Here is a 72,089-nt window from a genome sequence, read left to right as displayed (position 1 = left end):
CAGCAGTTGCGCCCGATGCGCCCCCATTTATTTCAAAGCGAAATATGTAGCTACAATTAAAACTCCAGTTTTGGAACTGTAGAATATCAAAATTTTCAAGCTCGCTCGCATTTTATTGTTATGCCATTCACCTTATGTTGCTGACAGTATATAATTTGTCGATCGTTTCACACCGTCATTCCATAATCCATGTAAGGAAAACTTACAATGTTCCTCAATGACTGCGTTGTTGAATGTATCACATTCCGTAATGTATTGTAGTCCCATTATTGCTCACGCACACACGCACAAGCATACAGACCGTCAAAATTACTTTATGGTTCCCCCCATGTTTCGACCCACCGTACGCCACTTTACATATATATATATATATATATATATATATATATATATATATAATAGATGTGTGTGTGTGTGTGTGTGTGTGTGTGTGTGTGTGTGTATGTGTATATTGTGTAACATATGCATGGTCTAATCTTGAGCCCCCTCCAATGTTTGCCCCCCCCCCCCAATCCAAAACTGCTTCCGGCGCGCCTGGCACGGTCATCTTGTCCACTGAGTAGAAGAGTGCATCACATTCAGAGCCAGTCCCTGCTGATAACAGAATACGGCAGATTACAAACTTTAACTATAGAAGTCTGTAGAAATATTATATGACAAACAAAATATTCCAAACTCTAGTTCTTTTCTCAAATTTGTCTGTTATTACTCAACCTATAGGGGGAAAAGGAAGTGTCACTGACGTACATTTGTACATTGTACTTTCATACCTATGTAGAGACATTTTGATTTTCACTGTAATACCAAAATTGCAAAAATGGCAGGAAATACTACTAGTTTTTTTCAATCACTCACGTTTAGTTGGAACCAACTCGGTAAAGGAAATTGTTGACATTGACAATAGGCCGAATGCATCAAACAAGCAATTGCTTCAAGCAAAAGCACAAGCTCGTCTAGGAAAAGGTCTAGCTCAAGCAATTGCTTAAATCCATATGCATAATCTTTTGCTTATGCCAATACCTTTTGCTTGTCCCGCACAAGCAATTGCTTGCGTTTTCAACAAAAGGGATGTCACGCCTGTGCGAACACAAGAACAAAGGCGAGTGTGGTAGCATGTATTTGAAAGGGTATGTGTGTGTGGAAACATTTCCTGACATAGCAGAAGAGCTATGAAATGCACACACTGCAGACACATACACACACATCTATACACACACACACGTATTACTGGCTGATTCCCATCACTGCAGCTTACAGTAGCCCGGATCTGCCAGATCGTACGTGGAGAGAGGTCTCCTCGCTCTCCAACGAAGTCAGACATCCTACCTGTTTTTCATCACATTTTGCGTGCTAACCACTGGACATTCTCGTTGTTGAAATGAAAAAGTCTCTTACACTACTAATGAGTAATTTCTTGTAGATTTATACCACTCCTTCACAAGTGTGGTCTTTCTTTCATAACATACTTAAAGGGAACGTTCCGGTTAAGCAAAAGCTCAAGCTCATTTTACAGAGCTTGGAAAATCGTAAGCAATTGCTAGCAAGAACTAGCAAATGGTACGTTTTATGCATACGTTTTAAGCAAATGCTTGGTCTCTAAGCAATTGCTTGCGGGCAGCAAGCAATAGCTTGTGCTTGCTAGCAAAAGCTTCTGCTTCCAAGCAATTGCTTGCTTTTTATGCATACGGATTCGAGTAAAAGGCTAGCACAAGCAATTGCTAGCGTTTACGCATTCGGCCCATTGACTTGCATATGGTTATTGTAAACACCTCGTTCTTGGCAGCATATACCAATGTATACGCTGCGCTGCTGCCTACGCTATATCTTACCTGAAGTACCGGTAACCTACACAATCATGGAGGGATGCATACTGTATATACAAAAAGCCAATAGTCTATAGTGATTGAAAATACGATATAGTGTCATGAATTATCTGACTTTGGTGCAGTCTAAAAAAAAAATTATAACCCCCTACCCCCCCCCCCCCTCAAAAAGACAGAAAAAACAAACAAACAAACAAACAAACAAAACAAATGCACAACAGTTCAACCTCTTGTGTCAAAGTATGACCACACGTCAAAGAAAGAATGCAATTAATTACTACTCTTCTACCCGGATTTCAAATTTAGGACAGCCTTATAGTCGAATTATGGATGGCTTGTCCCTACATAACAGTAGTAGAACTTGAGTTAATATCCGTATCTAGGGTCTAGTAAAGCCATGGATACCAAGTACTTAGTACCGAAAAACAAAATCAAAGATATAATCTAGAGGGTGAATCTAACACTAAACAGTTATCTCTCGACTAATCTAGATCTACTAACTAAGCTTAATTGATACAGACGTTATCTAGCCAGTAGATCTAGGCCTCATTGAATCTACTGCACTGTAGACTGCACTTACATTGAACAGAAGGCCTACAGAGTCTAGGTCTAAACAAACGAGACTCAATCGTGGTTGTGATGAAGAGTAGGCCTAAGGCAGAAAAATCCGTCGATCCAGAGGAGGCTCAAATTGGAATTTTAAATACACAGCCTACACGACCGCCTAGCGGCGTCTGCGAAATTGTTGACATTTCCCACAAAATTCGAAGTTCATAATCGAAATCTTATCAGTGACAATCTAACTAATTAATCTACAAAATATTCTAGGTCTACAGTCGTGAGTCTGCAAGCATGAACTAGATGTGATTTACAGTATCGATAGTAGATGTAGACTGATCTAGTGATACGTGTGCGTAATTACACACATGGGACTATAGAGGGCCTAAGCAAATCATGATTGTTTGGACTGACATGTTCAATACGAACAAAGTAAAGGAAACGTTCGGCACTGCTTGCTTATGACTGCCAAAACAGACTTGAAATGGCACAAGCCGTGGAAATAACAATAAACCTATCAATCTAAGATGAAATTTGTGCACTGAAAAGGAAATTTGACCACGAAACATTAATTGTAATGTTTCTTACCTTCTGCTTGGTTTTCTTTTTTTTTCTTTTTTTCTTTTTGGTTGTCGTTGCCATGTTTCGATCGTTAACCGCCTCTGTCGATCACAGCCTCGTTCACTATCGGTCGCACTCAATTAAATATAATTTCCCAGTTTAAGATCGAATTAGTCAAACCAGGATGGTATCAATCCCGGAATTGAGATCGGTCTTGGGTTGGATCGATTTCCCATGTTAGTGAATCAGGCCCCAGGGCCTCATTTCATAAATACTAGTAGTTGATATGATCACATAGAAACCGCTCTGGCTGGAATGGCAATTGTCATGGTAACGACAAGAATCCAATTTCCTGATTCTCTATTGCTACATTAAATTGTCATTGAGGCCATAGTTATGGTTTTCGCATCACCGAGGGCCTACATAATTTTAACTCTGCCCCGAATATCTCGCTGTCATTATTTGTTTTGTATACCGAAAATATAGATTCCGAAATACAGATACCAAAAATATAGATTCTAGTCTCTTTTACAGCACTCGTAATCAACGCTGATCGACAGCGCGGAGTACATTTATGAGTGATCTATGTGTACGGGGTTGCGACTGTCTCCAAACCTATTTACAGGGCACAGTTGATTCTATGCCCCGGGCACAGTAAATCATGACGTCATTTTGATAAAAAAATTGGGGCACAGCTATCTTCATGACTCCACTTTTGACCAATCATATGAGAGGAATCTATATATGAGGTATATAATGCTAATTAAGTGTTACTAGTGCTCCAACACAGACGGTCAGATTAACAAAGCGATACCGATCAAAATCATCGATAACCGACAAGAGGTGCTGGAATCACAGCAGCGGGAATTGCGCGACGAAAAAAAGTGATGGCGCGTGATTCCAGTCAAATATATAATATTGGATGGCCTTGAGGTTAATACATGGAAATATTGGACGAGCTATGCACAAATATTTAACGAGTCGAAGACGAGTCCAATATTTCGCTTAGCGAGTCCAATATTTCCTTGTAGTGACCGAAAATAGGTCTTTCAATATTATCATTATTATCCTACCGAGCAAAGAATATTTTCACTTACCCTTTCTGTCTCTGAGTGCTGTATGGTATCCTACTGTACTTGATCCTGACATGGGGTATGGTACACTCTTCAGTGCAAGTTAATCCACTTAATTCCCAGATAAAACAGTGATCTATGTATTTTAATGTACAATCTTAACTAATCATTATGAAATTTGTTTGTATAAACACAGAATTTTAGAAAAAAACGATAATTTAGTTAATTCGTGATTGACCAATCATAGACGTTTTTATTTCATATCTAGGGTCATCTCGTATATCTCAACCAATCACGGTGAAGTTTATAAAAACTTCTTGCCGTCCAATATTTTAAATATTTGTCGCTTCGGCGAAAAAAAAAATATTGGTCGAGTTCAACAAACTGTCTAAGTGGGTCGGAGGTTATGAGGTGCGTCGGCAAAATAACACTTGTATTTGGGCTCTAAAAATCCTCTGTATGGATAATGATCAATGATGTAGCCAAAACTTCTTAGTTTTTAGACACTAATGAGGAAGACAGATTAAAATGCCATACATTTTCATCCATTCCCCAAAATGCAACTATCCTAATTTTGGTCCCAGGCTAAGATTAATGTAGCCATTTCTCGAATATTCGTTTACGTTTACATGGGCGAGCACTACATTAGCACGTAAAACGGACATCTATTATCATGATTATAGACGTGAATGCGGGTCTCGTATGGCAACGCTAACACCAGCAACGAACTTGAAATTACGAAAATACTAATCCATAGGGGATAGTGTTAGTCAATGGGGAAAATCGCTGACACAAACGGCGTAAAGCTCGGTCCAGCAGATGACACTCAATAACGATCCCAGCACACGTCCAGCAACCGTAACGTCATAATTTACGTCATAATTTTGAGATAAACTCCCAACACTGACGTGATTTCAAGTTCAGTTTTATCCCCGGAGCCACAAGTGCTGAGAAAGTGCTGAGAAAGCACTAGCACTAGCACTATATTAGCACCGAACTTGAAATCACCCAGTAAAGAAGAGCACATAGAGCGCACTGCGTGAGCTTTTACTATACTGGCAATACTGTATCTTGATTGGGCCATGACCGGCGATGGATATAATCGACATGTCGAATAGCTACAACTCGCACTATAAATTAAAGACCCATTTGCACGACTGGAAACTGGCAAGGTTGGTGACGTCACATCTCCTGCCGACATTGACCAGTTGTATGACCTATCTGATCCGATAGGGCTCACACCTGTAAATAAAATGGAATGTCCTAGACCCCTTCACAAATTCGTACCAAAGGTACAAAAAAGAAGAAGAAATAAATGAATTAAAAATCATTAATGCAGTTTGGCATAAAACTGAATAGCTGCAGATATTGAGTATTAATTCCTCTACAAACTGCATTTTGGTTTGAATCTGAAAGCTTTTCTCATGGAATTTGAAGGGACTATATTTCATTGGGTGCATGTAGGGAAAATAGGTGATTTTTTGAGTGAAAAGAACAGTCTGGCTTTGCGAACCCTTGGACAGAGTTTGAGCCGAAGAACCTGCCTTGGAAATTTGATGGATGACAGGGTATAGCTCACTCTAATATCCAGGTTAGTGAAGATGAAACACCTCATTTCTCCCAGCTATTTTAAAGAATTTTTTGAATTTTGAATTTGAACATACGTCTCTATGGGGAATTATTTACCCGCGTGAGCCCTATAATATTTTGGCTAAAAGCATCAACACCGAAATTGTGATTCGCGATCATTTGTGCGCGTGCGTACTGACGGTATATGTGACGCAATCAAAAAGCAATCATAGCATTGCCACAAGTTTTACATGGTGACACGACAACTCTTCCTGAGACAATTGCTCCGGTCTTGTTTATGCTAAGGACTTGGTTTCGGTTTAGTGTTGTGCCAGGGTTTTAGATTATCATTTTGATCGTAGAATTACGGTTAGGGTTATGGTTTTGGGGAGAATTTATGTTTGGCTTCGCATGGAATTATATCATGGAAGCAATACATTGTGGCAGGAGTAGGATATTGTGTCATGGACCAGTTTTATATATGACTCGTTGAGCTCTCCTTCAGTGTCAGCCTTCCAAAATCATTGTCTGGACGGAAGCATGTTAAACATGCCAAAACCAAAAACGACCGTCCAAGCCTTTTGTTTCATTTTTATTTGTTTCATAATGTTCCTGCAACCATTAAAGGACAAGTTCACCTTCATAAACATAAGGATTGAGAAAATGCAACAATATTAATAGAACACATCAGTGAAAGTTTGAGGAAAATTGGACAATCGATGCAAAAGTTATGAATTTTTTAAATTTTTGTGTTGGAACCGCTGGATGAGGAGACTACTACAGCTTGTGAGTCATATGCGTACAACAGTATAAAGGAAATATAAAAGAAAATTCAACATATTTTCACTTTTTTCGCATAATAAAAGAGCAATTGACTTGCCTCTTTCTAAAGGCAGGGAGAATAATATTACCCATAACATTTATCGGTAACGAGTCAGGGGAATGTGTACTTTTTTCAAAAGATGGAATTTTGTGAAATTCTCTTTATATTTTCCTTATATTGTTGTACGTATGTGACATCTAAGTTATTCATACACTGCAGTAGTCTTCTCATCCAGCGGGTACTGCACAAAAACTTCAAAAATTCATAACTTTTGAACGGATTGTCTGATTTTCCTCAAACTTTCAATGATGTGTTCTACTAATATTGCTACATTCTCTCAATTCTTATGTTTATGAAGGTGAACTTGTCCTTTAAGTTAGAATGTAGGCCTACCTGGAAATGTTCATAACACTCACTTGCGTGGTATCACTATTAGTAAATTATTTTTGTTTTCTGTCGCTACAGTGCTCGTCATGTCATGAGCTGCATAATTATGATTTGTATTCTTTTCTGCCTCCCTCTGTCTCCTATTCCCCTCTGCCCCTCATTCTCTCCCTCTCTCTCTCTCTTTGTCAGTGCCATGCAGTGCAAGGGACTTGGGATAAAGCAAGACGACGGGCCTGTTATATTAAAGGATTCTGATTCTGAAGAGCGCCCCCTTCTTCAGTAATTCTAGATGTTTAGATAAATTTAGATGCGTTTTAGATGCATTTGGGGATAGCTCACGAGACAAACTTGCCCCGGTTTCGGCTGCACATGCACTCAGCTCATATACCTCTGTCTTTATCCAGAGGTATTTTTTTGCTGAATATTTCTTCGCTTTCCGTCATGTGACTAGTACATTGAAGCCGTGCAGTAGTGAACCATGTCTCTTGTGACCGCAAATCAGTAAAACTAAGAAACTTTCAACTCTTTTAAGCTGAATAATAGCCAAGCAAAAAATGGGTATAACAACGGAAGAGCAGACATATAACTCCATGAATCGTGTGGGGAACTGCGACTCGCGTGAGACAACCGGAAGATAACAAGGGCACCCAGGAATCCCACAGTGCATCTGTGACAGAGCTCTTCGGCGTGCGCAGAAATTTTCTGCGCATTGGCGATACCGAGAATAACCTTTATCAGAAATTCATGATGAGATGCCTCGGAAAATTCGATTGTGAGGTTGAAACTATAATGAAATCGTCGAAAATTTGCTAAGCCGTAAATCAATGGTACCCCCGATTGATACTCTTATGTTAATCTGTGATAAAGTTGTCGTATTGTTATGTCGAACTATCTGTTAGACGAAGAATAATTCTCTGGTCCCGTTGGATGAACATTGTTGTATACACCATTTCAGAGAGTGACGACATTATTAAAATAACAAAACATTAAGACTAGAGGCTATGTTTCATCCTTTACACCTCCAGTCTTACGTTCAGACCAAATGACATTAAAGTATACATTGTACTTGCTGTAGTTGGTTGAAAAAATTATGTTAGCTTTAATGAGTAGCGTGGCACTAGACGAACGGAAACGTTAAAGTTTCATTTAAAAAAAATCCCCCCCCCCAAAAAAAAAGAAGAAGAAAGGTGAAGAAGTCTGAAGTTTCGTAACATGAACTAGACAATGAAAATAGTCGCAACTTCCTATTCGGTTTAGAAACTCCACCATTGTTTTCATCTTGAGATGATCTGTTAGAAAATCTACAATCTTGCGTTTGTCTGAGTTTTATCTATGGACAGGCGTCAACGTGGACGTCGTGTGGAAATGAAGCGCAACGCTTACCAAATTTACCGACGGATGTCGAAGCTTCCGGAACATTTTATTAGCTCAAATAAGTTGTTGTCATTGTTTTACCTTTTTTAATGGACATGGTGCTTAAACGTCATAGCTTTACGCTCTTTATTGGACATGATATGCTTAAACGTCATTGCTTTACGCTCTTTATTAGACATGGTGCTTGAACGTCATTAGTTACGCTCTTTATTGGTGCTTAAACGTCATTGTTTAATCATGGCCTTGCTAGACGAGTTAACATCCCACCAGAATCTTTATGGTGTTGGTACGACGTTTTATTGTCCCCGCCGAATGAGTTCGAGCAGGGGACTATGAAATGGGCTCCGTACGTGTGTGTGTCTGTGTGTCCGTCTGTCCGTCTGTCCGTCTGTCCGTCCGTCTGTGCGTCCGTGTGTGATCAAAATGTTCAAAATGCTACTCCTTCGCCATTTCTAACCCGATTTTGATTCTGTTGGCTTTATATGATAGCACTACATGGGAGCTTTGAAACTTCTATACAGAATTTCAGTTGTGACCTATGACCTTGACCTTTGACCTATAATGTACATTTTGCTTCAAAATGCTACTCCTTCGCCATTTCTAACCCGATTTTGATTCCGTTTGCTTTATATGATTGCACTAGGTGAGGGCTTCAAAACTTCTACACAGAATTTTGACCTTTGACTTCTTTGACCTTTGACCTTGATTTTTGACCTATATTGTACATTGCCTACAAAATGCTACTCCTTCGCCATTTCTAACCCGATTTTGATTCCGTTTGCTTTATATGATTGCACTAGGTGAGGGCTTCCAAACTTCTACACAGAATTTTGACCTTTGACTTCTTTGACCTTTGACCTTGATTTTTGACTTATATTGTACATTGCCTACAAAATGCTACTCCTTCGCCATTTCTTACCCGATTTCGATTCCGTTTGCTTTATGTGATGGCACTAGGTGAGGGCTTCAAATCTTCTACATAGCATTTTGACCTTTGACTTCTTTGACCTTTGACCTTGATCTTTTTACCTATATCGTACATTTTGCTACTAAATGCTACTTCCGGCGGGGACATATATTACGCACCGCGTAATTTCTACTTTTCCTTGTTGAAATTGCCCTAAAGCCCTCTGTCTCTTATCTTGATGTACTTCTCCTTGTGACATGAAAATGTCGTATTTAGATTCATCTTTTTTGGTCTTTTCCATTGTAAATACTTTAGTAATTGTGACACACAATTCCTCATGTTTTAAGGTTTCTTGCTCATCGTCATATTGGTATTTATTCAATGGCAATTGAGTGCGAAAAGACATCTTGGCCAACAGAAGTTAGTACAATTTTGAACATTGTTTGCAATGGACTTTTATATGTTTACAGTACCCAACACTGATAGATTTGTATGAAATTCCAAGGTAGTTGATTTTTTAAGTAACTTGTTGAACTGAACTATTATGCAATCATGCACGTTCATCATTTGTTGATGTTTACCATAGGTTGCAGTGCTTCAAAGACTGTTCGAGTTTAATCACAATTGATGCTTGTGTGTATCACAAAACTTTCTACCATAAAAGAAAATCTATTGAGTCCTACATAGACTTGAAAGAGACTCATGGCAATACCTTCACTGTTTACTAATATAGGTTTGGTACAATATGTTCTTTGCGTTTTGTTTAGTATGTATTGACAAACTGGCATGTATTGACCTCCGGTCTTTAAAGAAATTCATAATATAAATATGTACAGGTGTAATTTCATGATGGTGCTTTGTGGTATTTTGTTAGAACTCGGTGAAGAACTCCAACGTAATAATGGTACAATACCAAATACTTTAACACTTTCTTATTATGACTTGCATACCTGAATGAATAAGAGATTACAATTAATATTCCTTTTTTCCACAGCACGTTTATCAGTTGTCTGCGTTTTTGTGTGTTTTGTGCAGAGAGAGAGATGAAGAGAGGGAGTGTGTGGGCGTGTGTGTGATAGAGAGAGAGAGAGAGGGGGGGGGGGGGAGGGAGAAAGAGGAAGTTCCCAGAAGTTGGAATCTTGCGTAGCCCATTTGTAAAAAGTTTTTTTTTAATCTTGAACATAAAAACAAGAAAGATTATTATACGCAGACGAGTGACGATGTGCAATAAAAACTTCTTCTTAAAAAAAAACCCAACATACTCTATAATTATTTTCACTCCTGTGCTTAATAATTCTCTTGTTTCCATTTAATATGACTTGTCCGCCTATAGAGATAGGACGACATTAACTGTACATTCGAAGATATCAAACGACTAATGTTTCATGCAATTGCAAATAAAGTTTAAACTAACTCTAGTTATCCCATTTCCCGACCTCAAGGAAAAGATTTATGCAACATAGAGCATTACATACAGAATAGAACAATCATGGACATAATAATGTACACAAAAAACCCCAATGTTTGTGACTCTATACAGCGCATCTTATCATATCCAGATTCACCAGTAAACTTTGTTCATTTTCCATTTGAGAAGATAGTTGGATAGCCCATATTCAGCTATGCTAGGCTGGTCTTCCACGGGATTCAGTTGGACAATGTTGGATGTGAGACAGGACCACTTCACGGGGTTAAAAGGGATGGCTATAGTAACTGATCAGTGGGAATGCTGGAGGATGATTGTTCCAATCTTTGTTGGATTCGTTGTGTGAAAATTATTTGCTTCAGAATGGTGTCATATTCAAGTAATGTGCAGTTCAACGTTTCCAGGTTAGCATGCCTGTACAGTGACGGGGCGATCGTTAACGGATCGTTAACGATCGCTCCGTCACTGTACAGGCATGCTATCCTGGAAACATTGGACACCATATGACAACATTCTGAAGCAATAATTTTCACACAACTATAGATATATAATATGTACTCTTAAATGAATCCCACAAGGATTGGAACAATCGTCCCCAGCATTCCCACTGACTCCCACTGATCAGTTACTAGCCATCCCCGAAAAACACCCTCTTCTTTGCGATGAATGAATGAAGCGGGATCTTTTAAGTGCATGAGTTGTGTCTCTCTCCTACTCGGGACCTCCAGTCTATGTCCTATCCGAGAAACAGAGTGTCTTGCCCTCTTGTTAGAGGGAACGGTATGCTTACACACAACACTGCTCAGTCCAGACTGGGACGGTGGGTTGGCTCAGTCGGTAGCGCGTCTGCCTCACGATCCGAAGGGCCCGGGTTCGAACCTGAGTCTGGTCTGAGCAATTTTGTGGGCAAACACACCGTCCCCTCTAGCATGAGGCAAAACACTCGCTCCCTCGGATAGGACATAAAATGGAGGTCCCGTGTATGAGAGAGTAACAACTCATGCACGTAATAATCCCGCTTCATTCATTCATCGCAAAGAGCGGGGTGTTTAACCCGGTGACGTGGTCCCACCTCACATCTAACTGGACCCAATTGTGGGCTGTCCAGCCATCTTCTCTGACGGAAATGAACAAACAAACAAACAAACAGACTCGGGCTCAAACCCGGGTCGTTTGGGTAGGAGGTAGTCGAGCAACAGACTGAGCCAACTCACCGCCCAGTAAGCACTGATGCTGAAGAGTTGGGGTTTTGACTGGTTACGTTGTATGATTGCATTTAAATGCATGATGTCAGTTTTCTGTGAACGGATCAAAATAATTCTAGAGCTGAGATGATGATCGGCGTTCGAAGCTGCCTTCTTACTGAGAAATCAAAAAATTGATTTTAAAGTCTTACACATTGATGTCGCGTGCATGTCGGTTGTTTATTCATAATAAAAGAATATCCTGTCCAAAAATATGCAAAAAAAAAGTTTGAGTCAGTGCTCAACGTTATACGAAAGTGTTTCAAACTGTACCCTACTGGAAAGCCGATTTTATCACTTTTCTGATTAGTTCAGACAAAAGAAAACTGATACGGCATGACCTTCGTGTAAGTCCTTTATGATGAAAAAAGTCAGAATCGTGTTTAATTCAATTTCACTAATATTTGCTCAATTTCTATACAGACCATTTTTTTTGTGTGTGTCGCTCATATTTCATGTGTAGGGATATCTAATAGTAATCACATACCATCAGGTGCCACAGTCCTACCTCTTCTATCCGGACACGCTAGGACTGGCCCTCGTCTGGATAAGGGATTTGGTCGGATATGAAGGACTCAATGTTTAATACACGCGGCTGCCTATACCCGATCGTACCTACATAATTATGTACACTGTACATGTACATGCAGATTATTAAAGTGACGTCTCACCCCCTGCCAAGTGTAACCTATTTCAGTTATAGCGTAGACTAAAACTCTTTCTTTGCAGCTATCAGTGCAAAATTTGGGGGGTAGTGAATGTCTGAATGAATGTTATTTAGATGAAAATTTGATGTAACTGTACTTTGATTATGTTGGGAATAATATTTACCTCATGCCAGTTTTTGTAAGAATGTTGTTTGAGTTGAAATCCCCTTTTGCCCATAGTTATTAGATTAAAAAAAAAAAATCACGCCAAGATGGCATGCGGATAATAGAGAGATCCGGATAAAGTGAGGCCAGATAGGCGAGGTCGGACTGTTCCTAATCTTCCTTTGAGAATGGCTGTTCACCAGGCAATGAGATCGAATCAATGCCATCCTGTCTGTGAGGCATATCCAATTGGGACATATAAATATTTTTGAGTGGCGGAATCAAACATGGGTTTGATTGTAAGACTGTATATTGTTATTCTGTATTTTTATCCTCCTTGGTTTAATTGCTAAACTCGGCCTCCGACAACACGCAACTCATACACACACACACGCACACACACACACACAGGGACATATATATATATATATATATATATATATATATATATATATATATATACAATACATCATTTCAGCATTTCAACAGTCAAATCGCCAGGTGTCCTCTTTATAGAGGGTTTTAAGCTCTCCTGAGCCAAAGGCTCGAGTGAGCTATTGCGATCGCCCTTAGTCCGTCGTCCGTCGTGCGCAAACTTTTTAAAATTTTCAGCTTTTTCTTAAAAACCAAATGACTGATTTTCACCAAACCTGGCAGGTAGTATCCCTAGGGGGATAGGATATCGATTTCTTCAAATGGGCACAATGCTCCACCTGGGGGCCGCCTTCCCCCCCCCCCCCCCTCAAAATAAGGAATCTTAGGAAAAAAAATCTTCTCTACAACCAGTAGTGATAAAACTAAGTAGTATTCCTAGGAGAATTGAACTCAATGTGTTCGAATGGGCACCATGCTCCCCTAGGCGGCCCCAGGGGGCGCATACCTCTTAAATTAAGGAATATTATAGATTTTCCCCGGTCAAATTTCATACTTTTGTCACTCAAATTCATTAATGTGCATTCAAATTCACGTACGCGAAAATATTCGGGCATTCAAATTCAGAATCCGAGCGATCAATTTCAAATGAGCGTTCTATTTCGTTTTCATGAAATCAAATTCACGATCGGGGCATTCAATTTCAAAATGCGAGCACCGACTTTCTTACTCGTGCATTCAAATTCATGCGATAGTCACGTGATAATCCCAAATGAGCTTGTTTGGAGCGTTCAAATTTATTTTTAGGCGATCAAGTCCCTACTTCGTGCAATTAATTTAACGAGGAAAATAGAGTAGACTTTTAAGAAAGGAAAAAGGGCCAACACAACCAATGAAGGCTTGCATAAAGTGTAAGTATGAATGTTTACAGGTTCTACATTGTTCTTTGTTCATGTATTCTTTGTTTTTCATCTCAATAAATTTCAAATTGTAATGTCCAATCAGCAGTGCATCCAAACAACACAACGACAATTTAATCGTATTTCTTGATGATACTGCATGCTGCCAACGACCCAACACCAACCACATAATGACAATTCATCAATTTAAAGACAAACTGACACCCAATGATCTCACATAGTCCCGCAAAAGTAAATCAATAAGACAACAATACACAACAAATAAGACGCATAAAATGTTCATGTATCAGTTTCAATAAAGTCGAAAATGTTTTTTTTTCCTCGAAAGTGTCAACCAACCCTCCGTATTATGCTCGTCTGTAAGGCCTATACAGTGGCTAATATTTGTTTGTTTGTTTCATTTTCCATCAAAGAAGATGGCTGGATAACCCATATTCAGCTCCAATAGCTGGTTTTCCATGTGGAGTCCAGCAGGATGTTCTGCTCTTCGCGATGAATAAATAAAGTGGAATCTTTTACGTGCATGAGTTGGGACTCTCTCACACATGGGACCTCCATTGTATGTCCAATCCGAGGGACATGTGCCTGTATATTCCTTTTTGCTAAGCGCGAGTTCAAAATTGTCATTGAACAGGTGGACCTCTACTGCAAAATAAATAGTCATCATAAATCCCGATATATTCAAATCTAAATGAGAAACACATGCATACACGGCCCCAAACTAACTAAACTCAGGACTTCTTTTACATTGAATGCAGTTATTTAGAACATGGTTGCCTATTCACGAATTTGAATGACCGACGAGATTCCGTCGCCAGCTTGACATGAATTTGAATGCTCATTGATGAAATGCGTGCTCCTCTCTTAAATTTGAATTCTCCGATAGTGAATTTAAATGTTCCGATAGTGAATTTGAATGCTCGGATAGTGATTCGAATGACCGGGTTTTGAATTTGATTGCGGATTCAGTGCTGCGAGCGTGGAATGCGTGAATTCTATGAAATCGAATGCTCGGGATAGGAACTTGAATGACAAAAGTATGAAATTGACCGGGAAAACCTATATTACCCGTATCAGGCATCTGAGCTATTGTTCTACAAAATTGTATTTCCCTTGTACTACGCGGGGAATCACGCGCCGGCAGGTACGAGAAGAGGAGCAAATTTTCCATATTCCCCGCTTTGACAAACGCCTAGGGATTTGCGTGTTAAAAACGAGAGGAATATGGCATCCGGGCACTTGAGCTCCTAGTGATGAAAAGTAACTGTTGATGGCCTCTCGCGGAGAGGTTTCGCGACGAAGGGCAAATTCCCATAGGCTAACACGTAAAACTACAGGACGATCGCTGTTAATATTAGTCCATGGGCCAAGACCCGAAAAATGGGTTGTTGGTACCACCTGAGGTGGCAAAACCTTTTTGGTGTCATTTTGTTTGTCGGACATAGATATGCTTATCAAGCTATGATAGCATTTCCAAATGTGTAGCTTAGTCATAATAAATGAATTTTTAACCAGTTTGGTCTCGTTTTTATATCCCTATACTTCTGAATCGAAACTAAACCGCTATACAAAGAAGAGCAACGCCTTCTATATGTCCATAGGTGTTCTGTTGTGAACGCGGTGCGCTTAGTCTTTATTCAAGGCAGCGAAGGGAATATCCAAAGGGTTATGATGTCCACAGCTGTCACACGGTGCGCTTAGTCTTTATCTAGACCAATGTACCGTTATCATATCCAAAGCTCCTAATGAAAGGGATTATCTATACTGTTTTTATACCACCCTCTCAACAAATACATCAGTTTTAAACAAAAATTACTCTGTTCATTTACAACATTATTTATTATAATGTATTGTAGTGTACCGGTACATTGTTTTTGCATTATCTTTCATTGTTGGATGGATATAAAGCGATATTGGCGTGGTATTAGCGTTTTCACCGTAGCGTTTTCACCGGAAAATGATAAATAATTGAAAAATACGGTAAAATTCACGAGGAATTGCTTTTTTTTTTTGTTTTTAGATAAAGGGATATATACACTGTATTATAAGCTTTGGATATTCCCTTCGCCGTATGGAATATTAGACTAAGTGCTGTGGACATCATAACCCTCGGATATTCCCTTCGCTGCCTTAAATAAAGACTAAGCGCACCGCGTTTACAACAGAACACCTGTGAACATACAGAAGACAGTGCTCTTCTTTGTATAGCGGTTGGTCTCGATTCAGAAGTATAGGGATATAACAACGAGACCAAGACCTTGGGTTTTTTTCTAATAATTTCATTATACGCACACACATAATTATACAGATTGGTCATACACCCATGCATTTTTTGTTTTCAGTGATCTTTTTATTAATTCCATTTCCCTTGAGAATATAACAATTCCAAAAAAAATACACACATTCTACATAACATCTGTCATAAATTATGTAAATGTTCCTACAGTTATGAGACATAATCCATAATCCATAAACAAGAATAATCATTCAATTCATGTTAAGGCAGAAATCAAACAGAAGAAAGAAAATAAAATGAATTATCCGATCATTCCATTTTAACTACAAAACAAACAAGAAAAATTCATATGCAATTATAAGCAATTTAGCCAAACACTAAAAAAACAGAAAATGAAATTTCTATTATATTAAAAGAACAATAACAACAACAACAACAAAAACCACCCTCATTCCCACCTTTCCACCATATCCAACCCTCAACTACTCTTAACTTTAAACTTTAACCCCCCCCAAAAAAAACAAAAAAAGAAACCGTCCCTCTCATATCTAAACCACCTCCCCACCCTCTACACCACATCCACCTCCTTAACCGAGACAGACACACTCCCTCTCATCCACCTCTCATCTCATCCACCTTTCATCCACCCACCCATTCACACACCAACCCTGCACACACATCCACTTAACACACACACACACACACACACATCCACTTAAACACACATCCACACCCCTGCACGCACATTCACTCAACACAACACACAATTATTTCTGCTCGCATTCAGAATATAAATAATTATACTAATTATGTTTAGGATATATGCTGCATACACACAATACATGCATGCACATACACATAATACACACAATATACATATCCACATACCTGCATATATATTTTATATACACAATACTTATCTCTGAACTCAAAAATATCTAAGGGGAGAAGTACGGGTGCCTAAATAAACTAATCCTTTACAAATTATTTAAACATTCCCATTTCAGCAAATGCAAACCCGGTTTATTTCTTCTAATGGCAATATCATTCTCTTCCTTTCGACATATCATTAATGCCTTTTTTAATTCTGCCAATGTCGGTGTTATTAACTGTGACCTCGCTTTATATAACATATGTTTAACTATAAGAATAAGAGTGTTGTACAATTTGATTCTGTGAGAAGTTCCTTCTAAACCAATATGTATATCCCGCCAAGCTAAATTACGTAACTCTTCTAACTGAAAGTACTCAATGAAATCATGCCATAAAGATTTAACTTTTTCACAATTCCAAAATAAATGCGAGTAAGTTTCAGAGCTTTTTCCACAAAAGGAACATAAATTATCAGCCACAAAACCAAATTTTAGGAGCTGTTCCTTAGTATAAATCGCCCCGTGTAATAACTTATATTGAAATTCTCTTAAATCTCCAATTAGAGTTGAACTTCTGGGCCTTATAAAAATATCTCTCATACTTTTCTCAGCGAAAACAAATTTTTGGTGTCCATCTCTAATTTCTAAACAGTAAGACTGCTTTAAGAGAGACACGAAATGTGAATAAATCTTCCTGGATTGTATCTTTTTTAAATCTGTAATTTGTCCAAAAAACTTTAAAGGTATATTAAAATCACTGGCATCTACTTCATACCAATTGCATAAAATTCCATCATATTTCCCAGTTTTCAAAATGGACTCACAAAGACTCCATACATAAGCAATATTTTCATTTTGTAAACCTAAACTTTGAAAATAACTAATTGGTCTTATGGATTGTTTATCAAGTAATTGTTCTAAATGATAAACATTCCGCACATATAAATCTGCATTGAATATCATTTTCCCTCTCAATAAAAAATCTGTATTATTGAATATAATTGGATTAATTTTCCCTTCTTCAAAACTTCTGCAGTTATATAAATCTTCCCAGGCAGCTAACATTTCTAAATAAAACGATGGTGCCTTAAGTGAAAGTTTTTTTTTGTCTCATAATTGCAAAGAAATAAAATTCTACCTCCTACAGCTTTAAAACTGTGATCAAAGTATACTTTCCAACTCATATTTCGTTCTCCATACAAAAGTGCATGTAGTGCTGTAGGCTGCACACAAAAATGCATGTAGGCTGCACACACACACACACACACACACACACACACACACACACACACACACACATAGATAGAAGCACAGCTATTCCGTGGAGGTCCTTGCAGATCCAACGGGTCTATATGAGACAGAGCCTCCGTAAGACGTACCCTGTACACTACATAAAGGCAATCGCCTTATATGGAGCCCCACTCCAACAAATGAGGGTTTGTTATGTCGACCGACTCTCAGTTTCCTAAAGAAAACCATGCATGGCAATGATATTCTGTGCTACTGCTCTGTTTCGACATACTGCCTTCCAAGTAACAGAGTCGGCCCATTGCACACAAAAAAAGCATGGCGAGGCTACTCTCAAACCAGGAAATGTTCGCGTGCATGAATCTTGAGCAAATTTTTGCAAGGAGCCAATATTGGCGGAAGTGAAATGCACGCGGTTTGGTGTTTCGCGAAAGTCTTATGCCGCGAATAAGTTCGTCAGCTCCAATTCGCGAAATGATGATGATGATGATGATAATAGATGTACAAGAGTAATCATACTATAATTCGAGCAACGTTTGTCTGTCTGTCTGTCTGTCTGTCTGTCTGTCTGTTTAACTGTTCCTCTACTCCTCCTAGGTCCTTGGTCCGATCTCCATCAAACTTAGTGGGTGGATGCAGGTTCACCGTGAAAGTGCCCTTGAGGGGTTCATTCTTGGAAAGGTCAAGGTCACTTGGGTCAAAGGTCAAATAACTGTTTTTCACTACTCCTTGGGATTCCCCCAGAAATATCCTCAATGGGGATTTCCCAGGTGTAGGCCTACTTATGCTTCCAGCAAGTTTGGCCAAGATCGGACCAAGGAGTAGCGCAAAACAGTTATTTGACCTCCGTTGACTCAGTGACCATGACCATTTCTGGGAGAATCCCCACAGAGGATTTCTGGGCAGTGGCTGAATCCAAACAAGCATGATACATGTACTTCATCATAGCCTCCCCCCCCCCCCCCCCCCCATATGCCCCACTTCGGCTGATTCAGCACTCCATGGGTACATAATTGACTAGTAATAATAATGATAATAATAATAATGATACTAATAATAATAATAATAATAATAATTATAATAATAATGATAATAAGAATAAGAATAATAACAATCTGTTCATGAACGACAACACTGGATTACTAGAGCAAAGCTCCAATGCTTTTTTTTTTCGGTCTCGTACCTGAAAAGAAAACAGCGCAGGGATCTATCAGTATATAGGTTTCTTGTGAATACTTCCTCGTGATCACGTTTCATGTAAACAGATTTTCTGAATACATCGGACCATTGATTGGGCATTGTTCTTCACTTTCACTCTACTTCACTTCACTCAAGATAGATGTGGTATATATATGAAGAGTTTGTTCGCAAAAACCGATAAGTCCATATTTGCCAAATTTAGATATTTGCGATTAAAGGTCAAGAAAAATAAAGAGAATAATACGAAAAATTTTGCTTCTTTTGACCATAACTTAAAAAAAAAATTTACCTTTATATGTAGTTACCAATATATCATTTAAAGGGTATCATTCTGTACTTTATGACAGAGACCGTACTTCAAAATCTTAAAAAATGGACTTACCGGTTTTTGCGAACAAACTATTCATAAATTATATATACATTGTGTGTGTGTTTTATGTTTGATATGTGTTATTGTAAAATCATTCTGTCTTCATTTCTCTCCCAAACTTTCTCTCCTCTTTCTGCCATCTTTCTAACATGTCTAACAGGGTTCTACACGAACGAGTTCCCATTTTTTCTTGTTTAGCCACACACCATTGGATGATATCATTTTACACATTGATGGAAAGCAATTGGATCAATATTTGGGAGGAGAACTACCGAGTCACACCTAACATGGTCCGATCATATACACCAAGTTCATTCAACAATATCAGTAAATATCGGGATCCTCTGGAAAGTAAGAGAATAATTATTTTACCAAACATTATACCCTGCAAATTCGTTATAATGTACTCATATTACCCCATATCACCATTTGTAACATTGTGTGGGGAGATAATGGTGTTAACAAAATGAAGTCGATATTGCTATTAAAAAACGTGCTGTGAGACTTATTGCTGGTTCACACTACTTAGCACACACTGAAACTTTGTTTTATGATTTAAAGATTCTTAGAATGTCTGATATACATACATGGCAAACAGCAAGATTCATGTATAAGTATACTAACAATCAGCTCCCTGGATTGTTAAAAGATATCTATATTTCAAATTATGATATCCATTCATATCCTACCCGTCATGCAACAGATTACCATTTGGAAAATATTAAACTCATCAAAGCTCAAAATTCCATCACGACATCACGGTCCAGATGAATGGAACTCATTGACTGATGGCCTTAAAAAAGCAATTCTTCTTTACAGCATATTAAATGATCCTATACAAAATTCTTTTCTCAATCTACCACTCGAATTTGAAATAACGCTTTTGTTAGCTCCCGACTCCTGAACTGTTCATCTCATCGCTTATCTTCTTTTTTCCTCTCTTCTCTCTACTCTTCTTATTTGGGATCCTTATTCTCGTCTTTTGCTTTGTCTTTTTTTTTCTTGTGTTTTCCTCTGGTCAAGTGACATTTAAAATACTTAAAAGATTTACGTTATTTGTTCTATACGTTTATGTGTTCCGTTAATTCAGTTTAAGAATTGTTAAAAGGCACATACAGGAGCTCATTTTCAAAAGGTACTAAATCCATTTTTCATCAAAATTCACTTTTTGGTCTTGATACACACACACACACAAGAACACACATTAAAAAATCACTTCGGTTTTAAAAGTTACTACATACATTCTAGTTCGATTTCAAAAGTTACTACATCCACTCCAATGACATCATCGGGAAGACATCATCGGGAAATTGACCAATAAGAGCAGTATTGATTTGACCCTCTACCATTGCCTACTGACTTAATCTGTAAACAATAGAAGTTGGCTTTTGGCTTTTGGCTTTCTGCTAAAATCACCATACTAGTGAGATCTGCATTGCATATCTGACAAATATCTTGAAAAAACTCATCACATTTGGATCAAGCAATGGAGGAAAATGAAGGAGAACTCATTAACATAACTCAGCATCCCAAGTAAAGAATCAGGGATGAAAAGCAGTAGACAAGAGCGAAGAAGAAATGGGGGGGGGGGGGGACTGGAGAAATTACGTGAATTTGATGTAGTCCCACGTACTGCGTTTACTGTTAGTTACTGTGCGTTACTGCTAGGGCGTTGAGTTTGAGTTTGAGCCATAAATATTATTGTCCCCAAAATTACGTACAAACACTTTGAAGGTATGGACAATGTCTTATATAAATGGCTTCACAGCTAATAAGTGTGTGAAAACTAGTCTGAAGCAAAGTTACTCTGTTAAATGTGAATACTATAAAGCATGAAATTCTGACACCCCTACCAGTAGTGCTTTACTTGTGGATATGCTGTGCTATTCTGTAGCCTACGTGCATAATGTGTACCAGGACAGGAAAGTAATGGCATGAAGCTTTAAACACAAGATTCATATTATTTTTCAAATATATCAATTACTAAATGTCACAAAGGTAAAATCAAATGTGTGTTTAATATACTATTACTCATCGCCTTCTTGATTTTATCAGCTTTTAGATAATCAGATGTTTTCTTAACTGATAAGAAAATTCAAGAATGAAATTCATGTAACTTATTTGATTAAATCATTGAGAAAATACAGCACATTCAGATGCTGCTTTTCCACCTTTTCCCTTTGAAGCACCATTGAAAAGAAGTATGAAAAAAAGATAATGAATAGAAGAAGGGAGAATTCAAAGAAAGAAGAAAAAACAAGAATGATACAAAGAAGAATAACAAAAGAAATGAAATAAAGCCCGTGTATGAGAGAACAAAAGGAAAAGAAAATGAAAAAGAGAAATCACCTGGTGAGAATGACAAAAAAATGAAGAAAACAGAAAATAAAAGGGGTGGTGTAACAAGGAAATGAGAAACAATTGGAAGCCTGTCGGAAAGAAAAAGGGCTAGGGAAACATAATGGGTACCCTATGTTTTACTGTCCCTGTGCCTGGTTGAGTAATCCTGTATAGGGGCGGTGTGTCTCTGTGACCCCTCCTCTACTAAAACCTTTTATGCATGATGGATCCCCCCCCCCTCCCAAGAAAAAATATAATGCTGGATGGATCCAGAATATTGAAGCCTGTGAAATTTGTTTTGATGCCTATGACCAACGACAATCATTCATTCAAATATTGGTCAGGAATGGAGAAGTGGGGCGATACCTGTGCACATTGGTTTGTTATTCTGGCTGTTAAATAGGGCAGGGCATTGCCAATTACCTATGCTCCCTTTACCTCACATCCCATCCCCATTACCACCATTGCAGGAAAAAATAAATCACCGAAACATCACATGACATCAAACGGAATCTATGTCTGGTATGAGAAGTTTCGGTTTCAAAATGTACTACATTCACTTTCGGTTGCAAAAGGTACTACATAAAAAAAATATATAAAAATTATTAATTGTGACCCTGCACCTCAAAACAAACAAAAAGTCGCCAGACATGAATTTTTAGTTAAGACCATATTCTGAAAGAGCAGACTTTAAGCTTTAAAATGATGTATAACTCAAATCAAGTGGACTCTCCTAACCTATCTAAATATTGGAAAGAAAGCACAAACTCAGGAAAAGTGTGAACTGAGAAAAGAGGCTCTGCTGGCTGTGCGATGAATGGGACAAAAACAGGAAGTAAACCACTAGAGTAACAACAATGAAGGGATTATCAGATAAAACTGAAATTATACATGCCTCATTAACACATTCTGCCCATAATTAATGCCAACTTTCAAAGCAGTAGCACTATCCTTTCAAAAGTTATTAGAGTTGAAAGTGAAGAGTGTGGACAAGGTGTTTCAGAAATGAAAAAGGGATTCTAAAGACACACCTAATCACACTATTCTAACAAAAATGTTCGAGATAAACTGCTAAAAAAAACACACACACACTTTCCTGCCCGTTTTATGATACCAAATTTTAGCATAATGTAAAAGAGGACCCGCTCTTTCAGAAAATATGAAAAAGTCAAGTTCGGCTAGGTTGACCCATTTCGCTTATTTTCAGTCCTCACGCAAAATCAGTGTGTGCGACTTTATGTTCGTTTTGAGGTGTACGGTCACAATTAATAACAACTAAAGTTAATGCATGGACCTGGATTTTCTTAGAGAGTGGTTTTAGTGTTATACAGCAGTATAATACGGGAAAAAATCATTCCAATCTGAGGTGGATGAATATGATAATCTAAAAAGAATAGTCAAGTTTTTCTTACAGCTTTAAATAATGGATGTAGCACCTTTTGAAACCGAACTCTTCTTAATCTATTATTTTCAGAGGCCGTTGTCCAAATCAAGCGATTTACTTATTGATAACGCCCCCTCCCCTTGTAAACTAAAGATCTGTAATAATAAAATTCATATTTTTTTCACATGACAAATAAATTATAACGTGAATTCTTATTATGTTTTCATGACTTTTGAATTATGTTTGATATTGTTATCATTTTTATTCTGTAATGGAGACGGAAAATAAAACTTACCGAAACCGAAACTAGAACGTTCTCTCTTTTGCTAAACTTAAGCGTATACAATACATTTAACATAATATTTGATAAAGCGCCATGCAACCAGCCACAACAACAAGGAAGTGAAACGTAGGTATGTTCATGTAGTCGACATGACTTGGTCTTGTTGGTTCTCGCTAAAATTGCGCATGAATACTTTGGAATCTGCTGGGACTTCTTTCCGGCTAAACGCATCTGCAACATCCAAAGGAAGGCGAGGGTCGAGTTAAGACGTACGTGTACCTCCTCCATCTCTCTGTCTGGTAAATTGAGACTGTCATCACCATGGCAACTGAAGAAGCAGTGAGAAAGGGCGGAAAATGCTGGCCGTTTTGTAAAAAGCTGGTAAGTTCAGAATGGCAGGAGTTTTGAAAGGAAATTTTGAAGATCAAGCTGGAAAGATTGGAAATAGATATAGCTATAAGCTGCTAACCATTGTACATAGTCGTTCCTATTCAACACCCTTACTTCTTACCCCAATGTCAATAGGACGTTATGCCATGACCGTCAAAAGCCTTATGGGCCATTTTCCGAAAAAGAGTGCAATTACAGTTGTAGAAAAAATGACACAAATTAAACATCAGCGATTTCATTTATATCTTTTTATAAATTCAGAAACTTTAATCCCTTCTAAAAAATAATCAATGGTCGATTTTTAAACGCTCATGCCATTTTTAGAGAAATATTTTCAAACGCAGAGTCTTTTTTTTAACGTTAAAACCACATATCAGATACGTTTATATCAGAGGAGCATCTTAGAAAATCGTTGATCGTCCGCTTATATCTGGCTTTAAGATGGCAATGCTAATGAAAAACTATAAGCTTAAACATAGAAAAAAATATCATTGAAAGATTTTGGAGTCAGCCTTGATCTAATCTGTAATAAAGACGATCGTTATCTATAAAGTGAAGGCTAAATAAAAATCAAGAACATACATCTTGGCTTGAAATATACCCGAATTTAACTTTTTACCTGCATTTGAATCATACAAAATAATCTCATTGATTATGTATGAAACATTATGAATGAGGATTACACTTCTCAAAAATAGCGAATGCTACGTAACATTTCTACCAAATTAAACACATTTTGGATCGGAAGAAGAACGGTATGTGGTAACGTATCTGCCGTATCAAAAGTTCTGTTAGTATACGTTTCAGACCCAACAATAATCATGCCAATAAATTCATTTTAACTTGTAAGAACATCACAGTTTGACTATTTTCGTTAAAACACCGCACTTCTAAACGTAAAGAGTTTAGATATGATTTTTCAATAAGCTTTGAGATATACGTGAAATAGAACTAAAACAACACAAATCCACACTGTATACTTTATAGTGCCGAAATTTTGTAATTTCATGGAAGACAATAAAGATGGAGTTGGAAAAGATATCTATGCAAATAATAAAAGTGAATTCAATTTTCCTTTGTTCCTGTCTGTCATAAATTAGGTCCCACGAATCGATAAACAATGGTAACGTATTTGATAAAGCATAGGTTTATAGACACAATAAGCTATACCGATTTACATCAAACCACAATCTCTTACACATGTGATTTTATTTCAAAAAAAAAAAAAAGATGCTGCAAACGTTAGACATAAAAATCCTGTAGTCATTTTCGGAGCATAAACATGCAACGAAGGAAATGCTCTTGACTTTAACCATTGTACTGAGCCAAGTTTATGCAGGGAGGTGCTAGAGAAGGAGAGACAACTGCTGCTCTCCTTTGAAGTCATGCGCGGCACCGCCGAGAAGTTATGCGCTTAACTACAGGTGTTACCAATGTGCTTTGACAAAAGAGAGCATCAATAATCGGGACTAGCGCTCTCACATCTAGAAATACTTGCCCCTACTGCAATTCGCTCTCTCTTTCAATGTGATGGCAACAATGAATTTGTGTACCTTGAATTGGAGCAGCTAATCAAAATGCAGTGTAAAACTGACAATTTTAACAGCAAATAGTTTAAAACACGCTGGAACACGCTTTAGCGGAGTACTTTATTTGAAAGATCAAAATATCCCAAATTAAAAGATAGAAAACTATTAACGTGCGAAAATGTGCCCATTATAGAAAAATATTAGGTTTTTAAGAAGGCCTAATTTTCATTTCATTTCGATTTGGGCATGACGAAGAAACTAGAAATACATGTTTATAATATTGAATTCTTTCCTAAACTATTCTAAATCAATTCGAGTATTACATTTAAAATTTTACGGTGAAATAAAGCTTGTAATTCAAAGAAAGGTGAAATGCATTCTTCGTCTCCGGACTTCGTCCTGCAACTAGAGCGGTGCCGAGCATGACTTAAAAGCATCTGATACATGTATGTTAACGAGTGAAAACTTGTTATCAAACGCTTGATGTCATTTGTGGTATAATAATCCCCCTTGCTGGACTGAATAATGATTATTATTGTGATTGTGTCAGACGTGTGCAGGGTATTTGGTAGGGGAGGGTTGTGCCTTTCAGAAAATATACACTTTGTATTGTTGTTACCGCATTTCCTTAAAAAATAATGCCTTAAAGCTGAACAAATTGACAAAAATACATATTTTATGAAAAAATCCCAGAATCAGACGTCGCAATTTTTGTTCTTATCCAATTCTACAGCTTTGTTTTTTCTTGTGAGTAAGCCCACATGCTCCAACTATTTAATCAAGTACTTCTGCCATGAACGTGTTTATTATTCATCTTATCAGGAACTTTTGAATTCACTCATGTCTGAAAAAGAACGTCTCTGAATGAATTATCTTTTCCTTGACGCAAAAACTCCAGGATGAATATGAAAACATGTAAGGCCATATTTATTTAGCGTATTATCCATACTACCATTCCATCAAAATTTGTGAGTGAGCTGTACAAAGTAATCGCGTAGTGGCTCATTAAAGCAAATTATACTGAATAACCATCAGAGATGTTCGATTGGTTAATGGTGTCATTAATGAAAGTTGATTATGCTTGAGATAAAAACTGGTGATCAGTACGTCAGTGTGAGCCAGGCGATTATGATGATTGGCAACAAGAGCAACATACAGTCCATAAAAATGAGTTCTGGTTGAAAATCAAAATTGGCAAACGTCTCTGATCAAAGCGAATGTCTCTGATTGAAAATCTCTAAAGGGATATTCCCTCATCTGACACGTACACACTGCATGATACTTTATTTGCGCGCTTATAGTACGCACTGACGCGCCATCTTGGAATCGAGTCGGCATAATTCAACAACGGAAATGCCCACAAATCCTGAAAATGTGAGTAATAACAAAAACTTTCCTGGTGTTTGTGTCGATTTATAACAGTTATCATTCCGTAGATTTGCCAATTAGTATCATCTGTGAAATTATGTATTTTAACCTTTGGATTATAAATAAATTAAAGAAGGATGGACAGTAAATATGTAAGATTCTACATGAAGATCAAAGACCGCACGTCTCTGAGCAAAATGAAAAACGTCTCTGATAATTACTGTTTCATGAAATAAAGACATCCATTCTACAAATTATGAGAACATTACAGTAAAATTAGGTCTGGATGGGTGCGGTTAGTATTATAGGAACAAGAAGAACAAAGTTTACACGGGCGTGTTATAATATTAAGAAAAATGAAGCTTCCTGAAAGATGTTGAAAATATGTAGAAGAGTTTCAAATTTAAGGTTTTCTGTTGATTGAGCAAGTTTAAACACATTGCCTGGACAGAAACTGTGTTTTATGACTAGTAATAGGTCAGTAGTCTATAATTATAATGTAATAGTCACTTTGAATTACGTATTTTTTTGTGAGAGAAGCAGAAATGTAAGAAAAACAGGATTAGGTCAGGGACGTTCTCTGAACAAATAAGATCTGTTCTCAAACCAATATTAATGACCCATCATGGCGAATTGGTGCCTACGTTTGAAGCACATAGGTTCCTCAATCCAAATATAATGCTAATATCTTGTAAAAATAAACCCATTAACTACTGATAAGCAAAGATGTTTACGTCAGAGACGTTATACGGGACGTTTTACATATTTTCAACTACTACAATTGGGAGTCAATCTTTCATTATTCCACAGTAGATGGCCCTCGTATACATACATTGTTCTAGGTAATTTGCGCAATCTAGAAACAATGTTGATTTTATAATTTTGATCAGAGACGTTCATTTTGTGCGTACATTGCTCCAGTGCATGGTAAGTTAACTTTAATATCATTTTTACTCTATTTTTTTTTTCTTACAGCAAGATGGGAAGACCGGATGGATTGTAAACACTCCGAATATCCTGTTTAGGATCTTTAGTCTCAGTCATGTTCATGGAGCCTACAAGTTCCAGACCACGGCCGTGGTACTGGCAAGACCGGACGGATATCTGATTGGAGGTGCCATCTGTTTACACAATAATGACTTTCCCAACCCCGGTTTCAGGTGTCGCAAGCGACACAGTCGATACTATTCACTGATTGAGGACATTGAATACCAAATGAAGGAGAAATTCAGTTCAATGTTATAATGCCGACTCCGTTTTTAATGCACGTCACTACGTTTGCTTTTGAGCCTGTGAAATTTGAGGCTTATACGCTAAGAAGTAAAGGTTCAAATAATTTGCACCCAATTTGAAACAATGGCAGGACACACTTGAACCCTTAATTATGTTTAATTGCACCCTTACTTAACTGCCTTTTTGAATTTTTGCCAATTTCTGCAATAAGGTTTTTGTACAGTGGATAAGAATATGCAAATGAGTGAGCTAACCATGTCATAACCTCTCCATTTTCCATTGATCGTGTACAAAAAATAACGAAAATTTAATGTTTCTGGCATTGAAATCTGAAACATAATGCTATTCGTGGTCGATTATATACCTTCGGAATAGTGTTCAGTTACATATATACCCGGATTTAAGCCTGGGGCATAATTATGTTTGAATGAAAAACTGGAAATTTCAAAATATTATGTTCAAATGTTATGGCAAGTAGTGAGGGGATGACATAGCACATAGGTTCCTCAATCCAAATATAATGCTAATGTCTTGTAAAAATCAAACCCATTAAATACTGATAAGCAAAGATGTTTACGTCAGAGACGTTATACGGGACGTTTTACATATTTTCAGCTACTACAATTGGGAATCGATCTTTCATTATTCCACAGTAGATGGCCCTCGTATACATACATTGTTCTAGGTAATTTGCGCAATCTAGAAACAATGTTGATTTTATAATTTTGATCAGAGACGTTCATTTTGTGCGTACATTGCTCCAGTGCATGGTAAGTTAACTTTAATATCATTTTTACTCTATTTTGTTTTCTTACAGCAAGATGGGAAGACCGGATGAATTGTAAACACTCCGAATATCCTGTTTAGGATCTTTAGTCTCAGTCATGTTCATGGAGCCTACAAGTTCCAGACCACGGCCGTGGTACTGGCAAGACCGGACGGATATCTGATTGGAGGTGCCATCTGTTTACACAATAATGACTTTCCCAACCCCGGTTTCAGGTGTCGCAAGCGACACAGTCGATACTATTCACTGATTGAGGACATTGAATACCAAATGAAGGAGAAATTCAGTTCAATGTTATAATGCCGACTCCGTTTTTAATGCACGTCACTACGTTTGCTTTTGAGCCTGTGAAATTTGAGGCTTATACGCTAAGAAGTAAAGGTTCAAATAATTTGCACCCAATTTGAAACAATGGCAGGACACACTTGAACCCTTAATTATGTTTAATTGCACCCTTACTTAACTGCCTTTTTGAATTTTTGCCAATTTCTGCAATAAGGTTTTTGTACAGTGGATAAGAATATGCAAATGAGTGAGCTAACCATGTCATAACCTCTCCATTTTCCATTGATCGTGTACAAAAAATAACGAAAATTTAATGTTTCTGGCATTGAAATCTGAAACATAATGCTATTCGTGGTCGATTATATACCTTCGGAATAGTGTTCAGTTACATATATACCCGGATTTAAGCCTGGGGCATAATTATGTTTGAATGAAAAACTGGAAATTTCAAAATATTATGTTCAAATGTTATGGCAAGTTGTGAGGGGATGACATGCTCATTTTGCCATTTGCAGATTCATAATGACCATTCAAAAACTGTTTACTGAAGAACTAGCGAAGCTTCAAAATGTCACAACCTTCTCATTTTTGTGGAGCCCGTATGATTTTCTTTCTTATCAGCGAATACATTTATACATTTGGGCTGAATTTCCCCTTGAATGAAGCTTTTTCCTTTGGAAGTAAGGTGAAATATCCTAGTGATATTTTTGAGGTTTGTAAGCCAAATACAGGAGAAAAGGAAAAATACTAACGTCTGTGATGAAACAAGAAAACGTCTATTAAGAATGTCCCTTACCTAGTTTCCACTATGAACACTATAATGCATCGCCTTTGAGTTGAAGGAAGAAGGATTAATAATCCCCTAACGATGTGACAGATAAAATGTGATATCGTTATGTTATCATTGTCAACCTCTTGAAAGAGGTTTTCAGTTCACTTTTCGTCAACAAACAGTTGCTATACCAAACTGTCGATATTCTTTTGAGTTTGGTGTTGTGGCAAGTGCATTACATTGTTTACAATTTATATCTGCCATAGTATGAAAAAAAACGTAGCGAAATTTGATGCTTCTAGGATAAGCAAAGGTTAATTACAGCTTTCTGAGACGACATCATAACAGTGGCCCAGGTAAGGTCCCTAATGAAAATACAAACTGGCTTATACTCATACAATTATATTTTAGACTAAGGGGTCAAATTAAATTAGTATCAATAAATTTGTGTTTACCTTTTTTATAGATTTGGACTACAATTGAAAGCAAACATATACAAAATTAATAGCGTGTGGGCACACCTGCATATACACCTGAAGGTAAAATGCAAAGTAGTGGTCATCATAAACAAAAACAATTCTCGACATTTAGGCCTAGGTAAATGATTTCTCAATGAATGTGGAATGTCCAGTTGCGAGCATCTTTTAAAATAGGGAGTTTGATGTTTAATTTTAGTGATAACTTACAGCCGAAACGTCCCTGATGGAAAAGCAAATGTCTCTGATATAAATGAGTAATTAGGTAAAGTAGTTGAAATTGCAAATTTTTCAGGTAATTTTGTTGTCTGTCATTAAAAGGTGTTGTAAGATCTGAATGATATATCAAGAACAGGCTTGTTGTTGATTTTTGGTGCAGAAATCGAAATTCCTCTTACAATTTGGAGATTCGTAGTTATAATCAATTAGTATGAAAAATAATTCAAGGTGAAATTACCATTCTGAATTGTTGACAAAAGATTAAAAGACATGTGTTTAATAACGGAAAATGTTGTTTGCTCACAAAACTCTTAAATATGGATCAAAGAACATCATTTGTATTGCCTATGTCTGAGGAACGTCTATGAGTGAAACCAGAACGTCTCTGATCAAAACATGGCTTACTTCCAGCGTCTGTATAGGGCTTTTATGGTGATTTGATCAAACGAAATGCACTAATTCATTATTAGTATCTACTGAACATTAACATTTAAACAAATGAGACCCCTGCTACATGTTTTGTTCAAATGAGATGAAAGTGAAGATAAGAATATGAAAATCTCTGCTTAAATGACAAAAACTCCACTTTGTCTTTAACTTCCATGTGTATTAGCTTTTGTAAACTTCACAGGAGGCAAACAATATTTTAGGAACAAATTAACACAGTCTTCGAAAGTATGAACAAGATTAAACTATCTTCATTTGAATGTTTTTTCACTCTTCATTTGAATTTTCACTAAAACGATGTTTATTTTAGTCAGAGACGTTCGCCATTATGTCACAGTTCTATTTAACCTTGAATAAAAACAACACCCTTGGAGATATCCCAGTATAATTGGGTTTACAAGAAAGCTGACAATAATGACATTTCACTGAGATGTATCTATATCAATGAGTCACATGTTTTAATTTTGACCCCTGATTTGCCCAATTGTACATCGTTCAACGTTTTCACCCATATATATATATATATATATATATATATATATATATATATATGTATTTAAAAGACACGGTAGGAGCCAAAGATTATTTTTACTGACGATTCGGTCTATTAAAGGTCTTCATCTGTTAGATGAAGTTTGCGTGACACAATCAATGGGGCAAGATTATATTCGTCTCTGTAAAAAAATCATACTTATTTGCACAGATGATGTATTGAATGATATCTTTATGTATAATATTCTTTAGAGTACGTGTTTCTTAATTTCTCCTCCATCTTTCTTCCTTTCTCTTTTCACTCATATCCGTATCTATGAATCCATTAACGTTCATATTACATTTTTTTTTTTTTTTTTTGGGGGGGGGGGGGTGATGTAATATGTACATAATTATGCGTAAGCTATCACTTCTGGACGTCACAGTCAAGCTTTTCATATAGCTTATGACGGTCCACACAAAATGTATAACAACATATTTCATGTACAAGCTATGTACATGCTTGTGTATAATGTATATGAATTTTGTGAATCACGTACTCACTCAATCAGTCAATCATTATCAATTTTTCAATAGACAACTGGCGGCGCAAAGAGTAACAAAAGGCGGGAAACATGGGGTAGCCGTTTTGACTTCATGGTTACCTCCCTCGGTCACGTGGTCAGTCTGGAGAATATTTGGTGGCTTCCTTACCTGTTCTACCGTAATGGTGGCGGTAAGCACGCATGACAAAATTCATTGATTTCCTTTTTTTCTCTGTTGTCACTATCGATGCATTTTCTTTGATCAGCACTACCGAGTAAAAGACGGCGAATATATAGATTTTTTTTTTTCGGTCAATTTCACACTTTTGTCATTCCAATTCATGAGTGTGTGCATTCAAATTCACACAGCGCATCTATGCGAGAAATATGCGAGTATTCAAATTCATAATCCGAGTGATAGATTTTATTCATGGCAGCTATGCGGTCATGCCAAATTCACGCGTAAGTGTTCAATTTCCAAATGCGAGCACTGTATTCCCTAATCCTGCATTAAAATTCACGCGATGGTCAAGGCTGTACCCTTGAGTGGGCGCCCAAGGAAAGAGGAGAATTAATGCCAGTAATCCACAAATATTTTTCCCCCAATGGTCTGCAGAACGCATCAACTACATGCATACGTACACAATTTTCAGTAGACAAGTTGTGAGAAAAGTTGATTATCTTCTTTAATACCTTATTCAGGTCCGTAAATACCAGGTCACATGCTGACTTATAATTATGATACTCAAGTTTAAAGGCCGTGTCACACCTTTCCGGGCAAGCTACACGGGCTTGTGGCGAGGAGGTAGTTTCCAGCACGTTGAAGATTTTCCGCGGACGAACAAGAATCATTTTGCAATTTTCGCACTTGTTTCTTACCTACTAGACGCGTGCTACTTAGCTTCTACTTGCGTGCATTCCGTGAGACCTGCGTGAGGGCTTTGAAACCAATCCGTTTTCTGTTACGAGCTACTTATGGGTACTGAGAAGTACCTTCCTTGGAGTTGCCTGCGAGGTGCTGCCGGTAAGGGTCTTCTACTGGTGTTCTGCGTGTACCTCTGCGAGCAAATCCCCACGACTCACTCGGAACAAGTTTTGAGCATGCTCAAGGCCTTTTCATACCGTATCTGAAGGCCGTGTCACACCATTCCGAGCAAGCTACGCGGGCTTGTGGCGAGGAGGTAGTTTCCAGCACGTAGAAGATTTTCAGCGGGCGAACAAGAATGTTTGCAATTTTCATTCATGCCTTGTCATACCGTACGGGGGAAATTTTGCGGCTTGACTTGCGGGGAAACAAATTTACTCCCCGGAGCTCTCCGCAGTTGGTCCGCACCTGAAAGTATCTAGCGCGTAGTTGCCCGGAGGTGCTCACGCAAGTCCGATTTAACCGCAGCCAAGTTTTGAGCATGACCAAAACTTTTTCCGGGTGAGTCGCGAGAATGCCCGTAGAGGTCCATGCAGAACTCCAGCAGGAGGCCCTTAGCGGCAGCACTTCGCAGGCAACTCCCACGCAGGTACCTCGCAGTCCCGTATGCAGCCAAGATAATGAAATTCTGTGGGATTTCAGCCATTCCATTAGAGGAATTCCTTCACTGAGTTGTCAGCCCCCACGCGACTGGTACAAATGTCACACAGTATACTCGCAAGTAAAATTTAAGTAGAACGCGTCCAAGTAAGACACATGCGCTGACTCGCTCAAATCCTTTTCCGCCCTCAGGAATGTCCGGTATGCTAGAAAATCCCTACACGTAACAAGCCCGAGTAGCTTGCCCGGAAAGGTGTGACAGGGCCTAAACACGGTTGCGGGTAAAAGAATATGCGTGCGCACCTCCGGGCGACTACGGTTGAGATACATGCTAGGTACTGTCATGTGCGGATCATCTACGGGGACCTCCGGGTAGTCAAAATTGTTCTTTGCAAGTCGCACGCAAGGCTTGCCCGGAAAGGTGTGACACGGCCTTTAAGCTGTAGCCCCACTCTATCATTCATTGTATGCTTGTATTGCCGATACGTTTCTGCTGTACGTTGTGTAGTGGCAATGAAGAAAAAAAAAATACTTTGTTAACAACTGATGATAATGTATATGTATGATTCCAATTAACAATGTATGTATATACATGTACATGTATGTTCATGTTCAATGATGATACAGGAATCAATAAGTCAAATCAAATCAAGCAGTCACAGGAGAGGTTTCATCTACTTCACTATTTTCCGCACCATATGTCGTGTGTGTTGGTGTACTTTCGGTCCTAGACAATCCTGCATCCTGTTCTTTGTTCAATTCAGATAACTGCTAGTTTTAGAAAATGAATAGACTCGACTCTTTTAGCCCCCTTTTATTTATTTACACTTGAGAGGTTCCATAATCACGTCACAGTGTTTCGATGGAGTTTAGTATCCCGTTCTTTGTTCAATTCATATAACTGCTACTTTTAGAAAATGAATGGAGTCGACGCTTTAAGCCTGTTTTATTTGTACAAACTATTTGAGAGTGCATGCAGTTACCCAAATATTTGTATAACTTAAAAGTTCCCTATTAGGTTTAAAGCTGCTCCGTCACAGTATACTCTTCAAGAGTAACAAATCTATATCCTGTGACTTTTTACTGGCTTTGTAGAGCAGGGTACGGATTTTAAATTTGTAGGACATGTAACTGTGGCCGATAGCATTATTTGGCAGGAAATGTGTAATTAGTACGAATCAAATCCTGTTTAACGATTATATATCCCTTTATTCAATAATTTCGGTCAGATTTGATTAAGAATATCAGATGACTTGATAATGTCATAGTCTGACGTGACTCGAATTCAATCAGTATATGTCTTCCACATGAACTCCAAAAGTATTAATATCTTTTACATTATTTTTTTATAGAAGATTCTTCGTGAGGGGAAGGGCGTCATTCTATCTGGATTATCTACCAAGCAAAATATTTACAAATTGTGATACTGTGAATAATAAAAGAAGCAAAACGACCTGCAACTAGAACACTTTTTAAAGATGACATAATCACTTCCAAGCGCCTTTAAATAAGAGCAATGTTTTGTTTAAAGACCAAATGAAACTTCAAAATCTCACAACTTTATCTTGGTCAGAGCTTAAATGGGACAGAAATCACCATACATATGAATAGAGGGAATGCAGCCTTTTCCCCATTCAGATCCAAATTATTTTCACTTTTTAAGCGTATTTAAAGAGCACTTATCCCTTCCGGGGAGCAGAGGTAATCACTAATACTCTCGGCAGTATAAAGTCGAGGAATTGCGTAATTTTCCTTAAAATGAAGCTATCTTTGTAACATATTTTGCTTTTCTTGTTTTATATAGTAGATGTTAAACTTTAAGGAGTTAACAATTGTGTGAATTCGTATTGGTCTTTCGTTGCACATTACAAAGTTTCCCATTATAGGGTATTGTAATCCCCTTGCGTTCTGAAACTGTCAAGTGTTCTTTTATTATGCAAGAATAAGTTCGATTACAAAGAGGTTATCCTCATATTTCGCAGAAATGGAGCGACATATTTTGTTGCATCACAAGTTTAAGTTGCAAGCTTATCTAGTGATTACAGCACAACATGTGATATATGATAAATCAATTTCATTTCTGGTCAGTTTCTTGCTGTTTACGTTTGTTACATAATCAATAAGACAAGTATTTCGAACGGAGCATCCAACATCCTCAAATTTCTGATGTGTGCTGCATTTACCGGATCATCATCATGAAGAGTTTTAGCGTAAAATATAAACTTTCAAGTGATATCTCCGATGTTGCGCAAGAACGATTTTTTCTTGAAATTATGAGAAAATCGTATATTTTCATAGGGCCAATTATTTTCTTCATTTTGTGGAAAGTCTAAATTGACAAATACTTAGGTTGGTTTTTTTTCATCAAACTCTTCACATAAATGATGTTTCTCCCCTCCTCACAGTCCTAACTTCATCTTGGTTCCTGGTTTTATTTGCCCTTGCAGTTGCCCTTCATGATTCCATATCTTCTCTTCGTACTGTTTGGCACCTTACCGCTGGTTGTCTTGGAGTTTGCTGTAGGTCAATACAGTAGCAGCAATATGAAGAGTGTCTGGAATGCGACTCCGATTATGAGAGGTAATGGCTCATATTTTCGTCACTTGTACCTTCATGCGTCAGACATGGCATGCATGTATATATACAGTGTATTATATTATATATATATATGTATATATATATATATATATATATATATATATATATATATATATATGTATATTATATACAACATATAATATGTATATATATATATATATATATATATATATATATATATATATATGGGTGTTACGAAAAATAAACCTACTTTCGATCCTTAATAGCTCGAAAGCTATATATCACGTTACACTGACATTGATATGAGCAAAACCTGAATAGTGTACAGTTTCTTTTGGTGGTAATTTGAAATAGAAAAGCATGAATCAGTTTCATTAAATTCGATTATATTCTTGAAGCTGGGGTTCAGACTTTGCTCTAAAATCAACCCTCTGTACCAAAATTCTATCTTTGCACAGGGGTCAGTTGGTGGGTATGGGAGTGTGTGGTTAAAACCAAGATAATTTTCCTTGACAATTGCCAGAGTTTAAATGCTTTATTGGGTTGTTTTTTTTTTCATGACGAATTCCACTATCAAAGCAAGTCATTTTTCATCCTGAAATGTGATTTGATTTGATTTGATTTTGATTATGTAGTGTATGCCAGCACATGGATAGGCCTACATGCGCTTACACTTTCATGTGCATGCATTTTTACCATGAATTCAGACTAGCAGTGCCAAGGGCAATCCATCATGAATCATTGATAAAGCATTCATTGTGCCTTGGGAACAAGAGACCAGAAGCTTAGTCAGCAGAGGCTCTGAAACAGTGGTTTCGTGGTATTCATGTTCATTGTTCGGGGTCATGTAAGCGCACAGTTACATGCCCATCATTGGCTCCTGTGTAAAGTTCAAATTCTTTAAAGAGGGTACAAAATTGGCCAAAATCTGGAACCTACCTTTAAAATTAATCATGGAATATAATGAAACTGATGTATGCTTTCATTCAAATCATCTCTAACTAAATTTTTACACTGTTCAAACTATTACTCATCAATGGCAGCGCTATCCGATATACAGTTTTCATATTACTAAGGATCAAAAGCGGTAAATGTTTTATGTGTGTGTTTGTGTGTGTGTGTGTGCGGCACCTATTATATATATATATACATATATATATATATATATATATATGATTATGTATATATATATATTTTGTGAGATATGAGAAAGGAAGGAGAAATCGGTGTGTAGCTTTGACATCATTATTCCTTTAACTATCATTATATATATATATATATACTGGATATATATATACTGGATATATATACATGCATAATATATATGTTTAGGTGTATGAAATTAATATATAATATACAGAAAATGAGAGAGCAAGATACGCTGATTATCAACGTTTGCATACAATGTGATAACCAAAATAACTGTTGACGGGTTTGAAAACACAGCAAGGACACAAAGAGGACTTCAGTTGTTGATGTACTATTATGGTACGTCACAGGAAAAGTTTAAACGAGGTTGATTCCCCCCTTTTTTCTAACGCTCCGATGAGCTACAAGCCTCCTGCGCTCTTGCATGTCATCATGAAAGTATGGCAGACAACGAGGATGGGACTGTGTGTCAAGAAGCCGCTACTCTTGTGGAAGGGAGGGTGTTCAACTTACATAGTGTTTTTCACACATTATGAGTTAAAATCCGTACTTATACTTTAGAAATCAGGAAAAGGAACCTGGACTTAGCACCTAAACGACGCGAGAATCTGTACTTGAGGCAGCGTCTGACAAAATAACAATAATAATAATAAATAGTTATATCCACAATCATAATGATAGTTGCAATAATTAATAATAACAATGATATTAATAGTAAAAATAATAGTTATAGAAATAATAATGTTCATTGACCCTACCTGCCAAAATATCAAAAAAAATCCTTCATAAATGAAGTTTGAAGTTTGAAGTTTTTATTAGCAACAACATTTTAAACATGTACATATAAGATTCATAACACAATCGTATCTACATACAAATGTGAAAAAAAATATACTTATCTGTTACTCCTTTACAATAACATGATTAAGTGATGACATTTGAGAGTTAAATATGATACATGTAGCATAATTGTTGGAAACCAAAAGTTAGCACAAGTGCTAGTCGAAATTGGTCACCTTGATCTTCATACTAAAAGCTAAATACAAAAGAAAAATTATTACATGGTAAGTTGAAATGACTGTTAATATTTATACAATGTATATCAATTCATTTTCTAACATAGAAAACCAATAATACTTGATACAGTATAATATCTATAAGAGTAGGAAATCTGAAAGTCATTTACGAAATGTAGATCTTTTGCTTTGTTCACACCATTTCTCGTGGCAATGTGTTTCCCAAAATTCTCGGATCACTACGAACATGTAATCATCTGTTATTTGTATCATTCTAAACCTTTTCTGCAAGTTTCATTCAAATCCGTTCATTCCTTTTTGAGTTATTTTGCACACAGACAAACTAACTAACTAACTAACGAACAAACACACAAACACACAAACCAACGTTAACAAAAACATAACCTCCTCCCTTGGCGGAGGTAATAATAATAACAACAAATACAAAATGACTTTACCACTTTTTATGAGGATAACCTATTAGTATGCAGTAGGCCGAGAGAAAGGGGGGGGGGGGGGGTAAAGAGACAGCAGCACCAGAACACAACTTTATTCTAACTGATGCCTGCTGAATATTTGCATAATATTGACTGGCCGCGATGGAGATGCTAGAAAATATTCTTTCAGTGCGGGCAATATTTATCTGGTATCTCCCCTCAAGGCCAGTTAATATCATAATTATTACCTATCCCCTAGGTAAATTAGGAAAATATGTGAATACGGCTATACACTATGATTATAGATCAAGCCACATTCGACAACCTTTAGACCATCACCAACATGTCCGAATAATTGAAAATTGTTCATCAGTGTATAGACCGATTCAATTTCAATGACCTATTCACCTACCACCGCTAGCGGCGCTATAACGGTCGCCATAAACTGGGGGCCAACGGGGGCTTCCAGCGAGCTAGCTACCCAGCGAGTTGCACTTGCAGCTGAGCAGCCTAGCGTACCCATCGCGCATAGTAAGCCGGGGCCTGGCCGCTGCGCCGCGGCCGGCGACCGCCACGCTAATAATGTGATTGATTACTCACTGTGGGGAAAAGTCAGTCAGCGGCTTTTTAATGCTTTTCTTTTGGACAAACCGAGTGATTCAGACATATTAATCTACAATGAAAACTGCAAAGGAAGGATCAGGAAAACACATTGTGCAGTTGTTGGGTGCACAAATAACAGAAAAAATAGAAATGGAAGCTGCACGGCAGTGTGTGAAATTCAGACACCGCTGATGCATGATAAATATACAATTAGAGACAATAAGTGAAATACAACGGTATAAAAAATGCATAGATATCGAAACAAACTATGCCTACTACATTCTCTATTTAACTAGCCTTTCACTGCATATTTGTAAAATATGTGGTTCATTTTAGAAGACAAGTTCAGATCAAAGATTTTGAGAATTCACTATCTTTTTTTTAATGCTTGGGTGCACTACTTGCCAAAGTTAGAATACACTTCCTGGCTATACTATATTATGACAAACATTTTACAGCCTACACTACAGCTAAAATAAATGTTTCAAGATGCGGTAAATTCCTTATATTGTTTTCACTTCTTCAATGTTCAGCACTGAATTGACCATAGGCCCTATTCAATTTTGGCCTGGAACTCTGAATTTGATTTTTGATAAAGTGATAGGCCTACTTATAAATATTAAACCATGGATGGTGGCAATCATCCGTTTTCATAATCATATTAAGAAAGTATGATTTGAAAATCACTTTTGTAGATCATAATATTAGGCGTTAGCGTGATGTTATGCAACGTTACTTAAAATAGACCTAAAATAGTAGTTTTGGCTGTTGACATCAGTTTATACGGTTTAGAAACGCGTAGATTTGTATTCCTTTTGGTTTACTTAGTTAGGCTTGCCTGAAGTTATCGACAACCGAAAATGATATAGGATGTAGGGTTCTAGAAGTCAATAGGTCTAGATCTAGTCCTGGACTCTTGCCTAGAATTCTAGATAAGATCTAACGTTAGGACAGATTCTACCCCGCTGGCCCGAGACTCCCGAGTAAAGGCAAAAGCCTAAAAAGTTAACTGATAGGTTGCAATTTATAGCGCCATATCTAGCTCAAGATTCTTATTCATTATTTGTATTTAATTAATCAGTTAACTTCTCAACAGTCTAGGCTTACTAGCAAGACGTCTGCCTGCGCCTAGCCATAGTTCTCCCCAGCGGTTTTTATTCTCTTTTTATACACAAATGTGAACATATGGGGCTTACACGCGAGTACCCAAGTCATCGCCAAAGAAATAGAGTCTACCTACACTCACGGATCGTACCGATATCTACCTTGAAATTCAAGTTTCATACTCGGTGTAAGTTGTTTATTTTTTATTTTTTAAATTAGCTAGCGAAAAAAAAAAGCAGACTCTAGTTGTCACAAATCCAGATGCGTCGATCGCTGCCAGCGCCAGAGATAGTTAGCTGGCCGGCTGGCGCCGGGTGGTAAAAGCACTGGCTGCCGCTGGCACACTTGCCACGCACGCAGGGCGTTTGCCGACCCGGCCTGGATGGCCCCCAGTTATGGCGTCGCCATAAGAGGGCGCACTTCCCTGAACAGTCGCTTGAATCGGTCTATACCATTCAACTCCAAGTTCCAAGATATATGTAGTTGCAACAGACGAACTTCAAACATCTGAACGTTTTTACACTTTATTTTTGCTTCGGTTTCAATTTGGAGAGTTGTAATAACAGTTACTGATTGTCACTGTGGAGTTATTGAGCACAAATGGACTAGTCATTGTTTGACGTGTAGTGCTGCTGGAAGTGGTCGACCTTGTATGAGTTGATTTATCGGCGTTCTTCTGCGGTGCGTGTAACCGACACGCAGCGACTTCCTTGAATGTCTTCGCTTTGTGGTCGACCGGAATGTTTACATGTAAAGTGATTGGCTAGACCGGAATGTTTACAGTGCACTCCCGTTATAACGAACACGTCGGTTATAACGAAATTCCGGTTATAACGAAGTAAAAATTTTGGCTGCAATACCATCCACTCTATGTATTTCTATTGTAGATTTTGTTCGGTTATAACGAAATTCCGATATAACGAAAGAAAACTGCTGGTCCCGAGGACTTCGTTATAACGGAAGTCCACTGTATATGTAAAACCCCGAATGCTCGTGATATGCTCTAATGTCGCCTGCTGAACTCCCAACCCTGCAAAATACCAACTGCAATTTCCTCGGAAAACTACCTCGTGTAGGTAATAATAATCGATATTGACCAACATCAAAACATCTTTTCCGGAACAGGTGTTTCTTACGGCCGGATCTTAGCCATGGTAGTATATCGCTGCTTTTACAGCGTGGTCATCAGCTACTCCGTCTACTTCTTTTTTGCCTCCTTCACCTCCAATTTGCCCTGGGAGGGCTGTCACCATTCTTGGAACACACCGTACTGCAGTGAGCTTATTGACGATTGTCTGGAAAACGGAGGCATCATTGTTGCCAATGGCAGCTGCGCTAACCAGACAATGATAAGTAAGGATGAGTTTGGAGAATTCAGCATGTCGTTTAGACCGGAGAGTGTTTCCCCTGACATATGGGATCGTCGCACTGATCCGAGCGAGGAGTACTGGAGGCGAGTATACCTGTTCTGAGCAAGTATACATTAAATAAATTGATAAACAACCGGGGGGGGGGGGGGGAGAGGGTGGTTAAGAAATTTTAAAGGGGAGGTTGGAAGATGACCCGTGCATATGAATTACAATGTCCTGATAAAAATGTGCATCTTATGTTTGGAAAGGAAATTATTTGCACCTAGATTCATAAACTCGTGATGAATACTTTGTATCAACTGATTGAGTCACTTTAGCTGTCATCAGCATAACATTGGTAAAAGTGAAGAATTCAATGTCATTTGAACACTTTCCTGTGTTTCTGTATTTGCATTTCCTAGTTGATCAAGACTGTCTCAACCTTTACGTTTTCTGTTTCTTTGTTTTTTTTTTTCCTGCAAACTTGTAACAAGGGCCAAGATTTACCAAGGAGTATGTTTGATGGCTATGACGGGAGAAAGCGCAATAGCGTGAGCCCACTCGGCTGGGCTCCCTACCATACAGCGAGAGGGCCTTGATTAAAGACTATAATGGTCTCTGACCTGACATGATATCACTGTATGTTTACTCTTCTTAGCTTTCACTTTCTCCATTGTCATAAACAAGGAATGCGGTTCTCCAGGAATCGTCTGGTATCGAGGAGACTGGAGGCGTGGTTTGGAAGATCGCTCTTTGTAACCTCTTCGTGTGGGTCGTCACCTTTGTTATCGTAGTCCGAGGCATCAAGATTTCTGGCAAGGTAAACATTTGCAAGCTGAAGATAAAGTACGGCTTTTTTTCATATATCGAAGAGATTTATTGCAAAATAAGTTAAGGGCCATGTTCAAAGTAACTCCCTTTAGAAATAAGTCCATCAATAGATGGAGCAAAATTAACACTTTCCAATGATACTATAGTTGTAACATTACAAGAAATATTCTTGAAGTTATGATTAAAAATATCCTGTATTTTCTTATTATTGTCATGGTTTTTATGAGCTTTAATCACAAATATTTCAACTTAACAAGAATGGATTTAGCTCGTTTTGCGATAAAACTCTTCTTATAGTTGACTGAAATACTACAGAAGTTACATGTTGAATGAAGAGAAAAAAAGAAGGGTCCACCCCTCAAAATAAAATAGAAATAAAAACGAGCGTTATAACAAAATGACGTTTGATTTCAAGGGGAAATACATCAAGCCAAATCTCTAGTGACAATAATTGAACAATGTTATCAAAACAGAAGTCACAAAGTGACTCGCACCTGCTTATATTCACTCGCGTTCTTTTTTTAACGAGTTCTAAAGGATGGAATGAAGGTTGAAATAAGGAACTTTAATATATACCTTAGAACATTTTTGTCGTTCTGTACACGGTCGGGACCCCTTCTCGCACTCTGCCTTTGATTATATAGATATAGATATAGATATAGATATAGATATAGATATAGATATAGATATAGATATCTACAGTCTACAGAGATGGGATTAAGTGATGACGAAAGGCCGATGATAATGTGTACTATGATTTTTACAATTCTTACAAGGGACATGCCTTATACGTATCTCATTCCCTTCATATTATTATGATCATGTATATGCTTATTATCTGTGTTTTCTTGATGACATCAAGGTTGCTTACTTCACTGCACTCTTTCCATACGTCCTGCTAACGGCCTTACTTATTCGCGCTCTCACTCTGGAGGGTAGTGCAGACGGCATCCGTATCTTTTTATCTCCTCGCTCATTCCGGTGGCACATTCGAGACCTTGAGGTTTGTCCGTTACTTTTGATTTTGAAAACTTTCTGAGAAAAAAAAGTTACTTTTTGTCTTTAACACAAAACTGAAGTCGTGCAGGCTGGACTGTTTATTTAACCAATCCTTTTATTGACACATCTTTCCCATTTCAATGAGACGCTCAATGTTCTGTCATCATAATGCTCAAGCTTGTAAAAAGTGCACCTTTGTTATTGCCAACACAATTAAATGTAATGGAAAGAGGAAGAGTTTCCCTTTAGCCAAAACTAACAATGAGCTCTCCATAGCTGGCATTAATGGTAACTGCCCTTCTGAAGTTAGATTATTATTTTTTATCCGCACTCTTGATATTATACATGTATTTAAAATTCATGTTATGCTGATGGTACAAAACTGTAAAATTTAGCAAATATACCGTGACGTTATTTCTTATTTTGAATAAAATCAAGTTATTGTCCACTTTTGCTTTCTTCATGTCTTTATCCAAATGAAGGTGCTATGACATATTGATATGCATTGATGAATATGGTTAATCTTTTCTTTCCATTTAAATATTCTTTCATGGTTAATAGTTTCATATTTCATATTTCCCTGAGGTGAAAAAACTCCTCTCATGAATGTATCTTTTTATTGATATCCTTTTTTTTTTGTTTCTCTAAACCATTTTTTTTTTCAAAAGAAAAAATATCGTCAATGCATGTTGGAGATACTCTGCACTACCGTACACTTTTAAACATCTCCTCTTAAATGTTTTGTTATCAATCATCTGAATAGAATTATACGAATCAATTTGAAATCCTTGCACACAGTTTTGGGGTGCGGCTGCCATAAACGTTTTCCACTCCTTTGGAGCAGGCACGGGGAGTTTGACCACGCTGGCATCCTTCAACAATTTTCATACCAACTTCATCATGTAAGTTATTTCTTTTTTCCTGGGGATTGCCGAGGTACCATGTTGGAGTGTCGTGTATACACTATTAATAAGGAAACAAAGGTCAATTTCCATTCCCTTTCCCTTTTCGTTCGGTATTTGAATATTCAAAACGCATCTGTTCCTCTGACATTGAGGACTATTATTGCAATCCATGATATTCGGAACAATGTATCGTTATTATTGTTATCAACATCATTAATTCTATTATTATTACTGTTATAATTCAATCTTTGTGTGAACACCTTGTTCTATATCTTAAAATAATCTATTGTATATCCGAGCTAGATATGATATACCATCATTTTCGGTATACGTTATATATTTTTCATTGAGAAATACGAAAATAGATATAAACTGAATTTAAGAAGTCCTCACCTTTCATGTGGTGTATGTAATGATAAATGCGATTAAATAAGGGATACTAAAGTTACTGACACGACACTTAAAAGGGATACAATGTAACACTCTGACAATCCACACGAAGGAATTTCTTCCAAAAGGTGTTAGATGTCGGTTATAATTCTGAGTTGACAGGACTCCAATTTATTTCATATTTCTCGATGAAAAAATACATTAAATATAACAAAATTAAATGATTCATGGCATCAAGCTAGGAGGCATAATATTAAAAAAAAAATGAATGATATCCAGCTAGGAGGCATAATGGAATATTGCAATCATATGAAGAGTATGTTCGCAAAAACCGATAAGTCCATATTTGCCAAATCGAGATATTTGCAATTAAAGGTCAAGAAAAATAAAGAGAATAATAAGAAAATTTTTGCTTCTTTTGACCATAACTTCAAAAATGCACCTTTATATGTAGTGATCAATATATCATTTAAAAGGTATTGTTTTGTACTCTATGACAGAGACCATACTTCAAAATTTTCAAAAATGGACTTATCGGTTTTTGTGAACAAAGTCTTCAATATAAACCATAGTGGTCGATATATGAAAGTTGGGATCTGAGAATGAATGCTAAAGAAATATAATGGAGCCTATAGTTAGAAGAAAGCTTGTTTAGAGTAGGTCCCACTTATAATCGAGCGTAAAGAGTAAGATTAGGAGCACGGGTACAACGAATGACCGAATCATAGAAAAAAAAACACACACACACAAATATTCAGCGATATAGCAAATTCTTCTCAAATGCAGGTTTACAGTATGAGTCAATATATAATGACAATGGTACAGTTTGGACTATATTAGAAAATTATACATTTTGTGGCTTCAGAAAAGACTGCGAAGTATTGAGAAAAGAACACGTGCACCAGCAATTTAAAAAAAGAAAAAAAAACACAAAACAAAGAAACAGCAAACGCTGTGTCCACCATTCGAGGCAATATCATAAAACATGGCTATAACAAATAAAATAGCCACCCCTGTCAGATGATAAAGACGTCGTCGGTGCTTAATTCCAAAAGAATCGGGGGAAGTGCAATATAATGAAATATAATATAATATATGAATATAATGTACATACATTGTACATTACATTTTTTTCATTTTCCTCCCTCTCACTTAAAGAAATATAAAAACATAGAAACACTGTATGCGCCATATAAGCACTGTATCATTATCAATGAAATGCATAGAGGCCTATCCCGCCCTTCCCTCTTTCTCTCTCACTGATCTTTGTTTCAGATAAACAGGTTTTGTTGACTTGGTATAACAAACGAAATTCATTAGTCGTTACTTCCTTTTGTAATCGTAGGATCAAATATTTTAAAGTTGGAATTTCCTCCGTCCTGGACATCCCGGAGGAGAAGGAAATCAGACAATAAAAATGTTCAGACAAACGTTCTACTCCAAGATTTTCTGGAAGCTGGCAAACTCCGTTTTTCCCCGAGGAAGACAAATAAGCCATTACCCTGCTCACACTGCAAATCAATAGTTTTTCTTTTTTATCACATATATTTAGGTCATATAGACGTAAATGATCAATTTTCACCTTCACCAATTGAGTAAATTTTTTCCCCTTTGACACAATAGCCATTCCCTCGCAGGTGCTTTGTACAGCGAGCAGCTTAACTAGTTATTAAAGAAGTCATTCCATCCATCATGCCCATGTTTTGTTTTGATTTTACTTGGCAAATTCAGTTTCCATTGGTTTTTAACCTGATTTCTTTGTTGTTTGTTGTTTTTTGCTCCTTGTCTGGTATTGAAGTGACGCAGTCGTCGTAGTTCTTGTAAACAGCTTGACTAGTATTTACTGCGGACTGACTGTGTTCAGCATCCTCGGAGTGTTGGCAAAACAGACTGGGGTTCCTGTGTATGAGCTTGCATATAGTGCTGGTAAGGCTCATAGATATATACCAAATCATATGCAATAAAAGAGATTTTGTTCCTGTGAAATCTGCCATGCATACAGGTATTCATAAAGAAGTAATGGGCGTCTTCATAGGAACAGTGGCAAAGTACACGTTGTTTACATGTCGACAACTGCAGAGTAGCAGAGCAACAGCAGAGCAAGACCTTACTTCTTTGAAGTCTTGCCCAACGTTTGGAACGTGGATGACAAATAAAATATGTAGACTGTTATCTGTATATCACGCAGTGGCGTATTGGGGGGGGGGGGCAAGGGGGGCATGTGCCCCGGGCGCCACTCCTTGTGGGCGCAAAAAAAAAACGAAGAAGAAGAAAAAAAAAGAAAAAACGAAGAAGAAGAAAAAAAAGAAAAAGGAAGAAGAACAAGAACAAGAAAACTCGCCCGGAAAGGGGGGGGGGGAGAATGATGGGGAGGGGGGGGGGGGCAGAAAACCAAATCAAACAAGATAAAAACAAAACATGATGATGACGCGGACAAAATGGCAATGTTTCTTGTGTTCACACAAGAATTTCATGTTCTGTCAGCTGAAATACAAACATTTTAGGCTCGCTCGCTGCGCTCGCTCGCCAAAATTTATATGTATAAAAATGTAAGAACAAAACGTGATGATAACGCGGACAAAATGACAATGTCTATTGTGTTCACACATGTCATTTTACATTTAGCAGGCAAAATGTGGCACGGAGCAGCGGCTGCAATTTCATTCGTTCTGAAGCGATCGCCAATTGGATCAAAAGAAGGCGCCAACGGTTTCGAACATACGGGAGGGGGTGCAAAAAAATCAAACAAGATAAGAATAAAACGTAATGATGACGTGGAAATATACAAATTTCGGCTCGTTCCCTCGTACAACTTAGAGTAATTTTTCAGGTTCTCAGTTTGTTGGTATAAAACGTTATCTATAAGGCCGTCACTATTATCTTTATTAGAATTGTAAGATTTAATAAGTAAAAAATAACAAGAGTTCCATGTTTTGTAAGTTGAAATGCAACAATTTTCGGCTCACTCGCTGCGCTCGCTCGCTATAATATATCAAACAAAAAAGAGAAGAAGATAATAACAAAACGTTACGATGACGCTGACAAAATGACAATGTTTATTATGTTCACACATGTCATTTTATACTTAGCAGGAAAAAATGTTACACGGAGTAGCGATTGCAATTTCATTCGGTCTGAAGCGATCGCCAATTGCAGCAAAAGAGATCAGTTTCGAATATACGGGAGGGGGGCGCACAAAAACAACAAATCAAACAAGATAAGAACAAAACGAAATGATGACGCGGAAATATACAAATTTTGGCTCACTCGCTCTTACTAATTTAGAATATTTTTTAAAGTGCTCAGTTTGTTAGTATAAAGACTTATCTATAAGGTCGTCACTATATCTTGATTAGAATTGTAATAAGATTTGATAAGCAAAAAATTACAAGAATTTCATGTTTTGTAAGCTGAAATACAAAAAAAAAAAAAAAAAAATCGGCTCGCTCGCCAAAATTTATCTAAATTCGTCACTTTTAAATATCATGTGGACTTTATTTAAATTCCCTATACCGGGTTGGGATTAAACACTATTTCAGAAAATTACGGAGGCAATTTTCGCGCTTGCCCCGGGCGCCGTTTTCCCTAGATACGCCATATGTAATGAATAATTCAAATACTTCCCTAACAAAGAGAAAGAAAGAGAGAGAGAGAGAGAGAGAGAGAGAGAGAAATTAAAAAACCCCAACAACAACAACAACAGCAGCAGCAACAACAACAACACCAAACAAATTTCCGCTAGCGATGTTCGTGCATGATTGAATGCAGATATGATAATAATCCTTTACCTATGGCACATGGTCGATATATCGAGGAGCAAGACGATCCATGAAATAAAAAAAAAAAAAAACATGCAGTTCTTTTCAGTCAAATCGGAGTTCATAAGTGACATATCAAACCCTCCGTCAGACATCAAACTGATGCATGTCACACAATGTTCCTTCCGATGGCTAATAAATCTTGCACAAGTGGGGACAGGCGGGACCCAGTTCCTCAGGGCTAAATCCTCGTGATCGTAGGCCTAAGATATCTTTATCTTTTATTTTATTTATTATTTTTTTTTTATTCGGAAGGTTCACAGCAACGTTGTATGCATTATGGTTCCAGTTCGTTGATACCAAAAATGCTATTCCGAAAATGAAAAAAAAAAAAGAATCGTTGCTTGCAAGGTTTGCTAATCTCGAAACGAAATAATTTTTGACATTCTAAACGTTCATTGATACGTAACTGTTTTCCATTTTGTGATTAACGACCCGTATTTTATTCGAGTTGACTATACCATGGACGTAGTAGGTCCATGACTATACATATCTAATCCTGATTTCAAGAAAGCCATGTTGTATATCAACTGCGTATACATTTGACCTTGCAGTGGTGTATTTGCTGTTCGTCACATGTCCATCTGCTTTGGCTAAATTTCCCGCTGCCCCTGTATGGTCAGCCATGTTCTATTTCACGATTTTCCTTGTGGCTCTTAACTCCCAGGTATGTATAATTTCATTGTAAATATCTATGTATGTTACACACTTATACACTGTGGTAGCATCAAAGTAAAAATGAATAGACATTTTGTTGATCAAATGAAAAAAGGCGAAAGTATACATGGTAAAACGTCTCAGAACCGCTGATTGGTTATGAACGCAATAGTTTTTATATTTAATATGGCTAATCAATTTGAAACGCAACAGCCACACAAACTTTTAACTAAGTCATGACAAAAAAACAAACAAACAAATAAACAAACAAATAAACAAACAAACAACAAACAAAGAAACAAACAAATGAACAAACAAACAAACAAACAAAGAAACAAACAAACAAACGTTTTTGAAAGTAACCTGAACGCTACTCATCTATAAAACTTGCAAAGGATAAATCTCCTGTATAGCCAGAATGGTGATCTCAATTCCGATTTTAATGCAATACTTATATCCTTCCATATACAACACAATCAATATAATTATGAATGAAATATTGATATGTCAAGAAATTTCATTGGAGGGAGCTTGACACCAGAAGCACAGCTGTGTAGTGTCTGCCACGTCGAACAATACAGCACAATATGTACAGGTTTAGACAGCAAGTAGAATGCATACACGCACAACTACACACACACACACACACACAGCACACACACACACACACACAACACACACACACACACACACACACACACACACAAAAACAATAGGATTGATACGCACACTGTATATATTGGAGATCATGCCATTGTAACCTGCAGGGAAAAATACTCTAGTACACGTGATGTTATATTCAACTTTGATTCTGCCTTTTAATTACGGTATCATAGCTTGGGGAAACACTCATTCAATGTATCTTGATAGACTGCTACGTCTCCAGAAAAAAAAAACCCTTCGTATATAAACTTGCAATGTATCTTGGAGATCCCATATGATGTTTTAATTTTTTGAACATAAGATTTTAAAAGTAACTGATCTTTATAATTATCATCTTGGTCAATTCATGTATAAATTTAGTAATAGTTTCTTACCTTCCATTTTACTGGGGCGTTTGTGAAGAATAACTCCTTCCACAGATACCCAACTCGTTATTCTAATGAATTTCATTTACCTTTAACCAGGACGATATTTACTCAATCCACATTTACTTTTGCTGGACCCAAATTTTGGAATGACCTTAGTGATAATATTTTTTAAAAACGGCCCCAAGTTTCAATTTTTTTAAGGTTAAGTTAAAGAATCTATTTTTAAGTACTTATAAGAAATTCTTGTGAACGTCATCATTAGAATTATATATATATATATATATATATATATATATATATATATATATATATAATTTCATATTCAAACTTAAATAGGATAACATTTTCAGTGTTGATTTCTCAATGATTGTAGAAGTACTGTAATATTCACTTTCATTTTTTCCTTAATGTTATGCGTAGGGCTTAGCGGCGCCGTTCAATCATCACTTTTCGTCTTCACAATCGACATCGTTTTTCTTTCTATTTTCCAACCATGTTATCAGTTCTTCTTTATCTCTCTGTAGTTCCTTTCCTGTTCTTTTTTCTGCATGACAGCGACTTAGTTTGTGGATTTGTCTGGGTGTTTTTTCTGGGGCTACAGTTAGGTTTTTATTTGTAGTTTCTGTAATTCATTTTGTAAATAAGTTTCATGCGCTAAGTAGAAGACCAATGATATAAGATGTTAAAGATAATATAAAGTTTTGGTACCTCAAAAATTTCCCTGAGTTTCCTTTTCTTAGTTTGTGTTTCAGGTTAAAGTACCTTTCATATAACTAACACTGTGAGACTTACTCGCCCCAAAGTGCTCTCATGTCTTAGTAATCATGCAATAATGGTTTCGTACCAGAGCAGAGCCCGGGCTCTGATAAATTCGAACGAGCCGTTAGTTTGACTCGACGCGGTGCGATACCGCGAGAATCAATATACACGTATTGTACGAAACCATTGTTGCATGATTACTAAGACATGAGAGGACTTTGGGGTGAGTAAGTCTCACAGTGTTAGTTATATGAAGGTACTTTAACCTAAAAACACAAACTAAGACAAGGAAACTCAGGGAAACTTTTGAGGTACCACAACTTTATATTATCTTTAAGTTATTTTACTATGTTGGGGGGGGGGGGAATGCACCCTACAAGCTTTGCTTCTTCAGCATGCCTTCCCATCTCCTGCATTTTCTTAACTTCAAAGATATAATTTTTGTGTTGTTTCTCCTTCACCCAATCATTTGTATATCCATAAATTCCATTTATCATATTTTGTAATATTGACATATATATTATGTACTTAGGCCTATATTTTATGTGGAAAGGAAAATGTATTTACAAGTTCTGTTGGAGAAAAAAATGAATGAATGTATACATTTATTTTGTTTAGGCATTTGTACACACAGACACACATGCACACACACACCCTCACACACACTCACATACAATCAGATATATACATAAATATCACTTCGAAACCAAGACATTATTAAACAGTGGAGTGAATATATTCGGTGTGAGTTTCTTTCAGGTTGCTCTGCCCTCTGTTCAATTTGTACACTGTGTACAGAGGGCAAAAATAAGGAAACCAATACTCATTTTATATAGACAATATTGAGATCACAATCCTGTTAACGTTGTATTCTCTATATTATCAAAGTTTGCGTGCTCTTTAAGTATGTTTATGTAACTTTTGTGTCCATATATATATATATATATATATATACATGTATATATATTTCTTTTCAGTTTGTTGAAACCGAAGTACTTGTGACAGTCATTTTGGACACTTTCCCGGGACTGCGGAGATGGCGCGTAGTCGTGGTAGCGATGCTCTGCGCATTCGTTTACACAGCCAGCTTCGTCTTTATGACCAATGTAAGTTAAGCTCTTTCTTGCTAATATATGGGAAGTCTCTTCATAATCTAGTAATTCTCGGGAAATAAAGATGATGAAAGAAGTGTTGTGCAGATCAGATTCACCACTGTTGAGTCTGACTACATGACAGTGCTCTCCTATTGTAAAGAACTCGATTATAACGATATTTCGTAACAACAAATATAAAAAAATGAGGTAATCAAATAATTATCTATTCATATTTTCACGTTTAACTATTTGGCTATAACGAAACTTCGATTAAAACAAAAGATAATTGAGGTTCCTTTTTATAATATGCCTTCGTTACGACAGTAATCGCTTGTAACATCAAACCACGTGGTTTTATTTATACTGTGGACTGCCCTTACAACGAAGTCCATGGCACCGGCAGTTTTCTTTCGTTATATCGAAATTTCTTTATAACTGAACAAATAAACAATAATAAACGTAGAGTGGATAATTTTTTCGGCCTCAATTTTAACTTCGTGGTAACCGGAATTTCGTTACAACCGTGTTCGTTATAACGGAGTGCACTCTAACTGACTTTTATGCTTGCGACATTCATTTTTTGGTTACATCGTCCTCGTTTGTCGGTTCGTTTGTCATTTATAAGTGTTACAATTTAACAACAAAAGTGAGATATTGTTGAAATTTTCGTAGTAGACCTGTGGTAAAAGAAACAGGTCATTACTTTTCGGGGGTGATCCGGTTTATGTCTCAGAAGAAGGAAAACAAACAGTGTTTTGTGAACGATGTGTGCACTGCTTTATTTGTTTAAAGGACAAGTCCACCTTCATATACATAAGGATTGAGAGAATGCAGCAATATTAGTAGAACACATCAGTGAAAGTTTGAGGAAAATTGGACAATCCGTTCAAAAGTTACGAATATTTTAAGTATTTGCGCAGTCACTGCTGGAAGAGAAGACTACTACAATGTATGATGTCACATGCGTACAACTATATAAGGAAAATAAAAAGAGAATTTCGCAAAACTTTACTTTTTGAATAAAGTGCACATTTTTTCGACTTGCTACTGACGTATGTTAGGGGTAATATTATTCCCCCTGCCTTCTGAAAGAGAGAAGTCAAGTGTTCTTTTGTTATGGGAGAAAAATGGAAATATGCTGAATTTTCTTTATTCTTTCTTTAAATCGTTGTACTCATATGACATCACAAGCTATAGTAGTCTTTTCATCCAGCCGTGACTGAGCAGAAACTTAAAAAATTCATAACTTTTTAACGGTTTGTCCGATTTTGCTCAAACTCTCACTGATGTGTTCTACTTATATTGCTGCATTCACTCAACCCACATGTCTATGAAGGTGAACTTGTCCTTTAAAAGATCATGTGCCTAGTGTGACGATTTTTACTCTCCGAGTGCTTCTATATTTTGTTGTAGATTTCATACTTTTTAGGTGATCCGAGTATCCTCTCGGATCACCTTCTGTTTCTGTACGGATTCTTTCTTCTTCTTTTTCTTATTTCTCCTCAAAAGTTGTGCAGCGGTTAGCTCAGAAAGTCCTCTTCCTATCAATCTCAAAATTATACCATATATGTATCATGTCCCAAAGACGACAGATCTAATAAAATCATAGTGATCAGTCGACCGTGACGTCACTATGACGTCATTATATGAAAACACATTCTTATTCATATCTCATTAATGGAATGGAATTTTTCAATGAAATTTACTTCACATATAGTTCAAATCAAGCTGATTCTACTCATGTTTTCAAAATTCATCTATACCCTTAAAACGTGCGCGTACGCGCGTGTTGAAATATTTGTATACTCCAATTGAACTCTTCAGAACCTTTCAGACCATTTGGAGCATTTTTTGAAAAATTGAAAAATCGGACGGACGCGTACGCGCGTGCGCATATACGCACGCACAGCTCATATGCAATAGAAATTGCCCGTTTTTTCACATGGATCGCATGTCTGAAAATTGTCGAGGAATATTTCTACCAAGTTTCAAGTCAATCCGACTCAATATGACGTCATACGGGCCCGTCAAAGTTGAAATTCCGCGCGCGCGTCAATGGCGATATACAGTGCAACTATGCAAAAAAAACCCGCCAATTTCAAATCCGATTTTACTCGTCAGGATGGACGGTGACCCCCCCCCCCCCCCCCCATTTTCTTTGCATATTTTGAAAGCTGATGAGTTGTACATGTCATTTCATGGGTTGGCGATACTAAAAAAAAAAATATTAAAAGATATCAAATTTCTTAATAAAATAAAAAAGTACATTTTCAAAATGACGTCATCAAATTTCAAGTTCACTCTAGCGTATCTCACTTTTCCTTTGCCGATTTTCACTCAAATTTCAGTATGTTGTAGCTTATTAAATGTTCTTTCATAAACATATTCAAAAATTTTGATTGGATGACGGCATCACCTCGTTAAAATGGATTGAAAGTAACCTTGTCAAATTTGACCAGTTTAGGTGTTATCTCTATGGGAGCGCAGTTTTTCTAGAAATGAAAATTGACATGACTATTTTTTTCGAGCACTAGCTCACTTATGCTTCAGTGAATTTCTCCCAGATTTTAATATGTTGTAGCTGAGACTTTAGCCTATCGTTGATTTACCTCTGTTATTTCATAAGATGTCGGAATCACGTCAAAAAACTTGGTTGAAATTAAAGCTTATCTTCGATGTATTGAAATATTTCTTTCTTTCTGCAACTTTCTTTTAAATAACTCAAGAAAAACAGCCCCATCACTCCCATATTTTGCTCATGTTTAGTTCATGCTACGTACATTATTTCATAAAATAACAACTTCAGTAGGATAGGATAGGATTAGCGCGCATTGTGCAGCTCTCCATAGAGCTCCTATTTACTTTGTTATTTATACTGATTTAGCACACACTTTACATTTTGTGATCATTGTTATCTTGTTGTACTAGTGATCTAGATATTACTAGACCTTTTTTGAAGTGTTTGATCATTTTGGTCACTTGTTCTACCAGGATCAATTTTTTCTTTGCAACTGAGCCATTTTCAGCCAAGGCATGAAGGCATGGTCTCCCATACACTGTAAGTAGTTGCCTATATGTAAAGTACTGCTACATGTACAGCTGTAAACCCACTGTAGAATGTGTATTCACTGGACCTGAACTTGGACACAATGGGACTTCTTCAGCTGTGCCTGGTGCTTGCTGTGTGTCTTCATGTGAGGCTGAAAGGACCTAAACATTATGGACGCTCAACATTCCTTCCTTTTGTTCGTCAGCCTTTCGTCAGAAAGCATTTCTTGAAGTGCAGGATCTCCTATAGCCAGAACTGCAGTGCTTCTTTTCAGATTGAGATACTGCAAGATGGAGATATCCACCCTAACCCAGGTCCAGACCAGCAAATGTCACCTACATCTTCTTTGCTCAGACTGTCATCTTCTGAACGAGGAATCAAGTACACTCCAACAGAGCTTCGCCACTTCAAAGACTGTAAGTCTTCATTACCTGGGCATGTATTTGAAATTATCAACGCTCTTCATATTAATCGTGCTAAAATGTCAGACAATGTTGAATATTTTGGCATTAAGCGCAGAAAGAAAACCAGGAGAGGAACGCGTGGAGGTAAGAGACATACATCTGATAGTGCTACACCCTCTGCCTCTACTCCTCGTAGCTATCTCAGGTTGTGCACTGTGAATACTCGTTCAATACGTAGTAAGTCAGCATCTATATTTGATTTCATCTGTGATGGAAAGGCTGATTTGTACACCTTAACTGAGACTTGGTTGACAGATAATGACTCTGCGCTCATCCATGATATCGTCCCTACTGGTCACCGATTTGTTCATTGTCCGCGTATTGGTCGTCGTGGTGGAGGAACTGCCCACCTTTTTAAGGACACTATTGATGTCCATCAATTTCTTGCTGGTGAAAAGAGATCATTTGAGTTTGCGTGTTACCACATATCACTCAAATCTTTCAAACTTGATCTCATAAATATTTACAGGCCGCCATATTCTGATGCTCATCCTATATCAATGTCTACTTTTATATCTGAATTTAATGAGTTTATACAAGAGTATTTGTTATGCAACATACCTGTTGTAATCACTGGTGATTTTAATGTTCATGTGGATATGGATAATTATGAGTCTAGGTCCTTTTCAGATTTGCTTGAATCATTTGCTTGTATTCAGCATGTTGATTTTAGTACTCATTTACATGGTCACACTTTAGATTTGGTTATATCTCTTAAGTCAGACAACATAAATGTGGGCCGACCGTGGCCTGGTCCTTTACTGTCTGATCATTTCTCTGTTATGTGTGAGCTTAATTCAGTCAAGCCACATGCACCATCTAAGAAAATTTCTTATCGCAAAATTGGTTGTATAGATTTAGATTCACTGAAGCATGATGTGGCTAACAGTTTATTATGTACAGACACTCCTGACGATCTTACAGAGTTGGTTATCCTATACAATGATACACTTAGTTCAATTTTGGACAAACATGCACCTTTGATTACCAAGACTGTGTCATCTCATCCACGGGTACCATGGTTCACAGATGATGTAAGAACACAAAAAAGAAAAAGAAGGAAAGCTGAGAAGAAATGGTTGAGAACAAAATCTCCTCTTGATTATGAGAATTTCAAAGCTGCCCGTAATAGAACTTTATTTGTTATGAATACTGCCCGTCGTACATATTACTCTCAAATGATCAAAGAAAATAAACACGAAACAAAAAGTAAGTTCCCCCTAAAACAAACATCAATATTCTATGAATCAGGAACCTTTGAGGAAATCTGAATACAGGATCATGTAGCTGTAGTTCTCGGCTACCTTTCATGTGAAATTCAGTGGATATCACTGGGTCACGCTTGAGTGAGCATGACTTAAAGTCAAAATGGTCACTTTTTGAAGTTCACAAGCCCAATTTTGCAACTTTGATTTGGTGATATCGGAACGAATTTCAATTTTCCAGGATAAAAAGGCATGCAACGTATAATATATGTGCTTCTTATCGTACCATGTGACTTGTGCACAAAATTTTACGGTTGAGTGAACACGGGGTGAAAATTACCAAAATGGCCGATTTGACATGTTTCTCGTAGTAATTTCTATCAATTGAGATTGAATTTGGGTGTTGAACAGTTTTTACACACAATTCACGTAATTTCACGGTTGAATGAGCACATTAAAAACAAAGAAAAATAACAATTTAAATTGTGCAATAAGAATTGCGATAATTTTGCGCACTGAAATCCATTGTTTTAATGCTTTTTGTATTGTGTTTAATACCACTGTGCATACAGTGATCACCTGACGTTTTAGTCACGCTTCAATGAGCATGTGGGGCTGGAAAACCCTTTTTTGCCCTATATAATAAGAAATATTCATTGTTTTTTATGTTTTGGTTGATATGTTGGGAAATTCCTCTGATTTCAATGAAAAAGATAACATTTCGATAAAAATGACATTGTGACATGCTTCAGTGAGCACATAAGATGAGCAAAGTGTGCAGGTCAAAACCATTTTCGTGGCTGAAATTCCCGAAAAGATTTACATTTGGTTGGTTTTGAAGACGTGTTCAGCGGTGTTAGTGGATAGAGCCTAAAAAGTGAGTGCAGATGCTCCCCAATCTGTATCATATTGCCATAAAGATCGCATAATAGTCAACCAACATTTTAAGCAACTATCATCAACATCACAATCATCAACACCACATGAACAACAAAGGCCACTACATGTTTCTCACCACAATCAATATCTGTCTCCAGACTCTCAGTGTATATGTGCAGCACGGGAGGATATTGATGTTGAACAAAAGTGAAATTTGGTACCATGTCAATGATTAATTGCATTTATTTTCCCTTTGAATTAATGCATGACTTCATGACTTTACAAAGAACTTGCCAAAATTAGTATTCAGTAGCGAGAACAAAGGCCCGAAGATTTAATTTGCATAATTTCTCACCTCTGCTCCAACAAGGGGATTTCATCAAACTAAAGGCAGACCAATTTCCCCACGAATACTTCAATATTTAATCAAAGGTAGCCATGGATCATAAGGAGGGTTTCCGGCACCATGTACCCTTTGACGTGTAAAATCTTGAAGGAATGCCAAAGATCACTGAGACATTTATATCGGTCCTAAACGCAATAATGAAATGTTTTTCAGTTGATTTTAAATGCAGAAGATCAATGCAACACCGGCTGGATGGTTTTAATAAGATCATTGTTTCATAATGTGGTCATTCAACCGTAAAATAAACCACATTGCATGCAAAAGCCATTTTAGCTTTCAAAAGCATAGATTCCTCTTCTTCACATGAACTTACCATGGGGATTATGGCCAAACTGCCAATTTTTCATTATGTAGGTTAAAAAAAGGGTTTCCAGCCTCACATGCTTATTGAAGCGTGACTGAAATGTCAGGTGGTCACTGATATGCGTTTGGGTATTAGCACAATATAAAAAAGCATCATACAGTTGATTTCAGTGCGCAAAATTATCGCAATTTTGACAGCACAATTTAGATTATTATTTTTCTTTGTTTTTAATGTGCTCATTCAACCGTGAAATTACGTGAATTGTGTGTAAAAACTGTTCAACACCCGAATTCAATCTCAATTGATGGAAATTACCACGAGAAACATATCAAATCGGCCATTTTTGGTAATTTTCACCCCGTGTTCACTCAACCGTGAAATTTTGTGCACAAGTCACATAGTACGATAAGAAGCACATAAATTATACGCTGCATGCATTTTTATCCTGGAAAATTGAAATTCGTTCCGATATCACCAAATCAAAGTTGCAAAATTGGGCTTGTGAATTTCAAAAAGTGACCATTTTGACTTTAAGTCATGCTCACTCAAGCGTGACCCAGTGATATCCACTGAATTTCACATGAAAGGTAGTCGAGAACTACAGCTACATGATCCTGTATTCAGATTTCCTCAAAGGTTCCTGATTCATAAATATTGATGTTTGTTTAAGGGGGAACTTACTTTTTGTTTAGTGTTTAGTTCAGATCAAAGGTGTCTTTTCAATGTTACTAAATTACTGCTGAATATGACAAAGTTTCATGTTGTAATACCTCACCATATTGATAAGAGGACATTTGTTGATGATCTGGGAAAATTCTTCTGTGATAAGAGAAAATTCATTCTCAGATTGAGTCCTCTGTAGATGATGGGATTTGTCCTTTTGATGATATAGATTTTCAGATTTCACACAATGCAAACTTCGATCATTTCAAAATGTTATCTGTAAGGGATGTTGAGAAATTAGTTTCTAGTCTGAGCAAAAAGTCCTGCTCCTTGGATCCCATGCCAACAAACCTTGTTTTGCATTGCACAGAATCACTCCTCCCGGTCTTTACTAAACTCATCAATGTGTCTCTCTCCAGTGGTCTCTTTCCATCTGAGTGGAAAATGGCACTAGTTAGGCCACTTCTCAAAAAACGTGGTATTGAAGTGAGTTATGACAACCTAAGACCAGTTAGCAATCTACAATATGTATCAAAACTGGTTGAAGGAGCTGCTACTCAGCAGATTTTGGAACACCTACAGGGTAATGAATTGAGTATATGAATATAAGAACGACCCAAGTCCATGGAAGACCATTTCGAGTAAACTAAAAAAAAACTTCATATCTTTTTTCTTTGTCCAATAATATTCTATTTAACTGTGATGGGAAGGCAACATTGTATATACAAATTAGAACATATATTATTATGACAATTAACATTAACATTAATTGTGGAGAGGCCATTTTGTGTGATGGACTTGGGTCGTTCTTTGATTCATATGGACTTGGGTCGCTCTTTGATTCATATACATGATATTCTGCTATAGAGATGAGAGAAGAACGAGAGAGGGCGCTATAATATGAATGTAAGAATGACCCAAGTCCTTCATTCTTACATTCATATAAGATTTAACTCATTTATTTCAGGCACTTCCGGGGGTAATTAGGATTTATCATTTATACACAAGATGAGTCCATGCATAAGCTACAATTTCCCATGTCAAACTGAATTTTGCCAAAAATTGGACTTGGGTCGTTCTTATATTCATATACTCAATTGCTTCCATGTATGCAGTCCGCATACAGGCAGTTTCATAGCACAGAAACGGCCTTAGTTAAGATCAAGAATGATATTTTATTGGCAATGGATGATAAAAAGGTAACATTTTTGGTATTGCTCGATCTAAGTGCTGCATTTGATACTATCGATCATGGGATATTAGTGAATATATGACATTCATCTTTTGGCATGAGTGAGTCTGTCCTTGCATGGATTGAGTCTTATCTTTTTAACAGACAGCAAAAGATTATGATAGAGGATGTAATGTCAAAGAATTTTGATGTTCCATACGGGGTGCCTCAGGGGTCACGCCTTGGGCCCCTTCTTTTTACACTTTATACAAGTAATCTGATCAAGTGTATTCAATGTTGTTTCTCAAATATTTCTTGTCATTGCTATGCTGACGATACACAGTTGTATATTTCCTTCAGTCCTGATGGTGAACAACACATTCATAGTATTTCAAACTTAGAATCATATTATGTTATGTCCGTTCTTGGATGTCCAAACATAAGTTAATGCTTAATGATGGAAAGACTGAGTTTCTTGTTGGGACACCAAGACAAGTAGCAAAGCTGGATATTAGTAAGATATCAGTTGGAAATTTGGAAGTTAAACCATCGAGCTCTGTGAAAAATCTGGGTGTATGGCTTGATTCTCGTTTAAACATGATGAAGCATATATCAACCACATGCAAGTCTGCTTTTTATATGTTGCATAACTTGTGTCACATTCGTAGATATTTGAGCCAGGAAGACGCTGAAACTCTTGTTCACGCATTCATTAGCAATAGGCTTGATTATTGTAATGGGCTATTGTTTGGTTTACCAGATTCACAGTTAACCAAGCTTCAGCGTGTGCAGAATGCATGTGCGAGACTTGTGTCCAGTTCGTCAAAATTTTCACATATTACACCTGTTTTGAAGAAGTTACATTGGTTGCCAGTAAGCACTGGTAAGACAGAGAATTGTATTTAAAATTTTGATACTCGTTTACAAGGTATTGCATGGTCAAGCACCTGGTTATTTATCAGAATTGATATCAATGAAATCACACTCATATTCTCATAATTTACGAAGTACACAGGATAAGTTGCTTCTAAAGCAATCTCACTTAAAAACGAAAGTAACTTTGGGGGATTGTGCCTTCAGCTGTGCTGCTCCAAAACTTTGGAATAAATTACCTGAGAAACTGAGGAAGGCATCATCACTTGTTGTCTTCAAATCTTTATTGAAGACATATCTTTTTTCAGAAGCCTTTGATTAATTTGTTACTTATTTTTCGTGTGTCTAATCAGTGACAGGAGCTTTGTTACATCACAGCGCAGTAGAGTATATTTACATAGTAGCTGCGCTATACAAATTTGTCTAATTATTATTATAATTAACCACTTAATCGGACATATCTTCGTTATGACGTGTTATCTCTATGGGAGGGAATTTTTCTAGATGTGAAAATTGACATGATTGTCTTTACTGAGCACTAGCTTACTTACCCTTCGGTGAATTTCTCCCAGATTTTAATATGTTGTAGCTGAGACTTTGCGCTAACACGTATTTACCTCCGTTTTTTCATACGTTTTCGAAATCCCCTCGAAAAACTTGGCTTAATTTAAAGCTTAGATTCGATGTATTTTCGTATTTCTTTCTTTTTGCAACTTTCTTTGCAATAACTCAAGAAAAACAGCCCTTATCACCCCCATATTTTGCACATGTTTAGTTCGTGTTGGTCTTTATATTGATTGTTAGTTGACATGGAAAGTTCGTGTTGATTCTTTGCGTAAGTTACTATCAAAATACTATCAAGAATGTAGGTGTTATGTATAAGTTAAAACAGTATTTTCCTAAACATGTTCTGCATTCATTGTATTCCACCCTATTTTTGCCTTATATAGGTTATGGAATCCTGGCATGGGGAAACTGCTGTACAACTAGACTTAATTCTTTATTATTGATACAGAAAAGAGCTATACAGATAATCAACTTCGCCACATTTTTGGAACACGCTAATGTCTTATTCTTTTCCAGTAGAACACTTAAGATCCAGGATTTATATCATTTCAATATCGGGTCATTTATGTATACGAACTCAGGTGGTCTCCCTGATGTGTTTTCTTCGATGTTTGTCAAAAATACTGAAGTTCATTCTTACCCTACTAGACAAAAAGATTCTTTTCATCTTTCTCCTGTACGGACCGTCTCTGCTTTAAAAACAATAACCACTACAGGACCTAATTTGGAATGAGTTGGATAGACAAATAATCCAATCTCAGTCTCTTTATTCATTTAAGCATAAACTTAAACTAGTTTTTCTGAATTCATATCTATAGCTGTTCTTCAATCCTCCTCGACATTCTCTGTTCATACTTCACATTACTGACATTATCGATTATGTAACATGTGCCTCGCTCGTGATTTCTGTGTTATCTCCTGAACTTCCTTTGTACACATTTGGTATCTCTGCTATTGTACACTGCATCTGACTTGTACCTCGCTCGGGTGATCACGCAACTCTCAAGAAGTCTTGTGCCGCGGACATTGTTTTCTTTGTTTTTTCTTTTTCTTTTTACTTTTTGGCGTTTATATTTCTCCAATTCACAAATTGTCATTCCTTTAAATGACAAGTCCACCTTCATATACATAATGATTGAGAGAATGCAGCAATATTAGTAGAACACATCGCTGAAAGTTTGAGGAAAATTGGACAATCCGTTCAAAAGTTAAGAATATTTTAAGTATCTGCGCAGTCACTGCTGAAAGAGAAGACTACTACAGTGTATGATGTCATATGCGTACAACAATATAAGGAAAATAAAAAGAAAATTTCACAAAACTTTACTTTTTGAATAAAGTGCACAGTTCTTCGACTTGCTACTGACGTATGTTGAGGGTAATATTATTCCCCGTGCCTTCTGAAAGAAAGAAGCCGAGTGTTCTTTTGTTATGCGAGAAAAATGGAAATATGTTGAATTTTCTTTATTCTTTCTTTATATCGTTGTACTCATGTGACATCACAAGCTATAGCAGTCTTTTCATCCAGCCGTGACTGAGCAGAAACTTCAAAATTTCATAACTTTTTAACGGATTGTCCGATTTTGCTCAAACTCTCACTGATGTATTCTACTAATATTGCTGCATTCACTCAACCCACATGTCTATGAAGGTGAACTTGTCCTTTAATCACAATATACCAAGTAAGAAATAATCTCACACCCGCATCTGGGAATATACACCCTACAAGCAATGAGATGTAGATTCCTCATATTTCAAATGTTTTATTGTCTTATAAGCTGTACTTGACAATTCATCCAGGCTTTTGTATAGTGATGTTTATGTTTTATGTATTTGTTGAAATGTGGAATATGGAACAATAAAAAAAAATGTTACATACATTATTTCATAAAATAACAACTACTTGATCGGACACCATCTTGGGTATGTAAATAAGGGTCAAAGGTCATAAATGTTTCATCCTGTATCTTGGTGAATACATGTCCTATCTTCCCCATATTTTCCACACGCAAAGACCATGTTACAAGAATCATTTCACAAAATAACTACTTTTTGCTCAGATGCCATCTTGGGTGTGCAAAGTGGGGTCAAAGGTCAAATATACTTCATTCTGTATCTTCGTTAGTGTATACGGAATTCGGTACCAAAGATAGCAGGTCTGACTCCCTTTTCTAAATGAGATTCCAAACCTCACACGGCCAATATCCCCTCAACACCGATGAAACCTGTATGGTCATGCCTATTTGGATCAGGACTCAAATCATTCATTTCTGAACAGATCGGATCACCTAATTTGTCAGTGTTGACAAATTCCAAGTCTAGTTTCTTTTTGTCTGCCTATGGCTGTGTTTATCAACTCCTTTTCTCGGCAGAAACAGGTTATCCAAGCAGCTGTCAAGGCATTTTTACGAGTTGATAAACGCAAAGCTGTTTTGAAAGCCCTTTAGGAAAGCCTTTTACGAAAGGGTGCGTTTATCAACTCTCCTTTCTCGGCAGAAACAGGTTATCCAAACAGCTTTCAAGGAATTTTCACGATTTGATAAACGCAAAGCTGTTTTGAAAGCCCTTTAGGAAAGCCTTTTCGAAAGCCCGAAATTTGTGACGATCCAAACAGGTTTCCTAAACAGGTTATCAGAAACCTGTTTGTAAAAGCCTTTCGAAGTTGATAAACGCAAAGCTGTTTTGAAAGCCCTTTAGGTCGCCCTACTGCGGTTACGCAACCATGCGTTTCCAGTTTCTGAAAAGACGCGCGCCACGTAAAGTGCACACGAGTACGTGTACACAGGTGTATACATACAGCTGTGTGTAATGCACGCATATGCTTGGATCAAGGAGGTGTTTCTCTCACCAACAAGGTTTGAGAAATAGAGTAACAACAGTCTCATTCCCTTTGATTCCATGTCTCATGCCGCCACTCAGAAATATTTGAAGTATGTGCTAAACTGGCGCTGCCTCACAGATAGGAAGACAATAGATTCATGTGGCATTGTATCATGACTCGACACTCTCAAAGGAAGATATGTCTTTATGATGGTAATTGCTTTTCGCCGTCCCGTCTTAGAAAACAAGCGGCACATTAATAGTACAGGCAGTTAGGGCTTTGGAAAGGGCTCTCGAAAGGGCTATGGAAAGGGCTATGGAAAGGGCTATCGAAAGTTGATAAACGCAGCCGACGAAAACAAGCGGCACATTAATATAGTACAGGGAGTAGACAGGGCTTTCGAAAGGGCTATGGAAAGGGCTTTCGAAAGGGCTCAGTGGAAAGGGCTATCGAAAGGGCTATCGAAAGGGCTTTCGAAAGTCGTTTAAACTGGGGAAAGTTGATAAACACAGCCATATGATACATTCACCAGCTTCAGAAGTATGGTTTACATGCACATGAGATACGTTATGAGATTAAAGATAAAGTTCTGTCTCTTACCTGACAGCAGACTGTATTAGTGATTTGTCATCATCTCGAACAATCGTTGATCTATAGAAACCTGATCTCCACTCCTGTAGGCTGGAATGCATTGGGTGCATCTTTCCTACAGCTACAGCCTAGGCTGGGCCGGCATGATTTGGGGATTCTTTCTCCCGGTGAGCTTCGCTTGGGTGTACGGCTTCCAGCGGCTCAAGAACGACATCCGCAGCATGCTCGGTAACAAGATCGTGGACCACTGGGCTTTCAACACTTGGGAGGTCACATGGCGTGTTATTACGCCTATAATACAAATGGTGAGCCGGTCGGAAGAGACAAGGATAACTCACTTTAATCTTGCAACCAACAAGACTCGTGCGCGTGTCTTAACATCTGTGTCAAATGAGACAAAATGCTCATGTAAATAGTGCAAAATCCGACAAAAATCTAACCAGAAATAATAAGTTAACATGTTTTTGATACCTTGCATTGACTACGGAATGTTTGTCATATTTCTTTCTTTTTTTGGCAAGTCGTGGGCACACAGGATGTTTTCAGATAAATCTCGTCTTTTGTGTGTCTTTATTCCATTTCATTTCAGTTAATGATTCTTCTTGGTCAGGCTCGGCTTCGTGTCAAAATATTAGACTGTGTGTGTGTGTGTGTGTGTGTGTGTGTGCGTTTGGTTGTGTGTATAAAAGAGAGGGAAAGAGAGAGAGACAGAGAGACAGACAGAGACAGAGAGGGAGAGAGAGAGAGAGAGAGAGGATGAATATAGATGTACCATATGCATGACCGTGAAGTTTTCACCGGAAGGTAGCCATCGATGATTTTGTTGCATTTGTAGCAAATCTAATTTGATGGTTCTACATGACTGTTAGAAAAGAATATATTTATAATGTAAATTGCATTATTGAGTTAGAGAAGAATGCAGCATGCAGTAAATGTTTGAAAACTGAAACAATACGTTGTGATTCATTTCCGCAGTTGCGCTGTTGTGTTTGTTTGGAATTGTAGTGGCAGTATCAGTGTGTGGTTAATGGGCTTATTCTCAAACCAAAAACCCAAAGAGAAATGAGGATTGAGTGAAAGCAGAAATATTAGCAGAACACATTGGTCAAAGTTTGAGGAAAATCTGTCAGTCGATGTAAAAGTTAGGAATTTCTAAAATTTTGGTTTGGGAACCGCAGGATGAGGAGACTGTACTAGAGTTTGTGTCGTCCTGTGCAGACAACAATACTAAGAAAATATAAAGGGCATTCCAGACAAATTTATTTTTTTTTAATGAAAAGTACACATTCCGTCAACTCATACTGACATATGTTAAGGGTGGTAATTATTCCCGCTGCTTTCTGAAAGCGGTTAGTCAAGTCCTCTTTCATGTTGCTAGAAAAGTAAAATCATGTTTAATTTCCTTTAATTTTCCTTTATAATTGCTGTTCACACATGATGTCATAAACTTAAGTAGTCTTCGCGTCCAGCAGCAGCTGTTCCAACACAGAAATTTTAAAAAATCATAACTTTTGCTTCTAATTTCCGCTGTCCTCAAACTGTCACTGATGTGTTCTACTAATGTTGCTGCTTTCACTCATTCCACATTTCTCTTTGGGTTTTGGTTTCCTTTAAGTGTGGATGGTGTTGATGGGGGTGGTGATGATGGTGGAGGAGTGCGCGTTTATTCCTGTGATGAGTCTATCCGCGGCTGTATGAGGGGCTTGCAATTCTCTTAAGGCGATCACCAGAGAGAATTCCGCCCGTGGGTTGTAAAGGCGATACAGTGAGTTAGTCCATTGAGTAGAAGTATAGAATAATCACGTGACTCGAAGGGATAGAGTGATAAGAATTCTCTGTATTACTGGCGGCAGTTTAAAAGCCATCTTTTTCTTTGGTAAAGATAAACTTATTTGACAATATAATATCGGAATTGAAAGAAAACGAAGGAGGTGAAAATATCGGGGGAGGGCAAATAAACTCCCTCCCCCGCAGATTACGGCCGTGTAGGCCCTATTAAATATTATGTGTGTATATGTGCGTGTGAGAATTATGGTCTCTGCTTGAGTGTGTGTGTGTGTGTGTGTGTGTGTGTGTTAATTTTGCCCCGACATGTACATCATAATCATGTTCCCAATAGTGTCTCCAAAAATTAAAATCTGTTGTTTTTTTTATTCCCTTGTGTCTCTGAAAACAAAACAAAAAAATCAAGGGGACCCTGCTATACAGCATGTACGTAATGGCCAAATGGAGAAGCTCTGATTATCACGAATTCTTCCCTGTCTGGTGCCACGTGATTGGCTGGGTCTTCATCGCTAGCACGACTCTCGGCACCAAACTCGTCTGGATTTGCGATTTCTTGCGCGGGAAGGTTTGTAGCATGCGAGTACAGTGTAGTTTGGGGCTCGCAAACTTATAAAACTGACTTAAGTGGACTCCCGTTATAACGAAGTCCTCGGGACCGACAGTTTGCTCTCGTCATATCGAAATTTCGCTATTGGTGGGTGATGATACACAAAACTATTACTACTTCCTCCCATTCCACTGTGACCAGATATATCTCTTCACCTCCGGCCAGTCAATGACCCTTACCAATACTCTCCACCTCATCCAGGGCATGAGTCATCGACATTCATCATCTCTTGACAGGACCAGCGGAGCGTTTTCATATGTGTGTGTGTGTGGGGGGGGGGGGGACTTCCAGATTAAAAAAAAAAGAAAGTCGTCAGCATATCTTTCTCCTTCAACTTCCGGGTTTACATGAAGAGCCAAAGAAAGAAAGAAAGAAAGAAAAGAAGAAGAAGAAAAAAGTGTTGAGAGCAAAATATTATCTTACCGCGCTCACACTTCAAGGTCTCTACACATTTGTATCTATCATCTTCTCATACGTTGTACATCTAGCCCCATTTGATTCAAGACCAGGTTGAAACCCAAACATCCTGCCCTTCCCCCATTGATTACTTAGAAATGTTGTTAAATTCAAAACCAAGAATAATTCCTCCTTTATAAAAGCTAGTCCTGACCTTGTTTCTGTAACAACCAAAGTTTCGTCCAATCAAAAACATCTTTTTAACATGAAGACTCCACCCCATCCACCCATTTATAGTATATATTACAACCGTATCATTGAATATAAATGAAGAGAATTGTATATCATGCAGAGAAGATGACTTGTATGAATAAAAACATAGAGAAATTAACGTTGCGGCCTGCATTTTCATTTCTTTGTAACGAGAATTTCTTTATAACCGTGCACTGTATATTGATTGTGCAATACCAGTCACTCAGAAATGTATTATTCAAAACGAAGCCACATCTCATAATAAGCATTGCTTGAATATTAAACGTTCCTCGATGTCATCGTCTGGTGTAGCTCTTTTTCGGAAAACTCGAGTTGATTCTGCATGTTCGATATAAATTGTTGTGATTTGAGTTTGCAGTAAGTAAGTGAGCTTAATCTTATTAGTCGAAGGAATATGTGATTATATGATTCATTTTGATTGACATCCACATTCATCTCCTTATATCGTCATGCCATCAGCGGATGTGCAGTGCTTCCAGGCCCATGGCCTTTTGGGGGCCAGCTCTGCCCGAGGACAGGGAGAAGGCCATGCGGGTTCACCACCAGTACGGCACAACCGGACCCTTGATGCTACAGCAAGTCGATGATGATCTGCAAACAGGTTTCAGGCTGCAGACTCCTGGACACAGCATCCAATCAGTTTAGATACAGAAACTATTGTATGTACAATGTATACAGGAAAAGGCAAAATCCCTTTTGTCATACTCTCTGATTACTATTACTAATAGGGAATCTTTCATTTCGTTATCTAGTCAGGGAGGTGAAGATAGTAGGTATGATTTTTTTTTTCAAACAGACGTGAAATTGAGAGAAAAAGAAAGGAAAAATTATTGAGTTGGTGGAAGCGAAGGGATTTATCTATGATGGGTAATATTAAATTACTTAAAACATATTAAGCATTGTTTAAACAGTTGTCGTTCCTCTCTTATCTGTACAGGGGAAAATGTCTTCAATCTTTATGAAAAGAAAGAGACCGTTTTAAAAGGATCATTTTTATCAAAATTAAAAGGGGGGCTTAGAATGATGAATTTGGAGTTGATTTTCAAAGCTCAACGAGTTTAGTGGATAAAAAAAAAATGTTTGTTGAGAAAAGATCATGACCTGACAAAAAGTATTTTGACGTATTTCTAGGCTATTCGAGTGAAATGTAATATTTCATTGTAATTTCAAATGGAATTTCTTAAAAAGTTCCGAATTTTTCTAAAGAGCTTTTACAAGCGTGGCAAGACTTGGGAAGTTTGCGAAGCTTAGAAGACATGAACGTGAATCGAATAGCATTCATTAACGAATATGACGGTAGAATGATGTATAATGAAAACTTCTACAGAGAAAAAAAGAATCGATTATGTCATTATTTCGATGGAATAGGCATACGGCCGATCAGATTGCCTATTCAAAAAGGAGGGTTATGTATTGAGAAAATTGAATGCATCTGAAGGATGTGTGATGTAATTAAGTCTGTAAAGTGGAAGAATTTGTTTGTCGTGGGTATTTACCACGCCCTTCCAACTTAATGACCATTTGGCTAAAATTATTTCAAAAGTAGTAAGGATTTGTTTATATACCTTCTAGAAAGATTTGTGAGCACTTTACAACTGATTTGCTGTAGTTATATACGTTGGAAGTACGAGATGGACAGAATATTTTTTTTCCTTTTTTCCCAATAGTAACCACAATCTATATTTTTTTCCTCCGACCCAGAGAAACAATTCTTATAACAAAACCTAGGGAATTTCAGTTTAAACTTCTTCATAGGGCACTTATTAGAAAAGTTTATTGGTTGAAATTTGGGTTTCTTGCGGATGATCATTGTTCCTTCTGTAATCAAAGTACTGAGATACATTGTATATTCGCATTTATTTTGAGATCTTATCAAAGTGCAATTTTTTTTTTTGGCAAACCATTATTCACAAATTGATTTTAGAGCAATAGAGAAATAAAAGTTTAGGAAATCGTTTTACACAGGCATGTCGGGAAACTCGTTGAAAAATTAAAGAATAAAATACAATTATAGTGATCATTGAATATGTTTTTTATTTTAATAGTGAGATTACACGAAGGTACCAACGTTTAATGATGTAATAAAGTATTTTACGGTGTGCACAGAAAAAAAAAAAGATTGCCATTAAAAGAGGAATAGTTGAAATACATTTGTTAAAGTGGGATATATGATACAAGCTGAGGATGGCATGTTTTAAGGTGAAGGGTATTTTCTTTTTAATGTTTAGCTGTCTTATTTTGCCGTATTTGAGAGTTAGTCATCGTCATGTTGTTGTTGTTTTTTTTTTCTTAATGGCTTTCCATAATTTCCAGTACTTCCATGTGCATATCACACATTGTACTGTAAGAGAAAAATGGCAATTTACACTTACGCCAGATTTATTCAAGTGTGAATAAAAATGAAAACACCTGAGCTGAAGATGTATATAAGATTTCAATATGAAGAATTTGTTCGCAAAAACCGATAAGTCCATATTTGCCAAATGGAGATATTTCCGATTAAAGGTCAGGAAAAAAAAAGAATAATAATTACATTTTTTGCTTCGTTTGACCATAACTTCAAAAATGTACCTTTATGTTTAGTGACCAATATATCATTTGAAAGGTATAATTTTGTACTTTATGACAGAGACCGTACTTCAAAATCTTCAAAAGTGGACTTATCGGTTTTTGCGTATGGTTTTGTTCGTCTTTGTACCATGGTTTGTTTTCTTTTTGTGAATGTGAATTTGTAGCACTGAATGAATTTCGAATATATCTTAAAAAAGAACCTGCAATATCTTTCTTATGTAACTCATATGACCTGCAGTTATTATTGGATGTATTAGTCGTGTAATGAATAACTTGCAGAGCTGCACGTGCGCAAGTTATTTTTTTTTTCTGCCATAAGTGCAAAACATAGGGAAAAGTATTAGAGTCGTCTCGTTGTTTGTAGCGTGCCAACTAAATTTGCAACGAATCAAAAAAAAAAAGAGAAAGTCATCGCGTTTCACAGATCCCTTCTTTGTAATTGATAGTAACAGTAACACTGGTGTTCATGCGAAGTATTACATTTTTAACACGAACTACATTTCTGTGGGTTAACCATGCTGGAAAGAACAAAGTGTCCCACAGTGTGTGGTCACAATGCGTACACGGTCATAGCCGACCATGCGAAAACGACCGAATTCAACAGTGAGAAGATGATTTGGCACTGTTCTTTTTTCCACATACTATTTACATACTTGTAGCAATGTTCTGTTTCACATTTGAATTGATGATTCACGCTGTGAATTACAGTGTGTTTGGAATGTTAAAACACTAGAATTAAGTATGAAGAGATTCCGCACTATGCTCTCGTTGTGTTCACGCTGTATTTCACATTGTCATTCACAACTTGGGACACAGTGATCTTTCCGACAGGAAACAGGGTTCAAGAGTCAATGACGATATAGTCATAACTGTAAAGAAACTGTTGTCATGTAATGGCAAAACAAAAAATCCGCGGAATTGTATTGTATGCAAA

The 72,089-nt window shown here is 37.2% G+C and overlaps 2 protein-coding genes across 2 annotated transcripts; both read left to right on the top strand.

The window, feature by feature from the left end:
• Window positions 1-24,027: 24,027 nt before the first annotated feature.
• On the top strand, window positions 24,028-51,240 carry LOC139708065 (sodium- and chloride-dependent glycine transporter 1-like). The gene is made up of 9 exons (XM_071620049.1): window positions 24,028-24,163; window positions 32,357-32,503; window positions 36,277-36,409; window positions 41,823-42,150; window positions 42,734-42,866; window positions 43,740-43,880; window positions 44,675-44,778; window positions 46,970-47,097; window positions 51,233-51,240. Exons 1-9 carry the CDS (start codon window positions 24,104-24,106, stop codon window positions 51,238-51,240), a joined length of 1,182 nt encoding a protein of 393 aa, XP_071476150.1. The 5' UTR covers window positions 24,028-24,103.
• A 4,439-nt stretch (window positions 51,241-55,679) lies between these two features.
• Window positions 55,680-57,076, top strand: LOC139708064 (uncharacterized). The gene is made up of 2 exons (XM_071620048.1): window positions 55,680-56,619; window positions 57,036-57,076. The coding sequence occupies exons 1-2, from the start codon at window positions 55,680-55,682 to the stop codon at window positions 57,074-57,076; spliced, it is 981 nt and encodes a 326-aa protein (XP_071476149.1).
• The last annotated feature ends 15,013 nt before the right edge of the window (window positions 57,077-72,089 follow it).

Source organism: Diadema antillarum, unplaced genomic scaffold (genome assembly GCF_040938485.1).
Source record: "Diadema antillarum isolate AM-2024a unplaced genomic scaffold, OU_Dant_1.0 seq00001297_RagTag, whole genome shotgun sequence".
NCBI classification, from domain to species: domain Eukaryota; kingdom Metazoa; phylum Echinodermata; class Echinoidea; order Diadematoida; family Diadematidae; genus Diadema; species Diadema antillarum.
Note: the sequence above shows the minus strand (reverse complement) of the source record. Positions and strands in the feature narration are given on the sequence as shown.

Bases quoted from the DNA above. Each gene is read 5' to 3' on its own strand.
- LOC139708065 (XM_071620049.1), top strand. From the start codon at position 24,104: ATGGCAACTGAAGAAGCAGTGAGAAAGGGCGGAAAATGCTGGCCGTTT. The intron at 32,504-36,276 runs GCATGACAAAAT...TTGCCCTTGCAG, and splicing joins GTAATGGTGGCGGTAAGCAC to TTGCCCTTCATGATTCCATA. The intron at 44,779-46,969 runs GTAAGTTATTTC...CTGGTATTGAAG, and splicing joins TTTCATACCAACTTCATCAT to TGACGCAGTCGTCGTAGTTC.
- LOC139708064 (XM_071620048.1), top strand. From the start codon at position 55,680: ATGGGACTTCTTCAGCTGTGCCTGGTGCTTGCTGTGTGTCTTCATGTG. The intron at 56,620-57,035 runs GTGATTTTAATG...TTGATTACCAAG, and splicing joins CATACCTGTTGTAATCACTG to ACTGTGTCATCTCATCCACG.